Source organism: Panicum virgatum, chromosome 3N (assembly GCF_016808335.1).
Source record: "Panicum virgatum strain AP13 chromosome 3N, P.virgatum_v5, whole genome shotgun sequence".
In the NCBI taxonomy this organism is placed as follows: Eukaryota; Viridiplantae; Streptophyta; class Magnoliopsida; order Poales; family Poaceae; genus Panicum; species Panicum virgatum.
Window position 1 is genome coordinate 34,908,847 of NC_053147.1, and position 69,302 is coordinate 34,978,148.

General features: G+C 47.7%; 5 protein-coding genes and 2 long non-coding RNA genes across 9 annotated transcripts; 4 read left to right on the plus strand and 3 right to left on the minus strand.

The window, feature by feature from the left end:
• Positions 1–2,594: 2,594 nt before the first annotated feature.
• On the minus strand, positions 2,595–3,229 carry LOC120667770 (nucleoporin NSP1-like). The gene is made up of 2 exons (XM_039947774.1): positions 3,038–3,229; positions 2,595–2,888 (listed from the first exon to the last, which is right to left on the minus strand). The coding sequence occupies exons 1-2, from the start codon at positions 3,227–3,229 to the stop codon at positions 2,595–2,597; spliced, it is 486 nt and encodes a 161-aa protein (XP_039803708.1).
• Positions 3,230–7,407: 4,178 nt separating this feature from the next.
• On the plus strand, positions 7,408–24,479 carry LOC120665816 (N-terminal acetyltransferase B complex auxiliary subunit NAA25-like). 3 transcript variants are annotated; one of them, XM_039945502.1, is made up of 20 exons: positions 7,409–7,651; positions 9,145–9,301; positions 9,390–9,508; positions 9,599–9,673; positions 10,502–10,595; positions 10,699–10,817; positions 11,421–11,491; positions 11,854–11,969; positions 12,054–12,229; positions 18,156–18,355; positions 18,466–18,596; positions 18,853–19,023; positions 19,589–19,665; positions 20,117–20,191; positions 20,478–20,670; positions 20,884–21,003; positions 21,269–21,407; positions 21,527–21,573; positions 22,038–22,301; positions 23,470–24,479. In XM_039945502.1, exons 5-20 carry the CDS (start codon positions 10,584–10,586, stop codon positions 24,169–24,171), a joined length of 2,613 nt encoding a protein of 870 aa, XP_039801436.1. In that variant the 5' UTR covers positions 7,409–7,651; positions 9,145–9,301; positions 9,390–9,508; positions 9,599–9,673; positions 10,502–10,583; the 3' UTR covers positions 24,172–24,479. The 3 variants fall into 3 exon arrangements, with proteins under 3 accessions (XP_039801435.1, XP_039801436.1, XP_039801434.1); XM_039945500.1 differs by having other exon boundaries at positions 7,411–7,651; positions 11,819–11,969; XM_039945501.1 differs by lacking the exon at positions 18,853–19,023 and having other exon boundaries at positions 7,408–7,651; positions 11,819–11,969; positions 23,470–24,421.
• Positions 12,236–17,975, plus strand: LOC120665818. Its single transcript, XR_005671361.1, has 2 exons — positions 12,236–12,920; positions 17,065–17,975. It is a non-coding gene; the product is annotated as an uncharacterized LOC120665818 (long non-coding RNA).
• Positions 24,480–31,020: 6,541 nt separating the features above from the next.
• Positions 31,021–34,955, minus strand: LOC120665819 (patellin-6-like). Its single transcript, XM_039945503.1, has 4 exons — positions 34,001–34,955; positions 33,759–33,883; positions 33,518–33,659; positions 31,021–31,545 (listed from the first exon to the last, which is right to left on the minus strand). The coding sequence occupies exons 1-4, from the start codon at positions 34,760–34,762 to the stop codon at positions 31,285–31,287; spliced, it is 1,290 nt and encodes a 429-aa protein (XP_039801437.1). The 5' UTR covers positions 34,763–34,955; the 3' UTR covers positions 31,021–31,284.
• Positions 34,956–51,211: 16,256 nt separating this feature from the next.
• LOC120665821 lies at positions 51,212–52,098 on the minus strand. Its single transcript, XR_005671362.1, has 2 exons — positions 51,860–52,098; positions 51,212–51,750 (listed from the first exon to the last, which is right to left on the minus strand). It is a non-coding gene; the product is annotated as an uncharacterized LOC120665821 (long non-coding RNA).
• A 2,152-nt stretch (positions 52,099–54,250) lies between these two features.
• Positions 54,251–57,404, plus strand: LOC120665820 (beta-glucosidase BoGH3B-like). The gene is made up of 8 exons (XM_039945504.1): positions 54,251–54,664; positions 54,785–54,875; positions 54,970–55,118; positions 55,202–55,445; positions 55,550–55,663; positions 55,746–55,928; positions 56,054–56,255; positions 56,780–57,404. The coding sequence occupies exons 1-8, from the start codon at positions 54,288–54,290 to the stop codon at positions 57,259–57,261; spliced, it is 1,842 nt and encodes a 613-aa protein (XP_039801438.1). The 5' UTR covers positions 54,251–54,287; the 3' UTR covers positions 57,262–57,404.
• Positions 57,405–60,088: 2,684 nt separating this feature from the next.
• On the plus strand, positions 60,089–60,487 carry LOC120667771 (uncharacterized mitochondrial protein AtMg00810-like). Its single transcript, XM_039947775.1, has 2 exons — positions 60,089–60,361; positions 60,404–60,487. The coding sequence occupies exons 1-2, from the start codon at positions 60,089–60,091 to the stop codon at positions 60,485–60,487; spliced, it is 357 nt and encodes a 118-aa protein (XP_039803709.1).
• Positions 60,488–69,302: the final 8,815 nt, after the last annotated feature.

Consider the following 69,302-nt stretch of genomic DNA (forward strand, 5'->3'; position numbering starts at 1 on the left):
GGACCACACCCAGCCGAGCCACCGGGGAGACTCCATTCTTCCTGGTCTACGGGACTGAACATGCTTTCCCCCGGAAATTCACCTGGGCTCACCACGGGTCCAGGCTTTTGACGAATCCATGCAGGAACAACTGCGGCGTGACGATGTGGACTTCGTTGACGAACGAAGGTGGTTAGCAGCAATCCGAAATGCACACTACAACCAGGCGCTCAGGCGCTATCATCAATGAATCGTGCACAGTAGGGAGCTCCGGGTTGGCGACCTCGTCCTGAGGCGGATTCTGAACCGAGCAGGGCTCCACAAACTCTCCCCCAGCTGGGAGGGTCCCTTTAAGGTTACGGAAGTATGCCGGCCCGGATGTGTTCGCCTTGCCACAGAAGATGGAGTGCCGCTACCCAACCCATGGAATATAGAACATCTGTGTAAGTTTTACATTTAGACAGAGCAGGAAAATGAATTTTTTCTTTGTAATAAGATAGAATTAGCTTGCAGCCCAGAGCGGTGGGGGTCCGCCCTCGTAAACCCGGCCTCTGGCATCCATCGCACCATCGGCTAGCATTAACGCGCGGCCCAGAGCGGTATAGGTCCGCCCTCATAAACCCGGCCTCTGGCATCCATCGCGCAAGCCATGTATATCAAGTTACAAAGGAAAGATTTGCCACCGGTTCTGTCTTTGTGTCGAAATTTTATTTCGCATTTCGATTCTCGAGTTTTTACCTTTCTAACCCCCGCGCGGACTTCCACTCTTGTCGCTACAGCTAAGATCTGTATTGAGTTGCTGAATTGCCGTACAGGTCCGGACCCCCTTTGCTGTTGGGACAGGGGTCCGGACACCTAAGGACCAGCTCTGGAGAGGGGGTGCTTGTTTCCTGGGGTGGTCCGGAGTCCCGTGTAGACGCTTAGCCGGTTCCGTACCCAAAGCCTACACGTTCCACCACCCTGTAACGAGTGCTCTAGTACCCGGAGCTGGGTAATTGGGGGCCTAGACCTTGTTCTAGCTTAAGGGTTGGCTTCCCAAGTCCTACACGGTAGTTCCAGCTCCAAATCTCAAAGGATCGAGTACGGCAAAATGACCTCACCCACTGCTAGGAAGGGGTCCGGAACGTCGGAGCCAGGTCCGGTAAAGTCGTGTTTGTTTCCTAGAGTGGTCCGGAGCCCTGTGTAGCGCCTTAGCCTGGTTCCGTACCCTAAGCCTACACACTCCACCACTCTGTAACAAGCATCGTACTGCCTGGACCTGCGCATCCGGAGCTCCGGACCTCGTACTAGCATGGGGGCCGGTCCAGAATAAGTCCCGCGGGCCTGCTACTAAGCTTTGACGTTGAGTGGTATGCAAGTTAGGCCTAGACTGGTGGTAGCTACCCTCAAACCATTGAGCCTACCTACCAGGGGGTCCCGGCATCCGCTTTAAGATTTCATGCAGATCGAGGTCCAGTCTCGGTGGTAGACAGACTCAAAACAACTGAGCCTGTCTCTCAGGGGGCCCGGAGCGTTCGCTTTGAGCCACACACCACGGATCGATTCTGCATGCGTCAAACAGCTAAGTTGCAGTATCATTATTACCATACAAGCGAGTTTGATTTTCCGCTCTGTAGTTTTTTCTGTTGTACAGGAAATAAGTCGCTCGTTCGACTTGCAATCTATGCTACACCTATGACCAAGGACGCTTGCTCAACCTCATACGGGGGTCCGGAATGTCTTCTACGGCTCGGATGGCAGATAGGTCCTACCAACTGAACCTATCTACCAGGGGGCCAAGGCGCCGGGGTGCTGCATACCGCAAACCAGAATAACTGATAAACAGCTAAGTTGAAATTTTATTCTATTAAAGTTTCAACAAGTACAATGTTTTTTACATAACACAAAAAACAAAAGATCGCCTGCTGTGATGGTCCAGTTCAGGGATCTGCAGGCTCCCGCTTGAAGTAAGCAGCGACGACGTCCCACACGCTATCCCGAGCAGAGGCCTCCGTCTCCGCTACTGGAAAATCGACCATGGGGGCTAGCGAGATGGCTGGGTCGTGGCTCTGGAGGCAGGTCAGAATGTACTCCGCCACCATCCGGCATAGCTCGCGGCCCTCAGCTTCGAGATGATCGGCAAGGATCGGCTCCAGGAGCCGGAGTCTATCAGAAGCAGAGTTCAACACTGGGAGGGCGTCAGCAATCGAAGCTGGCGGCTCCGCCACTTGGATTGGACTCATTCCAAGTGGCACCAGCGCTGAGCTCGCTTCGCTTGCCCAGTCGACGATCCACTGGGCCCCCCTGAGCTGGTCCTCCTGCAGCTTCCAGACCGCCTCCTGGACCGCCTCCTGCACCCGGGTGTCCAGTGTTGCCTGGGCCGCCTCCACCTGGCGGGTCCTCTCCTTGAGCTTGGCCTCTTTCTTCGCCGCCGACTCCTTCAGGGACTTGAGGGCCTCGCGCTGGCGCGCAAGCTGGAGCTCCATGTTGGTGGCGTGGGATTCCCGCTTTGCATGGGACTTCCTATCCTCCTCGAGCTCCATCTCGGCAATGGCCTGCTTGCTGGCGGTCGCCTGCAGCTCCTGACGCCATTGGTGCAGAGACTCGAACTCGGACCGCTGAGCCGCGAGGCTGGCCTAGTCCTTGGCAATAGCCTCCTCCCGCAGCGCCACGGCTTTCTCCCGTGTCGCCACCGCAAACTCCCGGTCGAACACCTTCCGAAGATTGGCTCGGTAGGACTCAAGGTCGGCCTTGAGTTCGGACCGAACACGCGCAGCATGGGAAGCTTCGGCCTTCGTGCGCCCCTCCAGGCGGGTGTGCCAGTCGCCGAGGCGCTGGCGCACGCTCTCCAGGGCCGCCCACTCCCGCTGGAAGGCTGCCTTGGCGGTAGAAGTCGCCTCTTCTATGGTCCGCCGGACCCGGGCCAGCACCTGGGGGAGGGGACCGCATCCTTCTCTGGGGGACCCTGCAGGAGCCGCCTACTAGAGACCACCTCCAGCTCTTCCTTTGCTGCAGGTTTGGAGCTGGGGGTGGGGACGTCCGGCACAGACGTCGGGACCTCGGGTACCGAGGTGCTTACCGTTGCTGCACCTGCTGCCGTTGTGCTCGCCGTCGCTGCGCCCGGTGTTGGTGCGACTGCCGCCGTAGCTGGGGCCTCGGGGGCCACCGCGTCGGGTGTGGCTGCGCTTGGAACCAGCGCATCCGCCGCCACCGCGTCGGGCGTTGTTGTGCCTGATGCTGGCGCATCCGCCGTCGCCGCATTGGGCGCCATCGGGTTAGCGGAAGCCGCCGCACCCGAGCTTTCCGCACCCGCCGTCGCTCCCGCCGTCGCCGCCGAGACCCCGGTCGCCTGGACCCCCGCTGACGAGCCAGCGGCGGTGGAAGAGCTGCCCGGGCGAGAGGCCCTGGCAAACAAAAAAAGAAGCCTTCAGCAAAAGCGAAGCACCGAGAATAAGGGGAGTGAACGGAAGAACACTTACCCCGAAGCGCCGGGTCTCTAGTGCCCCCGGAGGCTCGGCGACTACCGCTACGGCTGCTGCTCCCATGGCGGCGGCAGAGGCGCACCTTGTGGCTGCTGGTGCTGGTGCTGCTGCTGCTCCCGAGGCGGCGGCTGCTGCTGCTGCTCCCGAGGCGGCGGAGGAGGCGTAACCTGTGGCTGCTGCTGCTGCTGTTGCTGCCGGGGGGGCATCTCCCGGCGGTGGTGGTGGCGGCGCGGCTACTCCGGGGGTCCCGCGAGGGCCAGGGGCCCGGGAGCTACCCTGGCCCGTGTCCTCAACAGTCCTCTGATGCTTCGCGGCGGGCTCCATAACTGGGGTCCCGTCGCCGTGGTGCAACCTGCGCCGGCCCGCTTCCCCCGACGACGTGCCGGAGCTACTCCGGGCCTGGCTGGGACCGCTTGTGGCGGAGCTACCAGCCACGGCCTGCTTGCCCTTGGCCGAAGGGCCGGACCCCGCGGCGCTCGGCACGGCCTGTTCCCCGGACGCACCAGGGATCCGGATCCCACGGTCCGGGTCGCCTCCAGTCTGGTGCGTTGCCAGTCCACCGTCTTCGAGGGTCGGTAGGGTCGCCAGCAACGCAGTCCTCAGGCGTGAGTCCTCGCAGAGGGGGACGACACCCTGAGGAAGGATCAGGTGCTCCGAAATAAAGATCTCCCCCGTCACCGTCTACACCAAGACCTCCAGGGCTTCCTGGGTCAGATCGCTGTCCTCCCCGCGGTGGGTCCTGCTGCAGTCTTGGGGCCCGGTGAAGCTCCAGGCAGGACGCGGCCGCTTCTTCAGAGGGGCGATCCGGTGCTTCAGGAAGTCCCCGAGCACGTGCAGCGAGGTGAGGCCGCCCTCCGCCAGCGCCCTGATCTTGGACAGCACGGAGTCGAACTCCAACGGCAGGGACGGCTTGGCCCTCCAGGATTGGCGGTCGAAGGCGGGTCCCCCGGTCGGCATGACGAGGTGCTCGTTGGCTTCGGTGGTGGCGATCACCCACTCCTTGTGCCAATCCTTTCACTTCCCGCTAGTGAGCCCGGGGATGTAGGGCGTCCGCAAGTCACTCTTCGTCTGGAAGTAGTACGCCCCCACTTCGTCCTTGCCCTTCCTGGACTTCACCAGGACGAAGAAGTGGCAGAAGAGGATGACGCAAGGCCGCACCCCCACGAACATCTTGCACAGGTGGACGAAGATGGCCGTCAGGAGGATGGAGTGCGGCGTGAGATGTTGAAGCTGGCGGCCGAAATCTTCCAGCAACAGCAGGAAGAACGAGGAGATCGGCAGCCCCAAGCTGGTGGAAATGTGCGAGATGAACAGCACAAATTCCCCAGCGCGCAGGTCGCCGAGGGGAACTGAGCCTGCTCGAATCCCCCAGGCAGTCTCCTGTGGACTCCACCCTAGCAGGCGGCGCACCGTGTTCAGCTCCTCCTCGGTCTGGAAACGACGGGGGCGAACAAGGGATGCCATCTTGCTATGGAGGCGAGCAGCAATCTGTGCAGAAGAGCAGGGGGCGAGGAGGCTCGAAGGCAAAGGGGCGCAAAGGTTGGAAGGAAGAAGGCGAATGCGGAAAAGTAGCCGTGGTATGCGGTTTGTCCCTTTATGAAGCCTGACCCAACCGGCGCGCTCCGAAACCGTCGCTGGAAGCCAAGCAATGCTCACGCCTGGTGTTAGCCGCCCAGTCCATGACAAGGGGGCCCAGACCCGCCTGTCAGGGAGGGCGGGTAATAAACAAAGGTGTGAAAAGGCGGGATCTGAACCATCGCCCGCGCGCGAAGCGAGGTGGAAGCTGAGCTGATGTGCGCGCATAAAGCGCAGACATGACCAGACTTTTCGGGAACTGCACTGGTGGTAAATATCCTGTTTACTCCGGCCGCAACAATGCCGAGCGTCGCTCGTGTGACTAGGTGTACCACTGTATGTGGGGACCACGAGTCAGTAAGCCGTTGCGATGTGATGAGGCAGCGAAAAACCCGATGGATGGTCAAAGCCGATCAAGACTCCTGCAGTATGCATAGTCTGACGCTAGAGGCTTCAAGTTATGCAGAGCTAAATCACAGTAGTGGCCCCACCTGCGGGTTCGTCACCTCTCCCGAGATGGGCCCGGGGGCCACTGTCGGTACCCTGTAGCAGGGATACTCACTTCTAATGCAGCAAGATAGGACTCGTGTAGTCATCCGTAACTACACCATAAGGAGCAGAACAGCCGGGCCCCATGGGTCAGGCTCTTACCTCACCGGGCCAATGGCCCCGGACCCGCTTCTCGCTCCGGGACGGGTCCGGAGACGCCACGTGTCCCTGAGGAGGGAAAGCTCCGAGCCAATAGCCGAGGTCGCGGACCCCCATAGGGGTCCGGGACCTCCCGCGTCCATCCAGACCTCCCACGCGCGCGCCGAGGGGGGGGGGGTCCGGAGCCGCTACGTGTCCCGCAGGCGCGGGCGCGGGACTTCTGCTGGAAGACTCGCCCACCCACCGCATTCAATGCGGGTGGTTGAGGCGTGCTCTGCCGCCGCGCCACGCGGGGTAGCCTTTGTTAGGCCTCACTGTAGACCGCATATTACCGAGATACACAGTGTAGCCGCATGCGCCGCATCCGCGCAGAGGCCGTCTGCCGCATTAAATGGATACGACAGCACAGCACCTTTCCATCATGCCGCCTACGCCGCAAGCTACACGGTCCGTTCAGCTACGCTGCAGGCAACGCCGCAAGCTACACCCTGGCGCCGTTTCGACAAGACAGGGCATGGATATGCTGGACGGAGGATTCCTGCGGGCAGAGCAAGGAAACCCATGAATGAGATCTCATTCACCTGCAACGCCATAATATATGAACAATACATTATTTTATACTACATCGATTGGGCCCACCTGTCGGGGACCTAACGACCGTGTGCGCGCCTCCCTTGAGATATAAAAGGGAGGCGCTCGCTGCACACACCAGGCTCGCTCACACTCTCCAAGCTCTCTCGGATTCTCTCGAGACGAAGGGAACACAAGCAATACAACACACAGTGGACGTAGGGTATTACGCTCCGGCAGTCCGAACCACTCTAAACTAGCTGTGTTCATCGTGTTCTTCCAGCGAGATCGAACTAGTCCTAACTGACCCCCGAGTACTCACCCTCTGGGCTTAGACGGGTGCATTACGCCACTCGGCTGTGGGTTTCCACTCCACGACATATGGAATGAGTTTTCTATCCGTGAATACATTATTGGGCAAAATCATGTACCCATCGGACATAACGGATACGGGTTTGGATATATACTACCCATACCCGTCTACCCGTAGAAAAAAAAACGAGCCTAAGTGTCTAACTCATTTTAGCCCATATAGCTCATGAATTTGGCCCAAATCCAATTAAACTCTCTTAATACATATATTGTTGAATTCTCCCTAAAACACTACTCCGCACTCGCTCCAAATTTAGCTTGAAATGATTTTTTTATATGAATGTGTGATACTTATACGTAATTCTCAGGTATGTTTTTGAATGCGGTTACTCGTAATTACTCGTGCAAGTAGAAATATTTTTCTATCTGTGTATAAGTACAGATAACCTGACGGATAAAACTCAGATAACCCGACGGATAAAACTTAATACTGACAGATAGGAGCACGGGTGATCACTGCCCATGGAGTACCTACCCGTGGCCATCCGTAATTTCGCATGCCGGTTCAGACTTTCCGTGCACATGCCGCGACCCTCCGTCTCCAAACAGACCCGGGTCCTGTTAATCCAAGCCGTACGTCCGAATTCAAGGGTCCGGGTCTATTTGACGCCCCAGACGATCGGGTTACGGCAGCAGCAGCCTACCACTTCCCCCGGTTGGCCGATCTCACACTGTCCGTCGCGTAACCAACGGCCGCGATGCAATCATGTCCGTTCCTCGGACCGTGCCCTCCGTGTCCCCACGCGCGCGGCGCGCCGTCACATCCCCGACTTGATAAACCCTTCCTCTCGCCCGCCTCCGCGCCGCGCCTCCCCCGCTCTTCCTCTTTCGTCTTCCCCACCCGCGGCGCACCGCTCCCCACCCCCGCGCAAAACCCTAACCCTAGCTTGCGATAAGGCATGGCTAGCAAGTTCGGGCTCGCCGGTGGCATCCCGGAGCGCCGGGTGCGGCCGATCTGGGACGCCGTCGACTCGCGCCAGTACAAGGCCGCGCTCAAGCTCTGCACCGGGCTCCTCGCCAAGCACCCCACATCCCCCTACGCGCTCGTGAGCACCCTGTCTCTCTCGACTGAGCTCCGTTTTTGTTTTCCACTCTGTTTTGGTGTGTTTTTGGTGGTCGTCTGACGAATCTGGCGCTGAAATGGGCGGTTGCGCAATCAGCAGCCCTGGCCTGAGTCATTTTGTTTCGGTTTCCATTTCTCAGCGAAATGTTTGATCAAATGATTACTACAGTGGTGGGTAACGTGACTGCTAGCTTTGAATTCTACATATTCTTTTGGCTATTGAATATTAAGACTAGTTCCGCTTCGAGTTTTTGTGGATGCTATCATGCTGACTATGTTTGAGGGCATAGGACCGTCTTAGCAATAGCTGCAGGTTCAGGCACCAGTGTCACCATCTTCGGAGAAGGGCACTGGAGGTAAGGCAGGCATGAGAGTTTTGCTATTGAGAGGCGCAAAATGGTGACTGAGAGGCAGCAGTCTGTGTCAGCATGGAGGCTGCATTGGAGGGTAAGAAAGGACGAGAGGGGAGACAAAGAGTGCAAGTGGCTGCTGCTGCTGCTGCTGCTGCTGCGGTGTGCGTGAGTCGGCAGCAGAGGAGGGGTTAGGGTATGTTAAAGTGGAGCTGGATGGCGAGCTGGATAGAAACATGGAAGCTCATCTTGTCTTTTTCTCTATTATCTTATTCCTTTTCCTGTTTTATCTTGCGTCAGCAATCAGTTGTATAGGTTAGTTGTTCTGGCGCTCGTTAGCAGCATGTTTTATGCCAACGGACTTTCAAAAGTTAAAATAAACAACATATATTAAATGGGACTTTTTCTCTAGAGTTTGCTGAGCTGGACACCTACACCTGAATCTGACTCCAACACCCGCAGTTGTGTCAACTGCTGTACACCCGACTAAATGATTGACCTGTTCCTCACCGAAATAATGTGGAGTTCTTGTGGTGGCAGCAGGCTGGTGAGAGAATAAGTGCTGGCGCGTTGCGGGGTTTCAATACCCTGGTCGTCCTGGGGGCATGGACCATTTGGATGACCAGAAATGATGCTGTATTTGATAGGATCGCTCCTAGTGTTGATAGAGCCCTCTTGCTTGCACGGGATGAAGCTGAACTTTGGATGCTAGCAGGTGCAAAAGGGCTGAGTGCAATGGTCGCAGTCGTGCTCCCTGACTAGGAATCTGATATAGCGACAACTTAGTGGGTCATGGTGGTGATAGTTTTGTTTATCGGCGCGTCTGTATTTTTCAAACAGTGAACCCCCGGGGCTGGGGCGGTGGCGTGTGTCTTGGGTGCATGGTGGTGTGTGTAACTTGGCTATTTTGGGCTTTTCCTCTTCTTAATGCAATGATATGCAGCTCTCCTGCATATTCGAGAAAAGATTGACCTGTTCCTTGCATCAATTTGGAGCTTAATTTCTGATGTTGATATCCATCCTTTCCATGCACCTCTGTTTAAAGACTTCTAATGAAACTCCTCGTGGTTGTTTATATGCTCTCTGTCAATGCTTTAAAACCTTACTTTAAATTATCTCATTGCAGGCCCTGAAGGCTCTTATTTTGGAAAGGATGGGAAAACCTGATGAAGCATTGAGTGTGTCCCTGAATGCCAAGGAGCTGTTGTATTCTGACAACATTTTTCATTTTGACGATCTCACGCTTAGTACTCTACAGATAGTATTTCAAAGACTTGACCGATGTATGTTTGGACCTTTTCATTTGTTTTATCTGTTTAACATGGTTATTCTAGTAATTCTCTAAATTTTCTCGTGACCATGCTTATGCAGTGGATCTTGCTACTTCGTGCTATGAGTATGCCTGTACAAAGTACCCAAGTAACTTGGAATTAATGATGGGCCTTTTTAATTGCTATGTTAGAGAGTACTCATATGTGAAGCAACAGCAGGTACAATGGTACTTTTATTTCTACTTTGTTCACATTCCTTTTGATATCTTATTTTTATGCTTGCCCTCCCTGCCTGATAACCTTTTGCAGACAGCTCTCAAAATGTACAAAACCGTGGGAGAAGAGAGGTTTTTGCTTTGGGCAGTTTGCAGCATTCAGCTGCAGGTGAGACATTACTATTCTCATATTTGCATGAATTGTATTATCTTCATTTTCCATTTCAAATTTATTACTGGAGAATAAATTTTTTGTTCACTATAGAACTAAGATGGTTCTAGGTAGAAACAATCTGTTTGTCATGAAGCAATGAGCACTATATGGTGAATGTCTCAATGATGCATTTGCCATGCTTCAATAGGTACAATAATTTTGTCATGAAGCAATGAGCATTATTATGGTGAATGTCTCAATGATGCATTTACCATGCTAGGTACAATAATAGTCATACTGATGTAGGCTTAGACACAGAGAAGATAATGCATTAGATGTGTGAGGGAACAGAGTGGCTGGAGTAGGTGAGTGTGGAGAGGAACAATGTAATGCAATGTTCTGGAATGGAAAGAGAGGAACATAAATGAAACATTAAAATGCTACTGGCTTCATTAGCTCGACTTAGGGCTGATTTATAAGTTCTAAGGGAGGTGATCTCCTTAGGGATATAGAAATATTATTTACTTCATTTTTATGGAATTATCTTAGGCAGTAATCTGCACATGATTTATGGATGAATTTTAAACAGTTAACTATCCAATTAAATATTTGATGCAACACATATAACATATTATTTGTTTTGTTTATCACATGCTATTCTTTGAGACTTAGGTTGTCAGCTGAATATAATGACATATTGTTGAGTTGAGCATGATTTCATCTTTGTAATGCAATACATTATTAATGGAAGTATGCTTGTTTTTTCATCCTGGGAAGTGTTTGGCAAGCTTCACTTCAATGGCTATTTTCTGTTGCACAATACATGACATTTGTAATCTGCAGGTACATTTTACCAGTGGAGGTGTGAAATTATTGGCACTAGCTGAAGCATTGCTTAAGAAGCACATAAATTCTCATAGTTTACATGAACCGGAAGGTATTTTGGTTTTTTTGTAATGCTTCTTTGCCTTATTAGTTATCCTTTTCTTTTTCCTTACCCAGATGGTGTACTCTGCTGACATGTTTGGGCTATATGGCAGCACTTGCTTTCTATATTTCAATTTTGGAACAACAAGAAAAGTATGATGCTGCTTTGGAAGTTCTTTCTGGAGATTTGGGGTCTCTTCTGGGAAGGGAGGAGGACAAGCTTCGTTTGCAGGTAATTTGAATCGGTTTTCTTGGACAATGTCTTCTCATTGCCATTTGTTTATTCAGGCAACAAATTTCAATTAATTACATTTACCTTTCCACGTTACATTTCACCATAACAAACACGATTTGGCAACGTCTATGTTCATTGTTTCAAGCGTGTCACTGTAATTTACAAATTGATTACTTATTGTCATTACTGTACAATCTGGAATTAATTCCTATGGAGGTTCTAACGAATTAAGAGTTTGGAAAACTTCTACTATACTAATGCGTTGTTAAAAATTATTTAAGTACTCCCTCCATATACCATGATGTTTCCGTAAAGGTAAGGCAGTCATTTTATAAGTAACTACTATGTCAATAAATGTATTAGATTGACTAAGTGCAAGTACAATTCATCATGCACATTTTTTCCGTTAAACTATATTTTCTGGTTGCTACTGGCATATTACAATAGTTATTGTTATGTGAAGTTACCTATTGTAGGCTGTGTGCCATGTCCCAAACAACTTACTTTCATGTACAGAGGGAGTACTATCTGGTAGAGCATGTTGCACCTCTAGCACCTCTACAATTTCATTCACTTGGTTGTCTGACTTCAAGTTGACAGGGGCGTCTTCTTGCTCAAGCAAGTAGCTATGCTGCCGCATCAGAGATATATCAGAAGGTCCTCGAGTCTTGGTAATGCTTCCCATCTTCAATTTATAAATTTGATTCAATTATTCACCTGGTCATTAACCTTGCTGACATTAATCATGTTCCATGATCTGTCTTCAAGAAATGTTGTACTCCATGCATTTACTACAAACTCTGTATTCTTTTATCCAATTTTAGTGATATAACCAGGCTCTTTTTATCTACAGTATGTATTTAAGTTTATGTTTGTCGTTGCCTCAAGATCTCCTTGATTTGTTACATCTAATTTTACTCTATATTACCCATTGTAAATTTTCTTCTTTTGACTTATGTTTAGTTTTTGATGATTGTCATCTCCTTTTGACTCGGCAGTCCTGATGACTGGGAGTCCTTTCTCCATTATATAGGATGTTTGCTGGAGCATGATGTGAATTTGCCTAAACCATGCACTGGTGAACACACTTGTCCTTCTTGCTCTGTTGATTTGGCATTGCCCAACAAGACTTGTCTTAGCCAGGAGCTGGTACTTCCTGACCTAAAGCAACACTTCTAGTGCTTTGTATGTGTTTGTGATGTGATTATATTTATTGAATTTTCATGTTTGTAGGTTGAATCTCGGCTTACTAGTGCGTTGTCATTTGTGCAAAGGCTACAAGAAAATAACTTGAGTGATTGTGTTAGAGGACCTCATTTAGCTAATATTGAAATTGAACGGCAAAGGTGCCTCAATGGAAACCCAAATAATATCAAACTTATGGAAGCTTTGGTGAAGTACTTCCACAGGTTTGTTTTTGGTCAACCTCTTTCCTGTTCCTCTTTCTGCTGTCGTCTATTTTGAATCTCTTCATACCATGCAAAAAATTTGGTTCTGTTCAAAAGAATGATTTTTAGTTGGGGATCCGGTATTGAGGCCAGCACACTGCACACACCACCATGATGTAGGAGGAATGGCTGAAGCTAAATGTGTGATTGACTTAATGAATCCTGTTCCAGTGTCCTCCCAACTTGAAAGAGACAAGCGGATATTTTGAGAGAAATAGAAATATGTTTAGAAAAAATCTGATGACTCTCACAGTCAAATATGTACTGGTGAATTCTTGCTTTAGGTACCAGTACTACCACCACTCTGAATTTAGTGCATCTATGTTGAGATCCACCACCTGTTCATGAATTTTCAGGGATAGAATATTAGCATGCCAAAAAAAGAAAGAAAGATTAGGTTGTGAATTGCCAATTTTAGTACTAGTGTACCACTGGCCAATTTTCTATTTTTACTATATGTCCATTTACAAATAATTATATCTGCAAACAGCTATAGGTATGTTATATTAAGTAACTAAACTACCTTGGATGATAAATCTGACAGTACTTTTCCCTTAGATAAACTTTAGAGATTGTTAGTCAAAGTTGTTAGTTATTTATAAAGAAAGGAGCAATTTATAAGTTTCAACTCCACCTTTGTTGTGCATAGGAGGTGTCGTGGGATTTCTAGGGTACCCACAGCCGGGTGGCGGAGCGCACCCGCCTATTCCCAGAGAGGGAGTACTCGGGGAGGTACTAGGCGATTGGGCTGATCTAGCTCTGAGGCGTGCACACAAGAACACACGATCTAAAGTGGTTCGGGCCGCCGGAGCGTAATACCCTACGTCCACTGGGAGAAGTTTTGATCTCTGTTGTGTATGAATCTATCCTCTGCCGGGCCTTGGCTCTCACCCAGCCTGGGTCTTCCTTCTAGCGGGCGCCCCCTTTTATAGACCAAGGGGGCGGATACATAGGACGTTGGGGCCCCGACAGGTGGGCCCAACGTGACTGCGCAGCATACTACGCAGAGTATTCAGATGGGTACAGTGGTTACGGATCTTTCCTCCGATACGCTCTGCTAGCGCTACAGTGGTCTTCTCTTGTCCCGTCACCAAGGTGTTCGTTGGGGGAGCGTAGCTTGCGGCGTAGCCTGTGGAAGCTATTATGTAGGCGTCATAATGGGTGAAGCCGAGCCGTCGTATCCATCTGTTATGGCAGACTTGGCAGGCGCGGCGTGGGCGGCGCCTACGGCTCCACTATCTTGGTAACACGCGATCAATAGTGCCTCCTGGTCAAAGAATCGCCTTGGCTTCCACCGCATCAATGCGGGTGTCCACCTACCACAATAAATGCAGTGGTGGGTGAGGCTTAGTATGGAGACCAAGCGGCCTTGAAATGTCGTGCTTGTAGACACGTGTCGCTCCGGACCACCCCGAGGCAGGCCGTCGACTTCTTCCCTTAGCGAGTGGTCCGGTTACCATACAAGGGGTCCGGGACCCCATGAGGGGTCCGGGACTTCCGCGGGGGTCCGGACCCCTCGGGAGGTCCGGAGCCCCGGCTGTTCGGGCTGCCCGCCTCTTCCGGGACACGCGTCGTTCCCGGACCTTTCCCAGTCGTGAGGCAGGTCCGGAACCGTCGCCGAGAGATCAGGACTCCAGGACCACAGGGGTCCGGCTGTTTGGACGTAGTCAAGGATAACTATAAGGCTCTTGCCTAGATACAGCAAGAAGGGGTACCCCAGTCCTGGGGTACCGACAGTGGCCCCCGGGCCCACCTCGGGAGAGGTACGAACCCGCGGGTGGGGCCACTATCGTGATGTGTTTCTACGCAACCTGATTACAGCTGGTGTGCTCATACAAAGAGCGGGTGCTCCGGACCCCTGAGGCCGGTACACCGGTTGCCAGGTTCAGGCTCTAGAGTGCTCTCCGCAGGGCGATGAAGGTGTAGGCTTAGGGTACGGAACCAAGCTAAGCGGCTACACAGACCTCGGACCGCTCAGGGAGCAACACCACCTCCTGGACCTGGCTCTTGGCGACCGCGGCGAGCGGTCTCCGCCGGAGCGGGCCACCGGAGTGGACTTTAGTCGACCGTGGCGAGCGGTCTCCGCCGGAGCGGGCCACCGGAGTGGACTTGAGTCGACCGTGGCGAGCGGTCTCCGCCGGAGCGGGCCACCGGAGTGGACTTGAGTCGACCGTGGCGAGCGGTCTCCGCCGGAGCGGGCCACCGGAGTGGACTTGAGTCGACCGTGGCGAGCGGTCTCCGCCGGAGCGGGCCACCGGAGTGGACTTGAGTTATTGCTGACGAACCAAAGGAAAATGTCACCGGACCTCACAGTAAGGTGCAAGAAACCAAGCCTTATACTAGAAGGGAGCCCGGGGCCTCTAAAGACAGCAGTCTCGGATACTAGAGTACTTGTAACAAGGTAGTGAAGTACGTAAGCTTAGTGTACATTACCAGGCTAAGCTACGCGGAGCTTCTCTACCCCAGGATACGAGTACCACTTCTCCAGAGCAGGTCCTTAGGGGTCCGGACTGTCTTCCAGCAAGAAGGGGCGTCCTCACCTGACTTCAAACCGGCAACTTAACTTGGATCGCCAACAAAAGAAAAAACTCTGTTTGGGGGGAAGAGACGGTCAACCAAGAAATAGCCAATCAGAACGAATGAATGTAATTAGAGTGGTGGCGAGACAAGACTAAGAAAATAACTCTCCTTTATTAGTGTGGTTATCACGGAATACATCAGAGGTCGGGATTACGAGGTCGGACCTCCACCGCTCCGGACCGCTTTTTGCCTGTTTGTGTGATAGGGCCAGAGGACGGGTTTACAAGGTCAGACCTTGACCGCTCTGGGCACACACACATAGGCGCCACGTTATTACAAAGGAGGACTCTCTCTTAATCTTTTCTTAGGAGTAACCTACGGCTGCATGCTATACAGCGTGTTCTTCTCCGGTTGGAAGTGGTACGGCCACTCCTGAATTCTTCATAGTCGTCAGAGGCGACGGCGCCCTAGATGTGCCTGAACTGCATCATCCAGTATCACCTCAGGAGCTCGGGGGGCCACTCTTTGCCTAAGAGCTGTCATATGCTTAGGTAGCATGAGACAAATTCTTTGGCTTTGAGTAGGAGAGGCCCCCCTACCGCCGTCGTCGTCTGCCGATGGAAACCAGACGCCCTTGCGCAGCAGAAGGACCGGACGTGGAGCGCGGAGAGGTGCGGTCGTTCGCCGGCTTGTCCTTGGTGCTAGCGCCAGGGGCCCCCGCGCCTGGCGGCGGGGGCTTGTCAGCAGCAGCGCCGAGCTACGTTGAGGCGGATCTCCGGTGCTGGCGACGGCAGGACGACACAGGCCAACTTCCTCCGGGATGGCCGTCGGCTCCGGGCTCCATGTTGAGAGAAAGCCTTGAGCCGACGTCATACCGCCGGAGAGGAAGGATGGTCCGTTGCTTGAGAGAAAACCTTGAGCCGACACCGGGATGGCGCGGGGCGGCACGCGACAGGCGTCGCCCCCGCGCACCACCGTGCCGGCTCTGAGGCGTCGCAGTGGCGACGCACAGCAGGCGCAGCTGCCGTGCACCGTCGCACCGAGGGCGCTGGCGCCCTAGTACCACAGCATGCGGCGTGGGTGCCACCATGCCTCTCTTCATCTTCTTGTCCGTCGTTGCAGAGGATGAACACGGCCCCAGAAGCCTGAAGATCCAGCCAGCGCCTGTTCCTCCCCACGGACGGCGCCAAATGTCGTGGGATTTCTAGGGTACCCACAGCCGGGTGGCGGAGCGCACCCGCCTATTCCCAGAGAGGGAGTACTCGGGGAGGTACTAGGCGATTGGGCTGATCTAGCTCTGAGGCGTGCACACAAGAACACACGATCTAATGTGGTTCGGGCCGCCGGAGCGTAATACCCTACGTCCACTGGGAGAAGTTTTGATCTCTGTTGTGTATGAATCTATCCTCTGCCGGCCTTGGCTCTCACCCAGCCTGGGTCTTCCTTCTAGCGGGCGCCCCCTTTTATAGACCAAGGGGGCGGATACATAGGACGTTGGGGCTCCGACAGGTGGGCCCAACGTGACTGCGCAGCATACTACGCAGAGTATTCAGATGGGTACAGTGGTTACGGATCTTTCCTCCGATACGCTCTGCTAGCGCTACAGTTGTCTTCTCTTATCCCGTCACCAAGGTGTCCGTTGGGGGAGCGTAGCTTGCGGCGTAGCCTGTGGAAGCTATTATGTAGGCGTCATAATGGGTGAAGCCGAGCCGTCGTATCCATCTGTTATGGCAGACTTGGCAGGCGCGGCGTGGGCGGCGCCTGCGGCTCCACTATCTTGGTAACACGCGATCAATAGTGCCTCCTGGTCAAAGAATCGCCTTGGCTTCCACCGCATCAATGCGGGTGTCCACCTACCACAATAAATGCAGTGGTGGGTGAGGCTTAGTATGGAGACCAAGCGGCCTTGAAATGTCGTGCTTGTAGACACGTGTCGCTCCGGACCACCCCGAGGCAGGCCGTCGACTTCTTCCCTTAGCGAGTGGTCCGGTTACCATACAAGGGGTCCGGGACCCCATGAGGGGTCCGGGACTTCCGCGGGGGTCCGGACCCCTCGGGAGGTCCGGAGCCCCGGCTGTTCGGGCTGCCCGCCTCTTCCGGGACACGCGTCGTTCCCGGACCTTTCCCAGTCGTGAGGCAGGTCCGGAACCGTCGCCGAGAGATCAGGACTCCGGACCACAGGGGTCCGGCTGTTTGGACGTAGTCAAGGATAACTACAAGGCTCTTGCCTAGATACAGTAAGAAGGGGTACCCCAGTCCTGGGGTACCGACAGTAGGCAAGCAGTCCATCGCATAGTCACAGAAATCGGGGTCGAGGGTACCGTTCCTCGACCCGGGAACACCGATCCCGTCTCGGAAACGCGGGGTCATTTTCGTCCCCGCCTTGTAAAAACCTCTCACAAGGACCGTACCCCGTTCCTCAACCCCGTCCCTCGACCCTATCGACCCCGAATCTTTGTGACTATGGTCCATCGGTTGCTAATAGTTTAATGACCTGGTTGCTAGAATACAGTAATTGCATCTCTAGAAAATTATTTGACTGTTTATTCCCTTTATTTCGTTTCTAACATAATAAAGTTTGCTTTGCTAAGGTATTAGTATAAACCAACTATTTGTACATACAAATATATAACTATGTGATGCTATATAAATATTTTTCATATTAACTGTGCTTTGGATTCTTGAAAAATACATCGTAAACTCACTGAATTGGGCACTTGCACGCTCCGGCTGGTCCTTGGGGAGATTTCAGGACTTTCCACTGTAATGGTGAACCCTCATGGATTTCCACCTCCCATGTAGTGGCAGATCATGGCAAATTCTTGAGGATTCATCATTAGGTGAGAAGTCCTAGAATGCCCCTTGTTGATGGTGATCTTGGAGCCATCAGTGGCATTCACCTCATTACTTGATGAGGGCAGCTGTGGCAAGACACATCTCAGATTTGAGGCTAGAGGTTGTAGTGACAAGATGGAAGTTGGGATGGCAACATAAATCCAGCACAAACAGGATAGAGTTTTGCTGCGTGAGGTGTATGGCATCTATGGTGAAATAATACTCAGATTTGAGGTGAGGATGTGGGAGAAGGGTGGAGGGTATCTGGAGTGGCAAGCATAGTTTGGCTCTGTGAGGGTACATTGCAGCTGCTGTATTCTTGGTTGATTGAGTAAAAATCATAAATACAGAGAAAAAATGAAGAGAGCAAAAGTCACTTTGTTCTCATCTCACAAGATGTTGATGAGTGTCATTTTCCATTATTTTGTCTCTGTGTGATAGTGCTAGTTACTATGTTTGCTTGTGATATTATTTTTCAAGAATCATGAAGCTTATCTTTTCTCACTTTCAAATTTTGTTCGAGTACTTGCAGATTTGGCCATTTGTCTTGCTCAGCATCTGATGTTGAAATTTACCTTCATATGCTATCTGGCAATGACATGTCTGAGCTGCTAGATGAAATTTCTGGATCGTTTGATGCATCATCAGTTTCAGTAAACACACTAGGTTGGACAATTACTCTTTTCAAGATTCAGGAAATTTTGGGAACTTTATTCACAAAACCAACTACAGGTGTGCAGGTCTACCTTTGTCAATGTGTCACATGTTTCTACGTTTGTGTTTTGTCTTATTTATCATGGATCCCAATATTCGTGTACCTGAAATTTTAAGTGCAATTCCAGAACTTCAGGGCATTGCAAAGAGAATGGTTGATACATTTTATAAAAACTTGTCTCTCTCAAATGAGTTGGATCTCCAGGAAAGCATGTATGGCGAAGAACTTCTGTCTATGGCTAGCAGTATTCTTGTTCAGGTTTGTAGCTCTATTTGGTTACAACTAGCATAGATTATTCTCAAAAAAAAAAAAACTAGCATAGAGCAAAAAGCATGTTAAGTTTTCATGTCTATAAAAATACTGTAAAGTTTAATCTCTGTAAAGGTTTCAAACATTCTTCTGATGCTTATTCGTATGAATTTGTGTAGTTTGAGTCCCAATTTATTTATTAGTTCTACAATTATTTATGCCCTATTTTGTCATCCAATTAGTTACCTGACTCTGGTGTTTGAAGATTTTTCCGGAATCTGTTTGTTTGTGGTGGTTTTGCGGGCACATAAGGAGGGATAGAGTCCGGAACGAAGTTATTCGGGATAGGGTCGGGGTGGCACCAATTGAGGAGAAACTTATCCAGCATCGGCTGAGATGGTTTGGACATGTCCAACGAAGGCCTCCTGAGGCGCCGGTACGTAATGGGGTTCTTGAGCGGGTTGATAATGTAAAGAGGGGTAGAGGTAGACCTAAACTGACGTGGGATGAGTCGGTTAAGAGAGACCTTAAGGATTTGAATATCTCTAAAGAGATAGCTTTGGATAGGAGCGCTTGGAGACTAGCTATCAATGTGCCTGAACTTTGAACTTATTTCTTTCGGGTTTCATCTCTAGCCTACCCCAACTTGCTTGGGAAAAAAGGCTATGTTGTTGTTGTTGTTGTTGTTTGTTCTCTTGAAAAATGGAAACAAATGATGTCACTGTTTCATGTTCATTTCCTGCCTTGCCATTTAGTATGCATTTATTTCTGTACCGAGTCATGTAAATAATGCCTTGATTTTTTATGCTTTACCTACTTGAGAATATCCTCCTGATATAAATATTTTGTCACAAAATTCTAGGAAACTTCATCTAATGCTTCATGCCCCTTGGATGTTGATCCGGTGGCCCATATTAGAGTTTGCATGGTTTGCACGTAGAGGTTGGTTTGCATCTGATATGTTCCCTATAATTAATTGTACTGGTAATATCTTGAAACAGCTATACTGGCGTACAAGGAACTTAGGATACTTACTTGAAGCAATTTTGGTACTGGAGTTTGGATTGACTGTTCGCAAGTAAGTTCATAGTCATAAAATCCTGCCTTCTCATCTTATCATTTTATAACCAATCTTTTGTTCTTCAGTTCTAGTTTTTCCATTTTATTGAATGACATTGAATATCTAATGACATTGAATATCTAGGAGCATGTAATGTTTGTATGTCTGTTCTCGACTTAGCTATGCCCAATAGATGTGATCTGTTTTATCATATTTTGTGTTGGTATATTAATGCTCCCCTAATCTTAGATAAGGAAAAGAAACAATTGAATCTCTTGGGTACTGGAAGCTATGATAAATATGTGACTAATCAATCTATTCTCTTTTATTTGTTGAATTGATGTGTCTGCTAAAACTTCATTGCAGCGGTCTGACACACAGCCAAATGTGTGTGGTACCATGCACACACAACCTATTCTATTTCTCTTATTCAATGTTTAACAAAAATCTCTAATTTGGACGTGCTCAGGTATGTCTGGCAATACAAGATTACTCTGGTGCATCTGTACTCTTACCTGGGGGCTCTTCCATTAGCACATAAATGGTAATTTCCCCATTTAATATGCTTATTTTCTTTTATGTTCACACATTTGTGTTCCACACCGGGTTTTCCCCTACTAGAACCATCCATCTTGTAATCACAATGCATACAGGACAGCCCTTCGTTAGCTCCGACTCATGTGCCCCCCTGCAGAATCCTTATTTTTCTGTAGCATGTTTGCACTGCTAACTTCTTTTGAACATATGTTCCAGGTTTTTCTTCCCCTCTTCAGATTATTTGGTGATATTATTTTTTTCCTACCTACTCTGAACAATGTTCTCGTATGCAGGTACATAACCTTGGAAGTGAAAAACATTCTTCTAGAGTCTGTCTCGCATCACATCTTGCCACAAATGTTAAATTCTCCCTTCCTGCAACATGCTGCTGATCTTGTTAAGGATTATTTGAAATTCATGGATGATCATTTGAAAGAATCTGCTGATCTTACATGTCTTGCTTATAGACATCGTACATACTCAAAGGTAAGTAGGTGCCCTTTCTATTGCTCACCAGTAGCATCTGCGATTCTGCATGGAATCCATGTAAAGAAACACATAGTAGAACTGATATATGCTCCCTCTATCATTAACAAAAATAGAAAAATCCAAGAATAGAAAATCTTTGCATGATGTATTTAATAAGAAAGAAATACTAGAGCCATGTAATCGATATAACACACTGAGCTTTTTGTTCAGGTAATTGAGTTTGTTCAGTTTAGAGATCGCTTGCAACGCTCCATGCAGTATCTTTCTGTAAAATCAGATTCTGTGATGCTACATCTGAAACAGAAGGCTGACTCTCTTGATGAAGTGGAGGTGAGGTCTCCTTGCCAATTAGGACACGTGGTTGTATTTTTGCTAAAAATATGGATTCATGTTTTTGTGTATAAGCAAATGTATCCATTTTTCTTGGGGTTCTAACCATTTTAAACATATATCTTGTAACCTCGAAATATGTAGTACTAGGGGCTGGTTATGCTGTCAGTAGATTAGTTCCATTATATAAGGATTTATTGATGCTTGATAATTTCTGTATCCGATACTAGTCTGAATATTGTTATTTTTCTTTCCCTGATTGCAGTCTATTCTTGAAAGCGTGAGCCATGGAACAAAGTTGGTTGAGCTATCTAATGATGATAGCATGAAACACTTAACCTTCAATGAAGATCTTGAGGCGCGACCGTGGTGGACGCCAACAAGCAGTGTTAATTTTCTTTCAGGTACTTTGTTGTTGTGATCTGTGATTTTATCAGAGATTTTCTCCATTTTTTGATCTCTTTGTGCAAATTGTATTCTGTCAGGCACAGAAGTGCTTATGATTATTGTTGTCATTTTACAGAACCATTCGATGAAGGCTCAACACCCTCAAGCTATAGGGCCAAAATGGTATGCCATTTAATTCAAACATTATACACGCTAAGTCAAACAATGTTTAGTTTTCAAACTCATCAATGGGTTTTTTGTCCTTCGGTATAAAGTCGAGTTTTTATGTCAAGCAGAATGTTTTGGTAAACTTCACTTCTTAATACTTCTGATGGAAAATATAAGACTATTAGGACATCGACATGGTCTCCAAGATACAATTTGAGTAGTAATATCTATGCAAATATCTTATATAAAGTAGAAATGGTTTACATTATGAAAGTGTTTTCTTAATGAATCTACTAATGTCAATGCTGTTAATCTATATAAAATTTATATGTTCATGGTCAAAGGTAAATAAGTTTTGACTTAATGGACTTATATTTCCAATCGGAGGAAGTCGATAGCAATGCTCTCATACTGAAGTTTGCATGTACTTATTTCTCATGTCAATGATTCGTTTACTCAAAACAAATGTATGTTTGCAGTGCAAGCACAAATCTAATGAGAAGGATGGTCCAAAGCTGAAAGATGCAGAGAGAAAATCTCTTGTTCCTCGACTTGTATATCTTTCCATGCATGGTTGCACGACTTTTCTCAGGGAGGGTGAATCAAATGGAGCTTCCTCTAATGTAAATGCTGCTGGGGAGATGAAAACTTTGCTTGAGAAATATGCCAGGAGTATTGGTTACTCTTTTGATGATGCTCTAAGCATAGTTCTGGGTATGTCATCTGGCAAGAAGTCTGTCAAGGTAACATCTGTCTATTTTTACTGTATTTTTAACCATTTGTTTTTACATACTACCTCCATCCCAGAATATAGATATTTATAGGTTTTCTCCAAGTCAAACCTTTTAAACTTTGACTGTTGATGGTAAAAAACCATAAAGATTGACAACATGAAAATGATATTAGTTTATTTATACTGAAACCAACTATCGGAACATGAAGCCTTTTCTATTTTAAATTAAGTTTGGACCTTTTCTATTTTAAATTAAGTTTGGAGATATTATTGGTCCAAGATGAAAATGTTTGACTTCGACCGAGTCTAGAAGTAGCCATATTTTGTCATGGATGTAGTACATTATCGTATTGTACAACCGTTCCTAGTCTCTAGGGCACTGATAAGCTGATTAATCATGATTAATTTTCGATCAGGCTGATTAGTCGAGCCTGCTCGGTAGCCTAGTCGTCTGCCTAAATACCATGGTTCCCAGGACGTGTATCTATATAGTTGACGATAATCTTACGAAATACAACAAAGATCAAGATTTAAGGATGGGTCAATTGGTCACTTATGATTTTGAGAGTTGCAATTGTGAAGAGTTCACTGTCATACTAGCTGAACCTAGTACCTAATGGGCCAAATTGCAGGTCAAAGCTATCCTAGTACTACCCAGAATTGGCTCTAATCTAGTCGTGCCCCCTAATTGGATGACTAATCATGGTTAGTTGGATGACCCCCAACTAGTAGACCTAGTCGCGTCGGTGGCTATAATCGTTATGGGTGACTGACAAGAACGATTAGTTGGACGACTTAATACCATTGTGTGAAGAATAATATCTATATTTTGAGTATGAAGTCATGTTGTAGAATGCATAGATCACTGCTTTTTTTATTTTCTTAGAATATATAAAATTGATGTTACTACATACACCATTAAAAGAACTTCACTTTATGGTTCTTTTTTATTCAAAATAACATAATGTTGTAGGAATCAATATCAAAAGTGTCATCCTTGAATGAACTTTGTCTATCTTTCTAAAAGATTGGGATTTTCTAATTAGCAGTATGCCAGTATGCATTACACTTTCTAGGGAATAGATCGCTGGATGTTCGGAACTGGAGTATTGTCTCATATTGTTTATAGTGGGAGTAAAATGGTTGATTTATTGCTGATACAAGTTGTACATTTGCAGGATTTTGCTCCTGATATTGTCAGCTGGATGAGCTTTGCTGCATTTATCAATGCTTGGAACTTGTGTTCTACTGAGCCAGCGATCCCTGGAACTGACCGGAGCAGCCCAAATTCATGGAAAATTGTGGATAACTTGTTCAAAACCTGCATAGAGGAGCAGCTGACTGATGCCAGTCAAATGCTGACTTCTCTAGGAAACAATATTTCACTTCTAGTGCGAATGGTTACTGAACCCATTTCCTGGCATCTTCTGGTAATCCAATCCTGTATGAGAGCTATGACCCCACAAGGGAAGAAGAAGAAGAAAGGTGGCCCATTGGAGCGACCAAACACACCTCACTTGCAGGCAATCCAGATCTCCGTTAACTACATGGCTAACACCCTCCAGAGCGTCCAAACATGGCTATCAGATCAAATGAGACCAGAGGAGCAAGCTCTGGATGCCCTTCTGTCTTATTTGCAAGGAACCAACGCTGATGGCCCTGGAAAGATCTCCTGTACCTTGGATGAGAGTGCAGCAGCGGCCAGCTCTGAAATCGGTGGCCGCATTGCCCAGTCTCTGGAACCATGGAGCTCTGCCGGTGTGGTGAGAAGAATCGTGGGGGCTGGAGATGAGACCATAGCCGAGTTGAAGAAGACGTGTGCCCAGAAGCTGAAGCTTCTCAAGTCGGCATCAGCTTCTCTTTCTTCGATGTTGCACTAAACTTGAGAAATTTTTGGTCGTGAGATCTTTTTCCCTCCACCCCCGACTGTTGTGGCTTGAAGCCCCTTGATGTTGTAACACTCAAGTGTGTTGGCTCTATGCAATTTTGATTGACATCCTTGTTTTCGCGTTAGTGTCTTGCCCGTTGGAGTTTACCTGCGTGATGCCTGCTGTTTTGCTGAGCTGTGGGAATGGTGAATCTGTTGTTTGCTTAGAAATTAGAATATAATCCATCATTTTGTGTTGTGTTGCCGCTGCTCTAGTCTATTGGATGATATCAGAATATAATCAAATCCATCATTTTGTGTTGTGTTGCCGCTGCTCTAGTCTATTGGATGATATCCCCTTGGTTCCTTCTTTTGTTAAACGCGATGGTTTGGTGGAAACACAGTTCGTTGCGCCATGTGCAGTGTGCGGCTGTGGGTGCATGCTGGACTGTCACTGGACAGTGCAGGAACTGGAGAGCCGTGTGCCGTCCCTGCAAGCAAGGAGGGACCTGGCGATGGATGTGCAGAGCCAGAGAGCAAGAGCCCTCTTCGTTGCGTGGGTGGTCGGGTCGGGTCCGGAATGTACAGGAGCTAAGTAGAAAGGTACTACCTCCATCCCAAAATATAAGGATTTATTGACTTCTGCTGATCATGTTTGACATTCGTTTTATTTAAAAAATTTGTAAAAATATTATTTATTTTGTTATGACATGTTTTATCATTGTATATATTTGAAGTATATCTTTTTTTTATTTTTTCTTAATTTTTTTGAATAAAACGAGTGATCAAACATGATCAGCAGAAGTCAATAAATATTTATATTTTGAGACGGAGGTAGTCCAAGGCGATGACCGGAATGGTGAAAGTATCAGGCAGGAAAGGAGGTGAGATGGACGTGACCCGCGCTTCCTTTCTCGGGCCATGGCTGGTCGCTCTCGCCGTCAGGGCGGGACAGGCAGCAGTCGCCGTCGTCGTCCGTCGTCGTCGGTGTCAGGTCTGCCGATGCCAATGCTGCTGCGCTCTTGACCCAGGGTCGCCATTGTTTAGTGTGGGCTCGCTCCCAGTTCCTGCGCAACCGCGACGCAACTCAACTCTGAATCTCTGATGTATGCCTGATCCCGCACGCTGCGTCTGCGTCTGCGTCTGCGTGCACACAAGCTGCTGCTGCTACTGTAGCGCGTGCGGATATACTATGATAAATAATACTGTTTCATGGCCCGCATGTTCCCTTTCTCTGCGTCTTTTTTTTCTTTAATTATTAATTGAAAGTATTTTTCTATCCAAAGAAAGCCGTGATTTGCGCTGCGGACCCTTTTTCTATCTGGTTCGCTTTCATGGCGTCGAGCCTGTTCTTGGCAGCTCGGCAGAGCAGAAACAAAATTGTTGAATTTGTGCTGCGGCCCCTTCACAAGGGAAAAAAAACAAACAGCGGTCCTACCGAGTTTATGAAACTGTAGAGTCTGAATATGATTGAAGGAAAAGTAAGTATTATATTGTTGAAAGTTGAAACTGCAGAATCAGTTTGGCAGGTTTTGAATATGATTGAAAAAAGAAAGAATGGGGGCAAAATCGCAAATGTCATTCTCGTAACCAGATTATCAAAGAACAAATGGGGGCAAAATCAGCTTGGCAGTCATAAAATCGTGGAAGCATATGATGGATTTTAGATTCCATGCATCATTTCGAGAATTTGGCTTTTCACTCAGTGCCGGTGAGATGGCAAATTCTCGCATCTTGGAAACCCTTCGGTGAGGTAAGGACTTCCCATTTTCTTTTCTTTTCTTCTATTGCATCCAGTCGATAAAAGGTGTAGCCTCGTTTAAATCGTCTCTCATAATTCACAGGCAGCATTGTACGTCAATGAAAACACGCAGCGTTGTACGTCCCTTCCACGAAGAGAAGAAAAGTAAAAAAAAAGGAAAGGAAAAGAGCAAAGGGCGAGAGGGAAAGAGAGCCATCAAATTAATTCCTTCACAGGCCCGGCACGCCGAGCCGAGGCGACGCGCCTTTGCCGTGCTCCCCAATAATGCTGCCGCCGGCGGTGCGGAGCGGGCTCCACGCCTGTAACCTCGCCGGCCGTCAGTAACAGTGGCAAGCGACACCCCGTGATGAAACCATCGAGACCCTTTTGTTTACTCCCTCGCCACCCGCGTCTACATTTAGCTGGTTCACGGGCGTGGCGTAGCAACCTTCCCTCCGTGTCTTCTCTCAGATCATCATCTGCCATCATCGTATTCCCACTGGTAGCTAGAGATGCAGGTTTTGATCTTGTTATGCACTCAAAATTTCAAAATTCTATAAAATTCTCCATCCCATCAAATCTTTGAACGTATGTATGAAGTATTAAATGTAGCTAAATAAAATAATTAATTATACAGTTTGACTATAATTTGCGAGACAAATCTTTTGAGCCTAGTTAACCCATAGCGGGACAATAATTACTAAATATAAATAAAAGTGCTACAGTACTTTACACCCAAAACTTTTCGCATCTAAACAAGGCTTTTGTTTTGTCCGTGTCATCAGATCAGTGCAGAACTCAGACGGTTGAACTAACAACCTCTATGCACATGCGTATGCAAACTATTACTCACTAAAGCTATCTGCACTCGTCGTACTCTAAATTCATCTTCTATACAGAATATTCCGTCCTGGTCATCGATATTCTCTTCTCTATCTCTATTTCTCATGCACTCGTCATACTCTATATTTCATCCTCTATATCCTAGGTACTAACACTTTCTACTCAAATCTATTCTACCCGCACTCTTTGCTATCACTGACGAGTGGGACCGATCCAACCTTATCTACTCCCTCTCTCTCCCCCGCCTCCATCTCCAATTCACCTTCTCTCTCCCCCTGGCTTGCCTCTCCAGCTCTGCTCGACTGCTCCGCCATGGCCGCCGCTGCCGCTCGTCGTGGGCCGCGCTCCCTCGAATCTGCATCAAGCCGCCCCTGCTTGCGCCCGAGCGGCACCGCCGACCGCCATGGCTGTAGTGCCGACCGCCCCGCTGCCGGCCAACCTCCCTTGCTCGCGCCCGAGCGGCACCACCAACCGCCATGGCCGCCGCCTCCCACAGACCCTCCCCGGCTCGACCTCGCACGGACGCCTTCTCCGCGATGCCCTCGCAGCGGTGGACGGCCGCGTGCCCGGAGCTCGGCGCAGCGGCGGCAGGGCCACGCGAGCGCGAGCGCGACGCGACGCGGTGCTGGCTCCTCCTTCCTCCCTCTCCGGTGGATGGCAGCCCGCGCGGCGCGGCGGCGGCCCCTCCTTCCTCCCTCTCCGGTGGACGGCGGCGCGACGCGGCGGCCCCTCCTTCCTCCCTCTCCGGTGGACGGCAGCCCGCGCGGCGCGACGCGGTGGCGGCGGCCAGCGCGGCGCGACACGGCGGCGGCCCCTCCTTCCTCCCTCTCCGGTGGACGGCGGCCCGCGCGGCGCGATGCGACACGGTGGCGGCCCCTCCTTCCTCCCTCTCCGGTGAAGGCCCGCCCGGCCGGATCCGCCCTCTCTCCTCCCTCCTCCTTCCCTCTTCTATGGCGGCGGCGGCCGGGACCCGAGGGCGAGGGAGGCAAGCGAGCCGAGCACAGCGGGCGCGAAGCGCCACATCGGCCGGTACCGGGCGGCCGTACGTCCGCGCTATCTAGCGGATTGGGAGGACGTCCGCTGTTTTAGCGGACGGTTTCCAGTACCCGCTGCAGCAGCTCTTGCGTCAAAATCGAACGCTAAGTTGGCGTAGAGTATGGGATACAGGTCCCAGTGCAGACAGCCTAAGATATGGTTCTCTTGAGCCTTGATGACATGCATGGACCGTCCATTTCATTAGCGTACTTGCATTCAACTTGAAGCGAGCTTTAAAAAAAACTTTAGATGAAATTCATGGCATAGTGTGCATCTAGACCCCAAGTCCTAATGAGCACTAACTCGATCGTGTAGTGGCCGTGCTAACTCATGCAAGCATGTCTCCTCTCTCCCATATGGGAAGCTGTTGAACCATTACTTGCTACTTTCTCTAATCTCGTATAGTCATATGTAAGTCTATTAGAAAGCCAGCACTATCTTCAAAATAATACTCTGATTAGTTATATCCAAAAACATATATTGATTTAAATAGAGTGAGTCATGAATCTAGAAACACCATTCTTACGTTATTAATGGATATGACTGTTTAGATAACGAATACCAAATTTAAAAGGCCTGACCAATAGCAATTCGAAAAATGCTTATGTATTCCTTTCATTACAAAAATGCAGACATGATATTCTATAGTATTTCAGTTAGTACTGTCGTCGCTGTCCGATCTAAATCTCATCATTATATCAAGTGTTATGGCCCTTGACGCCACTGTACAGCAAGGTACCAAATAATTCTAACACATAATTGAGTCATAACTTTTTTTCCAAGGGATACCTATTTTTTTATTGAAAAAGGAAAACAAAAGGATAGCGCAATGTTCATCATAAATGGACTTAGAACACAAACTTCGCGCCACCAGAAGTAAGTTAGAAGTACATTATAATTTGGTTTTTCTCATCAAGAAAACCCAAATTATAGCATCAAATAGCATCATGAAGGTAATAAAAAACTCTTAGCAGTCAATAAATTTTTTATGCTGTTTTCAGAAGATGTCTTTGATGTTTCGGTGGCCAGAGATGGTTTAATTCAAAGTTCACGGATCAATGCACATCATTAAAGGATAATCATAGTATTGGGTGAATGATCAGCGGCACATAAAAAGCGAAGGAGTGGTTAAGGGGATCAGAGATAGTGATGGACAAGCCTATAAATTTTATATTAATATATATTAAACCGATGGAGTACATGAATATACATTAATTTTACTTTAGAATGTTGCCATTGTAGTTGTAGCTAAAAGAAAACTAGTATTGCACCCACATTTGAAAAGAAATATATATGCTGTTACGGCAGATAGCTCTGTCACTGTATTTTTTTTTTACATGTGGCCGACTTGACTCGTCTTTTGGAGCAAAAGATGGAGGCATCAAAATGCCTCGAGATTTTTGCACGGAAAATGGAGCGAGATTTTGGGCTGTCAATGGCCCACGGCCCCCTCCCAAAAGAGCATGGATATGATCAAGGCTGGCTGCGTTTCCCCAACTTTGATGTAGCCAATCACCCTTGCAAATCGCAATGATGCAGAACATGCCATGAGTAGGCATCATTCCACTTTAATTACCTGGGTGGGCATCATTCATCCCATGTGCGTGCTCGCATGCCTCTGAATTGCCGTGCCTAATCCTTTTGCTTACTTTCTAATCAGAGCATATGATTAGTCTAATGCTCACGTGTGCAAACATTTGTCACTCTCTCATTTTGATTTTGAGTTACAGTAAGAAGAACAGCACCAAGGAGTTGGTAAGGGTTATGACAATCCCATCTGTTCGGATTCGAGTCCCAAACTCAGACAAGGAGGTCTTCTTATCTACAATGGTATCCAAGCTTGCTTGTGCCACGTTTATATTGACATATGTATAATTTAGCATAATCAAGGCTGACTGTGCTTAAATACCCAAAGACCCCAAACAAAACAAATATACCGCCATTGTTTAGCACTGTGCCACGAAGGAGAGGCAAGGAGGGCCAGGGCCAAGGAGGCAGCTTTAGTTTGAGGCACTGGCAGTGTTCCCAAAAATTAAGAACGAAAAAGATAAAGCAGGGTGAGGCCTTGACCATCTGACCAGCGACAAAGATGCACATCTGCCTCCCCTGCGATCACAAGTTTTGCTTCCTCACACAAACACCAGGACCAGTGTACTCCTACTAGTTTAGGACCACACACTATCACAGCATCCGCTTAGGCTCTTCGGGCAATGTAAAAAAATCATGCCTCATTAGCTGGTGCCCTTGCCTAAGAACCCTCTTTATCCCAATCTAAAACCCTAGCTTTGCAGCAGAAAGCGACCTAGACCATTGTGGTGGTACGGGAGCACGTACAAAAGCCTGTACTCAGGCACTAGCACTTGTCTTGTTCAGTTGTTCTTTCTACAAAGTCTGTCATTAGTCCGGAAGATAGTTCAAATGGTGCTTTGTACTCCCTCCATCGGAACAAATTGCTTTTGCTTAAATAATATCCTTAGTACGTAGGTTACTATTATGAGTAGTGCAAAACACTTGTAAAAGCACACCTCTCAGTAAATAGATTATAAAGAAGCACCTTCATATGCTATTAGTAAAAATTTTCATTCGATTCGTTTGGAACCTTGGAATTGAATTCCATTCTAATAATTATAATTTAGATAAAATTCTATTAAGCTAATATGATTATATGTGGAATATATTTATATATTATTATTGGCCATACAAGTGAGATACTTATATGCTATATTTCTACTATAGAGAAGTAAGTCAAAAAGTATGCTATAAGTTACGAAATATAAAAATAGTTTGGTAGTGTATTGAATCAATTTTCATCTCCAGCCCTATAAATTTAGGATAGACTTATTTCTAAATTTCAGAAAGTGAAAAGTGGTGAGATGTTAAATTTATTAAATTGATTTCAATTTCTCTAAAATGAGATGATCCAAACGGCCCCACAAGCTTATGCTAGTCCTTAACAATCATAGTATTCCAGCATCTGGCATACTGGAACAATCATTGTACATTCCAGCATCGGTAGGAATCTAAAGCATTTCATAGGCCAGCAGTAGTTATCTTGTCAGCCTTTCTTTCCTCTTGTAATTTCACAATATCACTAGACTGTGTATTTAGCTTCATAAGGCTAAAAATTGAGTATTTTAACTGGGGGTCACGCGACAAAATGGCACTCAAAACAACCATACTAGTACACCCCAAAATCGATCTAGGAGTAATCCAAAGCACTGTGTAACTGTAACCCAAGGTGCATTGCCCAAAAAACTGAACTCATTAGCTTTATAACGGTGGTGATGACAAAAGTTCAACAGCTCTTACATTATATTCTACATATGGCATAATACATGCATGTCATTATAGCACTAGTAATTAAGTACCCCTAACCTTAATTTCACCCTCCAACAAGACCACAACAAAGCCCCAGCAAGGAAGCAGTTCTCCGTCCGACCCATGTCAAACTCCCGTCGCCACCGCCGGCCGGCAAGCTGCCGCCCACCGCCACTGGAATGCCGAGCACTACGCCGACGGCTTGCGCACGAAGTACCGGTACGCGGCGACCTTCCGCTTCCGGGAGCCGGAGTTGTCGATGGACAGCACCATCTTGCCGGCCTCCCTCGCAGTGAAGGCATTGTGCAGGGGCTCCTCGGCGGTGGCCGGAACCATCCTCGTCTTCTCCACGCACAGCGTGTAGCTCCCCTCGGCCGCCGGCACATACTCCGCGCCGTACTCCAGGTCCCAGCCGCCGACCACCAGGTCCCATGTTATTGTCGCACCGGCCTGAAATGGGACAAGCAAATAGTTAAGCGAAGCTTCACCATGATCACACCAAGCATTAACTTAATGCATAGGCAACAGTCTGCATTGACACGTCTCATTCAGCGAGTTGGATAACAACAAACTTTACATTTTGCTTGTGCCTGCAAAACAAAATACAGTGTTTGGTTGTTTTTTTGGACAATAGAGAATTCGAGCTGATCTTGGCGTGAAACTATCGATGGCCGTAGTTTTCTTCGCACGGGCCCCTACCATGTGCAGGACTCACATGAACATTGGCCTGGAGTACATCCTTACCAGAACGAGAATCCAATACAACAGTGCTCAAGTTTTTACAGCGGTTAAAGTGGGCTGACATTTGACAGCAGTAGCAAGATTAATAAATCAGGCAGCCCTTTCAGCAATATCCAGCTTAGTTAAGACCCCGATCAGGCAAAACAAAAGAAAAGCTTCTAGACGCAAAGGTTGCATATTTGCAACTTCCTGCTTGTTGCTAGTCCTACTAGGGTAAAAAAACAGTGGGAGGCTTTTTTTCACTTTCACTGCGCCGCATGCAGCCCGTACAGTATGAGCCAAGCGCAGTGGAGGCGACAGCGCGTGGAAACTCGCGCCGTGGCGTGAACTGCAAACTAAAGTAAAGCTACAAAAAGGCACACTGCCTGGGGTGTGCACTATGCTGGGCGCACTGTGGCGCCCGACTTTTACCCTCACGAAATTCTCGCAATCGCCTCGTCCGCATACGAGGTCATGACAGCAATGGCGTTGCAAGGATTCATCATTCATGGCTGAAGGGATTCACATGCAATTGCAAGCAGTCTGAAGTCTTACCCTCTTGAGATGAGTAGGTGGATGCCTGTATGGCAACCAGTTGGAGTTGGGAGTGCGTGAGTTGTGCAACTAGTTGATGTTATCTTGCATGGGAGCATAAGCCACGGCACGCACTAGCCGAGATAATAGACAGCAACATACTCTTTCTATATCGACTTATTTTGCTAACGTGGATTTATATAGACAGCTCCTTTCTAACTGTAGTAGCTACCTGAAACGGCTAATGGCAAGCTCATTTTCCTCTGTGTCTCCCCCTCTCGTGTCATGTGAGCTCTTCAAAGGAACATCATTCTCTCTCTCTCTATCTTCATGTGAACCGGAAGACAGCCAGCGAGGGAACGGGCAGCCATGGCCCGTGTCCAGTTTCGCAGGGTAAGCAGCGGTTCCAGCGGCGGCAGCTCTGCACCACAGAGCAGCGTTTACTGGTAAAAAAGCCGGGCGGTGCGGTGCAAGAACACTGGGCTCGAAGTCCCTCCCCTCTGCTTTTGCAGCGTGCCCAGCGACGAGCCGATGGACAGCTCCCACACCACAGATTTCAAAATCACAAAAAGGACTCCTCACATGCACCTGCGCCGCTGACAACCCTACCAGTTTTCCACAGTGGTACTAGTAGTAGTATCCAGCTCTAAAAAATTATACTATATGCATATGTATTCTACTACTGGATTACGGATTATTACCTCATCCGATACGCTCGTCGTACGGCGTGTCCCGTCGCGGAAAGATTAGAGTAAATTGTCAGCAGAAAGAGCTGGAAGAACCGAGCAACCTAGGACACGGCGAAAGCCGGAAATAGAGCTCGGCGAGCCTTGTTCTTGTGTGCTTGTCCGATCTTTGGTCGTAAAGACCGAAGGTGGTGATGCGATTGTCTAGCGCCCCCAAAACTGGTAACCCCGGGCACGGGCAGATGAAAGTGATGCGTCGGACGGGTTAGAAGTGACCTCGGAATGCCGCTAGTTTCTTTGCGCCCACTGGAATCCGAATCTGTTTGCACCTATGCTACGCAGGCGGTTTTGAAGTTCTAGGGATGCAAAATTGCAGAGAGATAATCTTCAAAAAAAAATTGCAGAGATAGCAACAATCTGAAAGTGCCGGGTTGAGTTCCCCAATGCAGGAAAGGAGCGCAAAATTGGGGCGCAGTGCATACCTCGATGCCGTCGATCTCCAGGAAGACCTTCTCGCCGCCCTTGATGGTGAACTCGGACGCCGGCTTGGGCGGGCCGTTCTCGAGGTCGCCGGCGCGGCTGAGCCCGCCGTACTGCACGGGAACCAGCTCCGGCCGGATGAACCTGCGGCGGATGATTCAGTAGGGATCCAAGCTTGGCATTGTTGGTTGCGGTGGTGCGCGCAAAGGGGAAGAAGTGAAGGAAATCCGAAGCAAAATTTACTTGTAGAGCGCCTCGGCGACGTTGCCCTCGCGCGCGATGACGAACTTGCTCTTGGTGCGCTCCGTGAGGAAGGGCGAGATCATGGAGAAGAGCACGGAGAAGTACCACGGCACGTTGACGAACACCTGCGGGCACGGAGCGACAAGCTGCTCAGGAACAGGAGTAGGAAATGCAGCAAGGGAAGAACTGCCAGTGGCAGGCCGGCAGGGTGCTCGACGACATGCTGCAGCATGGATAGGTACCTTGCGCGCCACCATCTCCGGGTAGTTGTCCTGGAAGAGCGAGAGGATCTGGTTGCTGGCGGCCCTTAGCTCTCGCTTGGGCATGTCCTTGAGGTCGGTGACCTGGATGATGGCGTTGACGCCGCCCGGCCTGAGGCTGAGCGCCCTGACGCCGCGCTCCATGACCTGGACGCGCCAGCGGAGGAAGCGCGCGAGGCGGTCGCCGTCGCCGAAGACGCGCTCGTACATGTCGCGGTCCTTGAAGACGCCGTAAGCGTTGTAGCAGACGGGGTGGCCCTCGCGGTCCCAGCCGTGCATGTAGGCGACGACGCCCTCCAGGTCCTTGAAGCCCAGGTCCTCGTCCAGCACCGCGTCGGCGCCGAACTCGGCGCGCCACGCCGCGCAGCGCAGCAGCATGGCGTGCGCGTCGCGGACGCGGAAGTCGCGCGCGCGGAGGAACTTGAGGAGCACCACGTCGGCTCGCTCGTCCACCGGAGGAGCGGCGGCGCCGTCGGCTGCCGCGGGAGGGGGCTGCTGGGGGCTGTTGAGCGGGACGCCCCAGATGGAGATGGGGTCCGGGTGCCTGGCGAGCAGCGCCTTGAGGTTGGCGAGCGCGCGGAGCTCGGACGGCGGGAGCGCGGCGGCGACGTACGAGTCCTCCTTGAAGGAGGCGGAGCGGAGCAGCGCGGTGGCGTCCATGAGCGAGGACATGAGGCTGCGCTTGGCGCCCTTGGAGGACGGCGCCGCCGCGGGCGCGGGGGACGGGGTGGTGGTGGGAGACATGGTGGCCAAGACTCCTGCTGCTGCTGGGGACTGGGAAGGTGGGGGAGGAGGGATTGGGAAGGTGACAAGCAGGCCTATGCGGAAATGGTGGAAGGGGAGGACCGGAGGAGGTTTTGAAATGGGAGGGAGGTGGGGGATTTTGGAGTGGAGCGGAGGCGTGAGCCGGGCGTTATGATGGCCGCGCCCTCGCGTGGGGACGGTGGGGTTGTGGGGGGCAAGGCCGGTGATATAGATGGCCGTTTGGCCCGATTGCCCGGGGGGCCGAGACCCGGCCCAATTTAGTCCGACTCGAGCACGATCCGGGCCCGATTATTATTAGGCTCCGGGCGGCACGGACACGATAGCCGGGCCGTGCCTGGGCCTCACTATCAGCCCATGGATGCGTCCAGGCACGGCCCGAAAAAGGGCGGCCCGATCCGCCTGATGGATAGCATGATATGCCCGTTTAAATAATATGTTATCCATGATCAAACTCTATTTAAATATTTTTGGGCCGCCGGGCTGCCAGGCCAAACGGGCTGGCCCGGCCCGATTAAATCAATTTCGGGCCGTGCCTGGGCCGGCACTTCAGCCCATGGGCAGGCACGGCACGACCCGTTAATATTTTCGTACTTAAGCGGGTCGTGCCTAAATGGGCCGTGCTTAGATGGGCCCGGGCCGGGCCGGGCCGCCCGTTTGGCCACCTATAGCCGGGGAAGGAGGACCCGCGACCTAGCTCGCTGCCTCACTGGCTACTGAGCGCGTGAGAAAAGTATGACCGGAGGGGTGAGGTTTTTGCTTGCTCATGCAGATTCAGACGCCGCTCAAAAAAGGCTCCGGCTCCGGTTTTTTGAGCGGCTTCTCTAATAAAACTGGAAGTGTTTTGAAAAATATTTGGAAAAATGGCTTCACTTGTTGGATTGAGATTGTGAAATGTCCAAATTGCCCTTCCCCATATTTTTCTTTTTTCTTTTTCCCTATTTTTTATTTTCTTCCTATTTACCCGCTTCCCTTGTCTCTCCAACTTATTCTTCTTCACGGGTTCACCTCCCGATTCCCCTCCTCTCAACTCCTCGGCGCCCGCCTCCATGCTCGTCGCCAGTGTCGTGGTGTGACAAACCACAGCCGGGTGGCGGAATGCACCCGCCTAAGCCCAGAGGATGAATACTCGGGGGTTAGCTAGGACTAGTTCGATCTCGCTCAAGAACATGATGAACACAACTAGATTAGAGTGGTTCCGGCCACCGGAGCGTAATACCCTACGTCCACTGTGTGCTATATTGCTTGAATCTGGGTGAGCTCGGAGAGAGCTTGGTCTGTGTGTGTGCGCGCGCTCCCGAGAGCCTCGTGTCCATGTGAACCTCGTGTCCGTGTGAACATGTGTTCTAGCGGGCGAGCTCTCCCTTTTATATGCCCAAGGGGAGCACGTACACTGAGCGGGGCCCCGACAGGTGGGCCCGACGATGTATTATAAACTACACTTTGACCTTCAATACCTCAGATCCGGAGATCTTGTCGTCGGCTTTCGTGCGTAGCTTCTGACCAGGGATGGTCTTGAGCTGTCCTGTCAGAATAGAGTCTAGCCTCTGGAGCCGCGCGTCGAGATCATGATGAAGCGCCGAACTACTGACTCAGTCCGCTGTAGCAGTGTGCATTGTTGCTCCAGTTAGTAGTTGGTCATCATGGCTCGTTGCCCATCCGCGCGGCGCTGAGTCTTTAATGCTTGCCTTGGTAACTGACGAGCCGCCTTGCAAACAGGCGGGCTTACCGTGTTGTCATGTCACGCCTGTCTAACCCGTGAGTGGGTATCTGATGCCTTGCTCTGGCAGCGCACGCCCCAACCACCAGCATTTAATGCGACAGGAGGGCTGGCGATCCACAGTGTGGACTGACAAAAGCTGCCCCGTGCCCAACGGCAGCAGTGCACGCCTCAACTGCTCGCACTTAATGCGGGTGGGTGAGGGAGCTTCCAGTGGAAGGCTTGCGCCCGCGCCCGCGTCTGCCTGACACGTGGCGGCTTCGGACCCCTCCCGAGCAGCTAGCTGAGCCGAGAGCTCACGGGGGCCCGGATAGGCACGTGGAGGTCCCGGACCCACCTGCGGGGGTCCGGGTCCGCGGCCACATGTGCTGAGCATTTCCATCTCTGGGACATGTGGTCACACCGGATCCGTCCCCGAGCGGGAAGCGGGTCCGGGACCATTGGTCCGGTGAGATGGAGCCGGACCCAGGGGTCCGGCTGCTCAGCTCCTTAGGGCGTAGTTACGGATAACTACGCAAGTCTTGGCACAGTAGGAGTGGGTACCCCAGTTGCAGGGTACCGACAGAGGCCCCCGGGCCCGCCTCGGGAGAGGCAACGAACCCGCAGGTGGGGCCACTACTGTGAGCAACTTGGCTGCTTCTAGCGCCCAGCGGTGCGCGCCGCAAGGGTCTTGTCCTGCGTCGTCCATCCTTTGGGTCACCTGCTGCATCATCACGTTTGGACCTACACATGACTCAAGGTAGATGCTTAGTAGCGTGCCCACGGGTCCCAAATCCTGTTGGCTGTGATCCTTTGAGATAGACAGCTAGGCTCAGTGAACGGAGCTCAAGGGGCCGGCCTTTAGGTTAAGAGAAAGTCCGGACCTCCAGGTTCCCAGTCCTAGGTACTACGGTACTCATTCACAGGAGGTGGTGTGTGCAGTCTTAGGGTACGGAACCAGGCTAAGCGGCTACACGGCTCCGGACCTCCCCGGAGAATGAGTGCGCTTCCCTGAACCTGCAGGTTCCCAGGGGTCCGAACCCCTCTCTTCCATGAGGGGTCTCGAGCTAAGTCACTAGCTAGCCAACTCAATTCGGACCACAATCACCGCACAAGAGTAAGAAGCCATGTGGGGGTTAGCGCAAACATAATGCGTAGATTGAAATTGGAATGTAACATCCTTAGAGGTGAACTGTGAATAAACTTTTCCCTTATAACTAGATGTACATGAGATGTGCGATGTAAGCCAGAACACGGGTTTATGAGGCCGGAGCTGTCTGGACCTCCGGGCCCCCAGTCTTAGGTACTATGGTACTCGCCCTAGGGAGGTAGAGCATGCAGGCTTAGGGTACGGAACCAGGCTAAGCGGCTACACGGCTCCGGACCTCCCCGGAGGGTGAGTACGCTTCCCTGAACCTGGTTTGCAGAGGTCCGGACCCCTCCACGGGGGGAGGCTCACCGGACTGGACCACACAGAAGTATTACCTAGTTACAAAGGAAAATGTTTTATTCCTTGCTGGGCCTCTAAGGGTAGGACTTACAGAGATGTAGAGTCGGGGGTGCCACCAGAGTCGGCTTAGTGCGACCGGAGTGGGATTTCCGCCAGAGCGGGCTTGGTGCGACCGGAGTCGGCTTTCCGCCGGAGCGGGCTTCCTCACATGAGTGAGGTATGCTACGAGTTGGGATTTGTTGAAGCTGTGCTCCCCCCAGACCTGCTTGATGACGAGCTGGGAGAGCATGACCCACTGTCGCCATCCTGCTGACGCGGGCGCTTGCCGCGCGAGTTTTGGCCCCCGGGCGCTCGCCACCTGAAACATGGTGATGCCGAGCCGATGATCAAGCGAAAGCCAAGCACCCCCTACCTGGCGCGCCAAGTGTCGTGGTATGGCAAACCACAGCCGGGTCGCGGAATGCACCCGCCTAAGCCCAGAGGGTGAATACTCGGGGGTTAGCTAGGACTAGTTCGATCTCGCTCAAGAACACGATGAACACAGCTGGATTATAGTGTTCGGGCCGCCGGAGCGTAATACCCTACGTCCACTGTGTGCTGTATTGCTTGAGTCTAGGTGAGCTCGGAGAGAGCTTGGTCTCTGTGTGTGTGTGCTCTCCCGAGAGCCTCGTGTCCGTGTGAACCTGTGTTCTAGCGGGCGAGCTCTCCCTTTTATATGTCCAAGGGGAGCACGTACACTGAGCGGGGCCCGACAGGTGGGCCCGACGATGTATTATAAACTACACTTTGGCCTTCAATGCCTAAGACCCGGAGATCTTGTCGTCGGCTTTCGTGCGTAGCTTCTGACCAGGGATGGTCTTGAGCTGTCCTGTCGGAATAGAGACTAGCCTCTAGAGCCGCGCGTCGAGGTCATGATGAAGCGCCGAACTACTGACTCAGTCCGCTGTAGCAGCGTGCACTGTTGCTCCAGTTAGTAGTTGGTCATCATGACTCATTGCCCATCCGCGCGGCGCTGAGTCTTTAATGCTTGCATTGGTAACTGACGAGCCGCCTTGGAAACAGGTAGGCTTACCGTGTTGTCATTTCACGCCTGTCCAACCCGTGAGTAGGTATCTGATGCCCTGCTCTGGTAGGGCACGCCCCAATGTATTTAATGCGGCAGGAGGGCTGGCGATCCACAGTGTGGACTGACAAAAGCTGCCCCGTGCCCAGCGGCAGCAGAGCACGCCTCAACCGCTCGCACTTAATGAGGGTGGGTGAGGGAGCTTCCAGTGGAAGGCTTGCGCCCGCACCCGCGTCTGCGTGACACGTGGCGGCTCCGGACCCCTCCCGAGCAACTAGCTGAGCCGAGAGCTCACGGGGGCCCGGATAGGCACATGGAGGTCCCGGACCCACCTGCGGGGGTCCGGGTCCGCGGCCACAGGTGCTGAGCATTTCCACCTCTGGGACATGTGGTGACACCGGACCCGTCCCCGAGCAGGAAGCGGGTCCGGGACCATTGGTCCGGTGAGATGGAGCCGGACCCCAGGGGTCCGGCTGCTCAGCTCCTTAGGGCGTAGTTACAGATAACTATGCGAGTCTTGGCACAGTAGGAGTGGGTACCCCAGTTGCAGGGTACCGACAGCCAGCATCCTCCGAGCCCGGCGGCGGCGGCGCTACTCTCTGCCTGTCGCGATGTGCCTCCATGGCGGTTGCCCTGTGTACCTGCCCGCGCACCTCCGTGCCAGCCAGCTCGCGCACCTGGTGTGCGCACCTCAGATCCGCCCCGGTCGCTGGCCACGCCTGTCTCTGCCCCCGCGTCGAGCTCCTGCCACAGGCCGCATGGACGTCAAATGCGGCCGCCGGCGACGCGGCCGCAGGGGAGCGACGAGTACGAGCTTCTCTCCGCCGGTCGCTGCTCCAACGCTCTGCTCTGCGTACGGCCATTGGGGGCAAAGGAGGCAAGCAACATGGAGGAGCCAATGTAGCCACGCGGAGCCACGTTTTGGTGTCTCCTCCTCCACCAAATCGCTCCAGAGAGCGGAATTTCCAGCGGCTTCACTTGTGGAGCCGGTTGCGGACACCCATTTGGGAGGGCTCCAGCAGAAGCCGGTCTTGAAGGCGGAGCTGAAGCCCTCCCAAACAGAGCCTTAAGTTAAAATTTTGCTGCAGTATCTATCATATCGAATCTTCGAATATATGCATGAAGCATTAAATGCAGTTTTAAAAAATAACTAATTACATAGTTTAACTATAAACGATGAGACAAATCTTTTAAACCTAGTTAGTCTATAATTAGTCATTAATTGCCAAATAACAACGAAAGTGCTACAGTATCAGAACCTCAATTTTTTTGCAAAATAAGGTCCTGTTTGGTTTAGTAGCACAAGCTACTCTGCACAACTTTGGCCATTAATTAGAGGTATTAAATAAAGACAGTTTACGAAAATAACTCCACAACATCTGCGCTACTTCGCGAGACGAATCTAATGAGGTCTTTGACCGCATGATTAGAGGATGGTTATTGTAGCCAATCATGGTGGAACTTGGCTCAATAGATTTGTCTCGAAAAGTTACACCCATCTGTGAAAAAGTTTTGCAAATGAACTTCATTTAATACTCCATGCATACAAGATTCTTTTTATAGCGCAAATTGCGCTAGTGAAACAAACAGGGCCTAAACAAGACCAGCTGAAAAGTGATTAAAATTAGGATGATTATTGTATTTTCATTGTAGAAAACTTTGGAGGTAACCGTATTTTGAAGAGAGAATTCTTAATGATTCATAAACAAGACTAGCTACCTACTATGCTAAAGATGATCGGGTTTTCAGGAAAATGCGAGCAGGTGTTTGGATGGTGGGTCGAACGACCTACTTCAATCCTGGTGAGGAATATCAGCCAAGCCACAGAATGGCTTCTATTTGTCAACATCTTCCTCCCTCCAGAACGACTTCTATTTGTCAACATCTCCCTCCCTCCAGAACGACTTCTATTTCAATATGAAGGGAGTACAAACAATCAGACGGGTGTTAATGCAACCGGCCTGGTCGGGAAGAACCTGATTCATTTGTGCAGGCCAGGCTAGGGACGCTCAACCGTCCAATCACGCTCTTAAGGACTTACTCCCTTCGTTCTAAGTTGTAGGTGGTTTTAGTAAATTTATATGCATAGATGTTAGGCGTCTAGATGTACGCTATGTCTAGATAAATAGTAAAATCAATGTATTTAGATTGGTTAAAATGATCTACACAATTTGGAACGAAGAGAATAGCTTTTAAGGTGTATTGTGGGTAAATATGGATCCGCGTGTAGCTAAAATTTTGTTACCTTTGCGAAAGTGCATGTAGCCTAGTAGTTAGAAGAGCCTCAGCAGCACCTCTTGTCATGGGTTTGAATCCCTGTGGGAGCGAATGTTCTAGGATTTAATGGTGTTGTGCTTTTAGTGGCAAGTGACATTCCCGTAGACAGCGAGGCGCCTGTGATGACTATGTCATTCTTCAGAATTTGCCAACTCCGTATTCGAAGATGCTCATAGACTGGATAGAGTTGGTGTTTGTGGGTTTAAAGGGGTGAGTGTGCGTGGTTGTGAGTATCTGAATTATACTGTGTAATTTTTGAAAAATTCTTATCTTTGCTCTCTTTTCCCATTTGGTCGTATTCTAATATAATGCTAATATACTTTTTATCTTTTATTCAGTAATTATGCCTTTTGTATTCTATTTCCTTTCAGATCACCGCTCCATGTGTCTTGTGTTTAATTGAAACTTAGGTTGGGCTATGTGCTTTGTTTGGAAATAGATGTGCTCGTCATTTCTAAGAAACTGATCCTGCATGTGCCAAGCATTTCTTTGATTTCAAAGATAAAGCAAAGAAGAAACACACACTAGTACTGATTGCTACATATCAGTGCCTTTTCCAAATGACAGGCCCAAACGGCTACCAATAGGGAAGAGGTAGTATTTTCTTATTCTTTTATTAATTTAAATTGATTCGATTCGGGAATTTAAAACTACAAACTACAAGAGTGGGATTTCCATTCTTGTGATTACCGGCGCCCAAGAAAGAATGGATGAAGCAATGTCGGTACTAAATTGATCAAAATCTTACAGCTTACTTGCTACATCCCCCGCGTCCTTGCACGACTCGTTTTCTTCGAGCCCTGCTTCTCCCTTCCCCCTGTCCATCTTGGAGCGGATAGATCATTTAGAGATAGAGGGTCGCCCTGGCCCAGTTGAAGCCGACCCAACCAATCCAGTTGATGCCCCTACTATGAATCCATCTGACTTGATTCGTTCCTAATATCCATGAGATGATCATCTTAGGGTGATCCTTTTGTCAATGAATGCTCCTATTACACGTAGTCTCTGAAGGTCCATAACAGCTTATGCTGTGACCCATCCTCCTATGACACAGAACAGTAGCAGGAATTGTTTTCAGCACCTGGAAAAGGTTTTTAATCAGAGTTAGGCAACTCGTGGTGACATAAGTCCCTCCCTACAACTCATGAATTAAGAATTCTCACAACGACAGGGTCTACTCGATATGGATTAGGTGTAAATGAAACTAAACAAGCTATGGTTTTTGCGGGACAAGTGCACTTCCCAATCTTGGATTCTCGTCTCATTTCACTTGCATTTTCTTTCGTTCAGTCTCGCTCTCGTTCATGAGTGGAATCGAACCACTAACTCTATTTGGATTCACAGTCCAAAAAGGCCCAGACCCAGCGAATGAAAGAGGATTTACAGTCCCACACCCACTGCCCCGCCGCTCAAGCGTTGATTCTGCTCGTGAGCGTAATGGTATAAGCCTGCCTGATTGTGAGACTGACTGGTCGAACAGGGTCAATCTTCTTGAGCCTTGAGTCAATCTACTACTATCGAGGAGAGGGGCAAATAAGTTTTGGAGCTTGGCGCTTGGGAAATCATTGGCTTTTTTGAGGAAGTAAGCTTAAGCTAGTCCCTCTTGCAAGGTTGATCTGTTTACTTAGTAGTAGTAATGTGGTGGGGAGTAACTTTGCAAGAATGAAACTCAAAGGAATTGACAGGGGCCCGCACAAGCGGTGGCGCTTCAGAGTTTATGGTTCGAAAGAAAGAGAGATGAAAGCATCCTCTTTTGTTCGCTGGGCCTGGGCCCTTAGGATTGTAAATCCAGGGATTCGTTCTAAGAATATTGTACCGAGGAATTCAATAGCCGATCACGGGAGAGCCTCTTTGTCCAATGAAAAGTGAGAGGATTCTCTCTTTGACGACTTCGGTGAACAATGGGTAACTCCTACTACGGAAGCCAGTGGATATTGAGCCTCTCCCTCTCATCGGCTGCTTATTCGTCATCATGGAGTATGTGTTCTTTCTGTCTTTCCTATTAAAATCAAGTTGTTGATTGCCAAGCCGTCAAAAGGAAAGGTGAGCAGCCCTTATTGCAATGTACAAAAGGGAGAAAGTACAGAAGGGAGTCCGACCACAACAACCAAATTAAGAAATTTAGACTACTAAGTAGAAAAGATTTGAAAAAAACCGGTGCTAAAAAACCTACTTTCTTACTATTACGGGGTTAACTTGGGTTAGCTTTTTCTATATTGGCAACAATGTCATTATGATATTTAGGACCACATTACTTATAGCACTTTGGAATATTTTCTGAGCAACAAATTAGTAACTTAATTATAGATTAAGGGTTACTTTAGGTTATTCTTAATAATAAAGGAATTCAATATTTAATATGCAATCTTTAAAGTATATTTTTTATTATATGACATATATAGGGAATTAAATGAAGATTAGGTGGTTCATTTAGATTATTTTTAATGGTAGAGGTGGGTTACTTTAGACTATTCTTATAACAGTTGAGTTGGGTAGATTTTTAAGAAACAAAAGTAGTTTCAGTTATCATTACTATTAATGGTGATAAGATGATTATAATTTACCAGATTACTGGCCTATCATTTTTTTACTATTTTCAGAATTTACCATCTTTCTTTTTAGCGCGTTTTGTTAGGATCAAAGTAAATGTTCATGTTTGGTTTTTATCTGCAATTTTAGTAATATTACTTTTTGTTGCCACATTAGGCTTGCATTGTACCATACAAAAGTGATTACAAAGAGTATTATTTTTTCCAGAAATTTTTCTCAAAAGTGGTCAACCGTTTCAGAATATTTGGTTAATTTGCTATAAACTATTGGCGATTATGTTGTGAATATTGGCAATTTGCCAAAATCATCGAAAAAGCTAGTAGCTATACTTAAAAATTATGGATCATTTGAAAAAAGGTACTAATAACGCTATAGGAACCTTACAAAAATATGTAAGGAAAGATGGAACTATAAGAGTGTGGCAAATCTTTCTATGCCTACCCCTAGTTTGGGAAAGAAATTAATTGAACCTCGGGCAGGTTTATTAAAAATAATTTTAGCATATGGTGCTACCAATACAGGGGTAAAACTAACTGCCACTATATTCACATCTCCCGAATTATTATCTTAAGTAAAGCCAGTTCCACGATTTAGAAAAAAATTGCCCTGCGCACGTGCGTTTTTAGATGACTGCATCCATGCGGGTAGCCGAAATTCTACTGGGCAAAGCCTAGCTGGGCCTGACTCTAATGGGCTCATACTGATGTCAAGTTGAGCTCACGGCTGGGCAGCACAAAAATTAGTTATCAGCAAATTATAAAGACTATTATTACTACATTCGATACACAACACTCTTTGCTTAGTTTTATCGGTGCAAATACATACACTCAAACACATGTATAATTATCCTACCATATGACTGTCTGAGCATCTCTGTTCCCGAACAGTCTAGATGGTCAAATTCTAAGACTAACAAAAATCTCACAGGCATGAAGGGGCATTCGCAGTCACATATATGACTGGGATCTGATTCATCAGAGAAGCCCCTGTATGGGCTAGCCCACGCGGCGTTGCTCCTCATCTTCTTCCTCCCGACGCCTCCTCTCATCCACAGCCTCGGTGCCATCGCTATGCCGCTGGCCTTCTTCGCACCCCCCCCCGCGCTCACCAAGGGTCAAGCCCCACCTGGCTGGCGGCGCTCCTGCATCGCATATTCAAGTGCTGGTTTGTTTTTTTTTCATTTTTTTCTTGCACAACCTCGAATTTTGTATGATAGTAGATATTTGCATTCTCTATTCATTCATATTTTTGGATAAATTTTTAATGCACTGATGTAGATGCTATGTAGCACGGTAACACCTAAAAAGGTGGTAACACTAGATAGGTTCTCCGAAAAACATATAAACTGAGTGTAGCTCAGTTATCTGGGTTCCTCGCGCTGGAACTTACCTAGGAGCTCTAGTCTTCAGCTGGGGGAGCAGAAATGTGTTTAGACGATTTGGGGGGGGGTGCTGGGGCGTTGATTCATCTGGTACTGATTCTGACTCTGGTTGAAGCACTGATTTTGATACTGCCCCTGCTGCATCCCAGTACGCTGCTTAGTCCCTATGGCATGATGGGCAAACGAGGGCAAGTGTTGCTGCTAGACTACCCTGGGCTGTTGAACTTCCTCTTGCGCTCCTCCAGCTCACAACGTTTGTGCTCAAGAACAAGCACCTTGTCTACCATCTTCTGAAAGGTAGGTAAAGTGTGAGTGACCAGCTAATACTGCAGTCCTCCATTCAGACCTTCCAAGAACAGCTCCTACTTCTTCTCATCATCAGCTACATCCTCAGGAGCATATCGCGACAACTGAATGAACTTGTCACGATACTCACTCACAGACATGCTCCCCTACTTCAGATCAAGGAACTCCTTCTTGAGTTGGATCACTCCATCTGGAATATGGTGAGATCTGAAGTGATTCTTGAACTCTAACCAGGTGACGGTGGCAGGATTAGCATGAGTACTAGTGTATCAATCCCACTAATTAGCTGCAGATCCCTCAAGCCTGCCTGAAGCATACAAGACCTTCTCCCTGTCATTGCACTGGGCAATATCCAGAACCCACGTAGTCGATCTCCACCGAAATAAGCAGATAGTGGAACATAATGCGCAACGCCCGGGAGAAGTAACAATGGCCTTTATAATGATGAAATTGCACGGTTCACTTCTCTGGCTGCTTCGGTGACAGTGGCGGTGCAGCAGCTCCAGCTCCAACTCCAACTCCAGGTGCATATTCATGTACATCTTGGTCATCATCTTCCTCTTATGTAGCTTCAACATTTACATACTCAACCTGGTCCTCCTCAACGTGTACCACTTCTTCTTCATCATCTTCTTCGGTGAGGTCCACCACTTCTACTAGTTCTTCAGGCTCCTCCTTATCTTAAGTGTCTTCCTCAGCTATAGGCGCAGGTGCAGGTACAGGCGCAGGTGTATGTACATGCTCAGGTGCTGGTTCAGGTACATGTACGGCTGCGCTAGCATCTACGGAAAGCAGGCTGCTACATGAGCTGGCGGCACGTCTAGTGAGAACCATCTATAAGTGGATGATATGAGAAGTTAGTACAAAAAGAATATACATATAGGAAAATTGGTTCGATATAATAAATAAACAGAACAAAGATATAATAAATAACCAATTATTAGTAACAAGGAGGAGATAAATGACCAATGAATTAGAATTAATTAATCAAGAGCAAGAACAATATTAATACGGATCAAAGAATGATTAACTAATGACCGTTACTAACTAAACTAACGTCCTACAGTCAACATAGCTCTGGTACCACTTCGTCACGCTCGATTTTGAAGAAATAAATCGACAATAAATCATATGTGCACCAGGATCCAAATTACACACATATGACGACATAAGTGAATAACAGTAACAATGTCATATAGTACCATAGTTATTTATTATAAACCAAGCCGAAAGTCATAACATAAATAAATATGCGTTTTAGTTCACATTTATTCTAGCAGCGGATCTTCTAAACACCACAGGTAGCTCTGGGAAAACATACCCCTAGAAGTTCTGAGTGTCCTCTGGGAAGTCCTCAAATTGATCTTATTTTGAGTAGTGTTGGTATAGAAAGGGTGAGCACATCACGTACTTAGCAAGTATATTAAAAAATAAATGATATGAAAAGCTTAAACAAGAATAAATGCTGGCTGAATAAGCGATAGGCATTTTAATAACAGTTGAGCATTAACAACCTAATACTAGCATGTATGAAAACCATCCCACATTTAAGAAAAAGAAATTGATAACTGAAATAATAAATAAAACTTGAAACAATTAAATAATTGAATTAAACCATGATTTTAATTAAGTAGATATGTGAGGGTCCGAGCCGCTTTTGACCATGAGCACGGCTGATATACCAGTTTTCACTCCGTAGAGGTTGCACACTTTACCCACATGTCATGTCTCCCTTAATGCCCGGGTTGCAAGGCCCTTAAACACTTCCTTTGGTGAGTGACAGGGATTCACTACGATGTCTTTACAAAGACTCTCTAACCAGTAGTAGACCGTTGAGGTTTCAGCCACTAGGCGAATGCACCATCCCCAAAAGCGGGCATATCCCGTAGGCGTACCAAACCCCTTTGGCAGGTCGAGTAACCCTCTTGAACCTAGTCTCCCCCCCCTTGCGCCTTTCGGTAAGCTACTAACAATCTAGAGAAATCTAATTAATCGGCCAAGACCAGAGCCATATAATCCTTGTGGTTGCGCTGTTTTCCCGGGTGGTCGCTCCATGGTTGATTTTAATTATCATTATTGTTAGTATTTTTTAGCACTGACTAGTGATTCTCGTGGATGCGCATTTAGGGGAGGATGGTAATGCAAGGGTTTATACTGGTTCGAGCTACCGGGAGATGTAATACCCTATGTCCATTTCATGCTGCTCGTGTATCTTGCACTGGTTTGTAGTCGGGGATTACAAACGGTTGAGAGAGGGATGAACGTCCCAAGTCTCTGAGTTCGGAGGAAAGGTGGAGTGTTCGTGGCTCCCGTCTGGTTAGGGCAGTTGCCGGCAAGAGCTGCTCGGAGCTTCGCCTGCCTCTTTCCCAATGGCGGGAGTGTGCTTGTGTGTGTTCGTTTGGTCTCGTATGTTTCTCTTGGTCGATCCCCCTCATAGGGGCCTGCTCTCCACCTCTTATACGACAGGGAAGAGAACAGTGTACAATCATAGAGAGGGAGAGAGAGAGAGAGAGAGAACTACGAAGCCCGTCTGGTGCTTCCTCCATCATCTCGGTCGTCGTTGGTCGCGCGTGGGCCCTCCTGGCCATGCCATCGCCGCCCTCCACCTCTGCTACTGGGTCCATATCACCCAGTGGTCTGCGGAGCGGGATATGCGGCGGTGTCTTTGTCTTGGTGCAGCACGTCCGGCCCACCCTACGTGCTACCACGCCGTAGGACGTGACAGGAAGGGGCGCTCCACTGTGTACCGTGTCAGCGCAGGCGGCACCAGAGCATGACCGGTCACCTGTCGGCCTATGCCGCTGTCTGACCCACGCGACGCGGGTCATGGCGGGACCCAGCTCCAGGTCGGGTGCGCCCCTGTCCCGTCCGCCCGACCGCCTGACAAGGTGGGCAGGACCAATAGGTCGAGCAAGGCGCGGACTTCTTCCTTAGGTTGGGCGGAAGGAATCTGCTCCTCTTAGGTCGGACGAGGCGGGAACCCCCCACGTAGGTCGGGGCTGGCTGATGCCACTATCAGGCTGCCTGTCGCAACGGCCTAGCCTTCGCTTTAGTCCTCCGTCTTTAGGTAGCTAGTATAGTTATACCCGACAGTAGCCCCCGAGCCCTTGTGGGATCTGCTTGTTGGATCGCACAAGGGATCCCATTATGAGTAACCCTAGTTCGGCCGACTTCAGCCGAACAAATGAGCTTGTTCCACATGTGTCACCAGTACCCCCAGGAGCTCTGTGCCACCTATCGGTCCTATCTCAGATGAGATGTTCGACTAATACATGCAGCGTTGGCAAAACCAGCAGAGACTAGTCGGACCGACTTCCCAGTCTGGTCAGACCGGTTCACCTCAGCCGGTCAGGCCGGTCGCAGCGACTGGTCCGACCGGCCCGTTCGGTCACACTGTTTCAAACCAGCGCGAGGTGTCTTCATCCACAAAGCCAAATTCGTCGAGTAATTTTGATAAAATGCTTGCTGAATATAAGAATGATTTGGCTAACCTGCTTAAAGTAAACTTTGGAGTGGATGTTAGAAGTAAAACTCATGTATATCTAAAGTCGTATCCTGCTTCGTTTGATTCGGTTGCATATCATGCTGGTTTTAGGTTGGCTGAGTTTATTAAATTCAGAGGGGGGAGATACTAGAAGTACTTTTGAGCATATCAGTCAGTATCTTGTCCAATTAGAAGAAGCTGGTTCCACAAATGAGTTAAAAGTGCTCTTATTTTCTTTTTCTTTAACTGGAACTGCTTTCTCATGGTTTTCTTCTTTGGCACCTAACTCCATTGGCTCATGAGAACAATTAGAGCAGAAGTTTCATGAGCACTTTTTCTGTGGGCATAATGAGCTTAAATTGTCTCACTTTACATCGGTTAGGCAAACACGTGATGAATCTGTAGATGATTATATAAAAAGATTCTGCGATGCAAAAAACCGATGCTTTGTGTGAATATTGTAGATTTGGCTCTTAATGGCTTGCACTCTCATATCAAAGAAAGATTAGAGGGCTATGATTTCTTTATTATTACTCAGGTGCATCAAAGAGCTTTGGCTATAGAAAGCCGAAGCAAAGAGTCTCAAGAAACTCATAGACATCACTGTTCTAGTGTGCATGCTTTAGATTACAATTCAGATTGTTCAGATGATGAGTCTAAATATGTTTATACTGCTGAGTTCATTTGGCCGTCCCAAGCCAAATCTTTTACATGTTCTGCTCTTAAGTTGATTCACAAAAATCAGCATGAAGAGAAATTTACTTTTGATGTATCCAAGTGTGAGAAAATATTTGATGAGTTGTATAAGAATGGATACATCAAGATGACACATACTATACCGATGCTTGAGGAGTTAAAGCGGCGAGCATATTGTAAATTTCATAATACTTTTCCACATGCCACTAATGATTGTAATGTTTTGCGTAGACAGATTCAATCGGCCGTTAATGAAGGACGATTGGTTCTTCTTACCATGCAGTTTGATCAAAATCCTTTCCCGGTGCACACGCTTGAATTGATGAATCCTAAGATGCTAGTTCGGCCAAGTCAAGCCGAATCAACAAAAGGAAAAAAAATGTGATCATTGGTGATGAAAGACCTGAAAAGAAGTTGACACAGAAAGAGACCCCTCAAGCCGCAGTGAAGACTTCAACGCTCGGGGGGCAAAACAAGAAGAAGAAGACCAACAACAAGTCGACCGGTTCCAATGACGGTCTGACGGTCCGACCGGTATGACCGGTGCCAAGACCGGTCTGACTGGTGCGTCTAGTGCACTTTAGAGTCCCTCCAAGAACAAGACAAGGCCGAGTTTTAAGGAAGTCTTGGCCAAATATGAGAAGCAAGGGGCTACTCAGAAGAAAAAGAAGCAGCCAGGTGGAGCCAAGGATATGAGATCATCATCAAAACATCAAGAGCAATCAGTTTCTTATCCACATCAAGGTAATTATATTGCTACACATTATAGGCCGATTGCTCCATGGTTTATCCTTACTTTTATACACACATTGATTATAGTAGGATGCATATGCAATCATATTACATTCAATATCCTCCTATGTATCCAAATCATGTTTCACCACAAAGACCAATTGTTGCTAGCAATAATCTGGTTAAAAAGGATTTTGATTGTAGCAAGGAGGATGAGAAGAGCACGAAGCAAGGTTTAAAATATTTACAGCCGAGATGGTGTCCCTCGTACTAGAAAACGAAGGCTGCAATGTTTATGTAAGAAAGAAGCAATGGAGCAACAAGTAGAGGCCGTGCCAGTGAAGTCAACTACCATGAAGAAGGTGTGGTGGCCGAAACAAGTTGTTTCAACATCGACTTGAATAGAGCAAGTCATGGCCGATAATTGTTTATCGCCTTTAGCACAAATAAATGGATAATGTATTGTTAATCATCGCGCTTAGACAATTTTGGTCCTAAAGATTGTTTTTTTGGCAAGAAAGCTTTACTAAAAAAAATAGGGGGGCATATGTTAAAATTGGCAGCAACCGGTATGACCGGTCTGACCAAGCAGTCTGATCGGTCTGAGCGCTGTAGCCAGTCTGGCAGAGCCGACCGATCTCTCCGGTGGGTCCGACCGGTCTAACCGGTTGAAGAGGAGTCCGAGTACAATTGGAAATTTTATAGATTTAGATCTGTAAAAGGAATTTTTTGCGGGATAAGTCCATCCCACTCTATAAATATAAATGGTAACAGCTGATTGAGAATCATCCAATCGATCAAAGTCAATACAACTTCTACTTTTTATCGTCTTTATCTTTTTCTCCAAACTCTAGCTTTTTCAATCTTTATCTGCTATTCTTCCTTCGTCTCCGCGACATTTAAAGACGTTCTAGGTGGCCTGCCGATCTTAAAACAACCCTGCGCGCGCTTGCCATGACGGGTCCCTCCCGGGTGAGTGTTCGTCAGTTGTCGTTGGTGTTCACCGGTGACCGGTCTGACCGCTTCACACAAGAGGCGCTGCATCGAGCTCCTCCTCGTGCTGCGCGACCTAGCGCGTTCAGTGGCGGACCCAGAAATTGAAACTAGGGTAGTCCTAGTTAAAAAAAATTCAAACCACAATCCAGTACATAATAAGCGAATTTAGATTAAAGTAATTGAAAAGATCTCACAATACGTTCAATTCAACATATTAGTTTGGAACTTGAATAAATTAGTATATAAGAGTTGCAACATCAACAAGATCCTACATAAATTGGAGTTTGAGTTGAACCCGTACTGCCATCATCCACAACTGGAGTTGCACCTGAAGTCCTGAACCATTGCCATCACACACAATTGGTCATGGAGTTAATCACTAATTCACTAGTCTGCTGATTGCAATTGGAGCCGAGAGAAAGAGCAGCAGTAGTGTAGTACGAACCATTGGAAACTGGCCGAGGGCTGCAGTGGGCGATGGCGGCGGGAGGCGACGGGCGGCGCCGCAGCGGACCGGTGGCACGCGGCAGCCTGGCGCGCAGGGAGGCGGGTCGAGCCGCCGGCCGCGCTGCGCGTAGGGGTGCCAGGGCGGTCAATCGACGTCAAAGTTTGGGGTTGGCTGTTGGCATGAGGCAACACGACCGCGGAGCAGTGCGGCGGTCCGCCGTCTGGGGGAGAGGCCAGGCGCGGCCGTCGGGTACCGGGGTCGGGTTGGGGGGACAGGGAGTCAGGGACGATGGGCGCCGGGCATCAGGCGTCTGTGAGTGGGCTGAGGGATCGCTTGTTGGGCCGCTTTGTCGGTTTGGGCTACAAATTCAGAAGTACTAAAACTTTTTCGGCCAAATTTTAGGATAGTTCTGGGCCTACCTGGACTACCAGTTGAGCCCGCCACCGAGCACGTTCGTGTGTTGATCTGTAAAAGACGTCGACAAGTATACCAGAAACAAAAGCAGTCAAGGCTATAGCTTCACAGGCAAATTCAATTTGCCTATGGACTACCGTCAAAAACACTTTTTTCCTCTGATTGCTCTTGCTCATAGGAAGTTTGAACTTGACCATGGAAACTATATACTGTCAGTGATATAGAGAATAGTAGTGATGATAAGGTAAAGGCCGGACGATACAATGGTACATGCACACTTAAATTCTTGATACTAGCCACATAACTACATGAGTTACCTGCTAGTTAACTAGTGTAGAACATCTAGTCATTGTTGTTACCGAGGGTTTGTATATAATGGTTCTCGTGGACCCACCCTTGGCGTGTGGACTTAATTTGTTTGTGACAATATGGTCGAGTTTGGTACACTATAGGATTCCCTAATTTGCCGTGTGTCAGAGGCACACGGTAAAGGCTCCAAAAAACACACGGTAAAGAGATTCTTTGCCATGTGTTATATCTTTACCGTGTTTGCACATGATTAAAAAGATTTTTTTGTCATGTGCCCTATAGAAAGCACACGGCAAACTGCCGGACACACGTCAAAGAGCTAGATTCCAGTAGTGGTAGTGTGTAAGACTTGGTGAGGCTGGACAAGTCATCATAGAATATGATCTTTCATGCTGACGACAACCAATCAGGTCACTGAAGCTCAAATTTATATAGTGACAGTGGGAGACTCATAAAACTTGTTAACTAAATTATGTCTTGACCTAGACTTGGATGAAAAAGAGAAGGTCATGAATCTTTTCCTTGAACAAACACTTGCTATCAGAGAGGAGAGTTAATTAATATGATGATCACATTGTCACAAACTCTCCTCTCTGATAACAAGCACTTGTTACCAAGTCCTAGATAATGTTTTCGCGGACCACCCCTAGGCCTATGGACTTTTGACTTTAGTGACAATGTGGTCATCATAATCTATACATTTGTAATAATCATAGAGTTGGTAGGGTGCCAAGACTTAGTGAGACTGGACAAGTCATCATAGAATAATCAATATGATCGACAATAATATTGATTGTAATCAATTATGTCACTAAGAGTTTGTTTAGATCCCAAAATTTTACACCAAAAAACGTCACATCGAATGTTTGGACACATGCATGGAGTACTAAATAAAATCTATTTGTAAAATTTTTTATACGGATGAGTTGTAAACCGCGAGATGAATCTAATGAGTCTACTTAATCCATGATTTGCAACAGTGATGCTATAGTAACTATTCGCTAATTATGAATTAATTAGGCTCATTAGATCCGTCTCGCGATTTACAACTCATCCGTACAAAAAGTTTTGTAAATAAACTTTATTTAGTGCTCCAAAATAGTAAGATTCTCTTTCAAAAATTTACGCCAAAAAATCTAAACACACCCTAAGGCTCAGATTTTACGTAATGACCACGCCATAGCTCATAAACTTTGTAAACTCAACTATGCCTTGACCTCGACTTAGAGTAATTATGAGTATTTTCTTTGAACAAACCTAGAAACAGACTTCCCAGTGGAAAACTGCGCAAAATGTATTTTATAGTCACTCATGAACAAAGTTCCTCCATTATTTATTTTAAAAACAAAACTAGAGAAATCTCTTAGAACCTATTTGTATTCCTTTTCTGTCAAGGATATGCCGCCGTAGGTCTCTAAGGCATTCATTTATGTGGCTTTTGATTAAGTCGCAATCAGATAGCGGCTTCTGCAGCCGCAGCATTCGTTCTGAGATCTGTAGATCACCGGCCATCCTCGGTCTTCACATGATGGGATGGATGGAGCATTTGAAAATGGTAAACGCCATGTGGCGGGAACAAGTTTATATATATGAAAGACCAAGACTTCAGACTCCGCCTCGTTCATCGCTCCAGTCCAGTCATCAATCCTAATTCCCATCTCCTCTTCTCCACTCCTCCCCCGCTTGCCCACGCGACGTAGGCATGGCGACGGCGGCGCACGGCGATGCGATGCCGCTGTACAAGGACGCGTCGGCTCCAGTGGAGACGCGGGTGCGTGACCTGCTGGGCCGCATGACGCTGCGGGAGAAGGCGGCGCAGATGGCCCAGATCGAGCGCACCGTCGCGTCGGCGCGCGCCCTCGCGGAGCTCGGCGCCGGAAGCGTCCTCAACGGCGGCGGCAGCGCGCCCGGCGACCGCTCGCCCGCGTGCTGGACCGGCATGGTCGACGGCATGCAGCGCCTCGCGCTCTCCTCCCGCCTCGGCGTCCCCATCCTCTACGGCACCGACGCCGTCCACGGCCACAACAACGTCTACGGCGCTACCGTCTTCCCCCACAACGTCGGCCTCGGCGCCGCCAGGTGCCGATCGATTGGATCCAAGTTTTCACATCCTCTGATATGATGCTAACAGCTAGCCTTGTGTTTTGCTTTCCTTCACTCGTCGTAGCAAATCAAATCGTGTTGCCGTTTACCTCACAGGGATCCGGAGCTCCTGCGTAGGATCGGCGTGGCGACGGCGCTGGAGGTCCGTGCCACCGGCATCCACTGGACCTTCGCCCCCTGCGTCGCTGTGAGTAAAATAATAAAATTTAAAACAACCATGATTAACTGGTGGTGTTTGACATAGACTTGCGATGAGCTGTATCTGGTTCGGTTCGTGCCAGGTCTGCCGGGATCCGAGGTGGGGAAGATGCTACGAGAGCTACAGCGAGGACATGGAGGTGGTGCGCTCGTTGACCACCATTGTTACCGGCCTGCAGGGGCAGCCACCAGCCGACCACCCTCATGGTTACCCGTTCCTGGCCTCGGTTAGGTACTTCAGTTCTGTGGCGATCTCAGTGTGTTTTTCGTATGCCAGCGGCCTGTTTGTGAGAAATGCATCAATGTGATCTTCAGGGAGAAGGTACTTGCTTGTGCCAAGCATTTCGTAGGAGATGGTGGCACTGACAAGGGAATCAATGAGGGGAACACCATCTGCTCCTATGATGATTTAGAGAGAATCCATATAGCACCTTACCTTGATTGCACGGCTCAAGGAGTGGCAACGGTGATGGCGTCCCACTCGAAGTGGAACGGGGAGCGATTGCATTCGTGCCGCCATTTGCTGACAGATGTTCTCAAGGGAAAATTAGGCTTCAAGGTAGCAGCACAGACCACAGACTACCATCGTGGACCGGTATCTAACGTTTTAAGTTTAAGTTGGGGGCAATGAGGTTTTGACGTGTGTGGCCTCTTCTTGTTCAGGGTTTTGTGATTTCAGATTGGGAGGGCATTGACAAGCTCTGTGAGCCTCGAGTTGCTCAGGGGTCCGATTATCAGTATTGCATTAAGCAGTCGGTTAATGCTGGAATGGACATGGTATATATGATTGTTGAGTGCTCACATGAATACATTTTGCAGATGATGTTGGTTCTGACTGCCTAGACTGAACAATCTACAGATTATGATACCTTACAGATTTGAGGAGTTTCTTGAGGATCTAGTGTTCTTGGTGGAGACAGGGGAGATACCTATGTCTCGGATTGATGATGCGGTCGAGCGGATTCTGAGGGTCAAGTTCATTTCTGGAGTGTTTGAGCATCCATTTTCAGACCCATCTCTGCTGGATATAGTTGGTTGTAAGGTAAGGTGTCCTACTTCTATCTTTCTGTTTTTATTCATTTATTCTCCTTATTTTTCTGCTGATTTGCCCCCACAAATTGATATCACCAACCATATACAATAGATTGAGTAGCTAATATCTTTCAGGAACATCGGTTGCTGGCGCGTGAGGCTGTTCGCAAGTCTATGGTACTTCTAAAAAATGGCAAGAATCAGAGGGAACCATTCCTTCCACTGGCCACAAATGTAAAAAGGATACTGGTTACCGGAACACATGCTGACGATATTGGACTTCAGTGTGGTGGATGGACAGTAGGATGGAATGGAGACAGTGGAAAAATAACTCCGGGTAAGAAGAAACTCACAGCTTTGCATAAATAAAATATTTTTTTGTTTTGCTTGCTACTTTTTTTTGTACTATCAAACAGTTGTGCATGTATAAACTTTTGTGGTTCGGATGATAAAACCGAAGGGGCATTCGCCTTCCATGTGTAGAAACATACCAAACTATGGGGGTCCAGAAAATATGTTTATAATTCTTTAGTGTGGAGGCCCCTACTACTTTAAGGTAGTGCGAAAGGACTCATGCATATGGTTATCCTGTCGGAAATTAGCATTGATGCCCTCTTTCACAAAGAAATGGTAATTATTTATCAATTCGAGGTGAAGTGGCCTCAATCTTGAAGGGACAGTTTCATCTTGGAAATGCCTATTATCAGTGGTGGACATATGATGGAGTGCCATTATATTAACTTTGATTATTTTTCATTCTTCGGAAAGTGAAATTTATAGTTTCACTAGATGACAGGAGTATAAAGTCTGCTATTTTTTTATATTTAAGAAAAAGGTTATTTATGCTATCTGAACTAACAGGAGCAAGCATACTGGAGGCCATAAAAGAATCAATGGGAGTGCAAACTGAGGTTGTGTATGAGGCATGTGCTACAGAAGCTACAATTGCAACCGGGGAGTTCTCCTACGCTGTTGTTGTGGTTGGAGAGGTTCCATACGCTGAATCTGCAGGAGACAGAAGTGACCTTAGTATTCCGTTTAATGGGTCTGACCTTATCACCCGTGTTGCAAGTACAATCCCTACCCTAGTGATTGTTGTATCTGGAAGGCCCTTGGATATTGAAACACAAGTTCTGGAGAAGATTGATGCTCTAGTTGCTGCCTGGATACCTGGAACTGAGGGCATGGGAATTGCAGATTGCCTATTTGGACATCATGATTTTGTTGGCACGTTGCCTGTGACGTGGCATGGGTCTGTTGATCAATTGCCTCTAAATGCTGGAGATGCTAACTACGACCCTTTATTCCCTGTTGGTTATGGGTTGAAAATGTTTGAGAAGTGAAGACAATTCAACATAAACAGGTCACTGGTTTTGCTATACATTTGCATCACTGTGATAGTTTTTAAACAGTAATTTCTGTATCCATTAACAGTTGGAAACTCTCTTGAGAAATAATATCATCTGGCAGTGTGCACTGCTATGCTTCAAAATTATTGTATTCCTCCCGTACATTGCAACTCTTTCAATCACCTATCAACATTAGTACACTTGATTTCCCTAGACCAGGTATTGCTTTGTTCATCATAATTTCCATGAAGCTGGAAACTATGGACGAGGAGGATATATATAATCCATCCTTAATTCAGTATAATATCGGCTCAGATGATGGTAAAACTTAATATGGTGAATATACAGCAGTCGTTCATGTAATTACTCTTTATGGCGTTTTCGAGGACTTGGGGTTATTGTAGGCAAGCTATCTAGTAGAAAAAATGTTTTTTTTTGCCTGGTACACGTATATGGACGCCCTATGCCATCATATGCAATGCAATATAATAACTTGACTTCACTTAAGAGTAGTCTAATACATGTCCTGACTCTGTGTCTTGAATTCATAGTCCCATTCTATTCAGTCAAAATCTTTCAGAGATAATTTTAACAGATTTCCTCCTCCTCAATCGTTTGAGATTTTGTTTTTCCGTCAATCGACAATGTGCTGTGGTTGGATCTAAGATCGGCGGTTCTGATGACTTATGAGTGATTCATGTTAAATTGTGGAATCGGGTGTGCAGTATCTGTTTGGTGCATAGTTATTATGACCGGTCCTGCGATGTGACAACGCCGGTGACGGGTGTGTTGGCTGCGGCGTGGGTGCTCGCTCTCTTTTATCCCTCCATCGTGACGAGGTCGGCTCGCACTGCACGGGAGGAACCAACTAGGAGATTTCCCTGACCTCAATCCGCCACAAGTTGCTCATCGCCTTGAGCCGGCATGTGGGCTCCGCACGCCTCGATCTAGCTGTTGGGAAGCATCTTCTCCACTAGTGCTGTTTTCTCTCGCCCTGTTCAGCGGTTTCACAAAACCGGCTGCCGGACCGTGCCCAATCTAGATAAAACCGTCATCCTGCATGCCTAACACGGGTTGGATCGGGACCAGCGTATACCCGGACAAAGCAAGGATACATTAGCCGGTTTGCGGGTTTACCCGAGGAACCCGTGGAAATTAGCGTCATTTACAAAGGACCAATCGAAAGAAATAAACAAAAGGACAGCAGCGGCGGGCAGCGAAGAGCCGAAGACAGCACCACCTCTCTGTTCCTGTTGGTTGAGTTGTATACGTGTAGGATAGGCCACCGGCCTATATATGTAAACCCCTACCTGTACATTATTAATCAATCTATTATTCCCTAACTATCCCAGCTTACATGGTACCAAGAAAGATTGATCCTACGGCCTCTCCACCATCGCTTCCGCACCCTAAACCCTAGCGCCGCCGAGCTCTTCATCCATCGCTGTCTCCTTGACGCCGGCCCTGCTCGCCGCTACTTCTCTGCGTTGCTGATTCGCATCGCCTTTTGGCCATGCCCATCACCGCAAACCTTAGCGCCGCTGACCTATGGATTCGCAGTCTACGACGCATCTGTCGCTCGCCGCTACCCTTGTCGATCGCTGCTCCATCTTGATGCCCGCTGAAATCGAGGAGCTCGATCGCCTCCGCACCGCCGAGCTCGATCGCCTCCGCAACGCCGATCTCCATGCTGCGACATACCTCCTGAACTGTCTCCGTACTAAGACTCTAGCCTTTGTCATACCTTTCTTTGCTCTCCATGGCTCCCATCCGTCCTACACCCTCGTCATCCCGTGCGCCACGCACGGCTAGTGACATCCTCCGTGCCTCGACATCGGCAGCGCGACCTCCGTCCTCGAGCACCGCCAGTCGCTCACCACTCGGGCCGTCGCTTGGGTTCCCTCACCCGGCCCCATGTCCGTCCGGCGATCCTGCTGGCCACGCTGCGGCCACGGTACTGCCCGGATCTCCACTGGTTGTGCCACCAGGTCGTGGCGATCCTGTGCGTGCTCGGCCCTCCGGTTTCTCGTCTCCTGGCCGTCTTCCCGCCACGGCTGTTCCTATTCCTCCCGTGGCCAATGATCATGCGATGTGCACTCGAGGGAAGACGGGCTTCCGCCAGCCCCATCTCAACCTCCAGGCGACGGCTATCTCACCGATCCCGCCCTCTGTGCGGGCTGCACTCGCTGATCCCAACTGGCGTGCGGCGATGATGGAGGAGTATGCAGCATTGCAATCCAACGATACTTGGAGCTTGGTCCCCCGACCGGCAGGTGTCAACATTGTCACCGGAAAGTGGATTTTTACTCACAAGTTTCGTTCTGATGGTACACTGGAAAGGTACAAAGCTCGGTGGGTGCTTCGGGGATTCACACAGCGTCCTAGACTTGATTATGACGAGACTTTCAGCCCGGTCGTCAAGCCCACGACTGTTCGCACGGTTCTTACTCTAGCTATCTCTTACAAGTGGCCTATTCATCAACTGGATGTCAAGAACGCTTTCCTCCACGGGACCCTCACTGAGACATTCTACCGTGTACAGCCAACTGGTTTTGTTGATACATCCTCCCCAGATCATGTCTGCCGGCTGAACAAGTCCCTGTATGGTCTGAAATATGCTCCCCGGGCATGGCACAGTCGATTTGTTGGGTTTCTGCTATCCATTGGGTTCACTGAGTCCAAGACTGATGCTTCTCTATTCATCTACCATTCTGGTTCTGAGATGGCGTACTTGCTCTCGTATGTTGATGATATTGTGCTCACTGCATCGTCTGACAGCCTGCTCCGACGGATCATTGCGTCTCTTTAGCATGAGTTCGCTATGAAGGATTTGGGCCAGCTTCATCACTTCCTGGGCGTGTCCGTTACTCACAGCTCAGCTGGTCTGTTCCTATCTCAGCGTCAGTACATCCTTGACATCTTGGAACATGCTGGGATGCAGGACTGCAAGCTGTGTTCGACTCCAGTGGACACATGTGCCAAGCTCTCCTATGACGGCCCTCCTGTGGATGACCCCAGTCAGTACCGTAGCCTTGTTGGCGCTCTTCCGTGGCTTACCTTCACTCGACCGGACATTGCCTTCGCCGTTCAGCAGGTTTGTTTGTTCATGCATGATCCTTGGGCACCTCACCTCCAGGCTGTCAAGCGCATCCTTCGCTACCTCAGCGGCACCTTAGATCATGGTCTTCGACTTTGTCCCACCTCGCCGGCTTCTCTCTGATTGGGATGGTTGTCCCGACACGCGTCATTCAAGTGTCATTGTCTCAGCGGAAGCAGTAAAAGACTTCTAACGAAAGGAAGTGACGCATCGATAAAGCCCGTACGAAACACGTCACTCAGCGGGAGGGCGATCAGCACCAGCTGAAGGGCCATCCCACTCAACAGACCAGCCCAGAGGCAGAGTACACGGCCAAGTCAGACTCGCAATCATATCTTCGAAGTTAGTACCTGAAAACAGTGCCACAAGCAAGGATGAGTATACTAATACTCAGCAAGACTTACCCGTCACCGGATATACTATAGTCCGATAACTAGACATGCAAGACTTTTTGGTTTGTGGGGTTTGTTTTGCCTAAAATGCCACTAAGAGTGGATCCTTATTGCAGATTTTAAATTAGACATTTTCTAATTGGATTAACCATTCTATGTTTTGCATCTATCTCTAATCAAACATGGTAAAGCATCCATTTAATCTAACAGCAGTATTATCAACATTATATTCCACTTATTACTCTGTGTGACCGAAAACATTAAGCAATCTCATGCCGTGAGAGGCGGACGATTCCGAATCGAATTTCAACCTGGCCAGGGAAACCTAGCACACACGCATGGGGATCGACTTCGCTTTCGCCCACGCTACTGTTCCCATTTCTTTCTGGTCCGTGGATCCGGGTCACCCTCCCCGACTACAGAGTCCGACCACTCTGCACCCGTACATCCGGACAAAAATAAAACATACTTCTACCAAGAGGGTGAACGATCATTCCACTCACCGGTCCAATCAGATACTTAAGCTTACCGATTACCACATTTCTTGGCATGTGGCTAGTACTTTCAAACGCTTAACGAAATGAGCCACACATCGCGACCTTAACCATTTTTGACTACACCAGCGGGGTATCACAACTACACAACCCCGCCCGTTGTCCTTATATTTCATCAGGAATTTAAAGTCAGTCAAATCCTATATGCTCGCGAGAGGCAGGAAACCACTCGACTTCTACCGTTCCTAATTAGCAGGGCAACTAGTCGATAAAAAGATCCGGATATCAAACATAGATACCTAGGGATCGTGCATCTAAGGTTTTCGATCAACGCCTAGAAAACATAAATGCACAATAAAATTATTACAATATATACAAATAGTTAGATGAATATAATGTGTAAAATAATGAGATTATGCACCGGGGCTTGACTTCCTGGGCACTGTCAGGCTGAGAGTCCTCTAGGTCTTGGCCCAAGTCTTGGTTCACGTTAGCACAATTTAGATTAACCTCCGAAGTAACAAGAGAGTCCGCGGGAACCAGCTCATAATCTCCGTCGGCGAGATTAACCGCGTCTATATGCAATGCAAGATTTTCATGGTTACAATAGGATAAATGATTTCTTTCCTTCACGATAAAGTTGTAGTCCAACAAAATTAACTTAAGGATGATCTTGGTGATTTTATTTACTGGGCAGTCATTTGTGGAGTAGTATTTACAACTAAGTATCTTCATGAATGAGTATGTGGGTTGTTTTCTATTTCTAGCATTAAAACCTAGCATTTGTTCAAAAATTCATAACAGAAAAATCTACTCAGGAACTAGTCATGAAAAATTAAGGTAGAACATATCAGATAATCTAGCATTTACTGATTAAATTTCAGCATCTAATCATTAAGCATTTAATCATATAAAATCATGCAATTAGATCACTCTAAGACTTCACAATTTTGCACAGAAAGATGGGCATTGTTTCTGGTGCTACAAAATTTACAGGAGCATCTATATATCATATACTCAGTACTGTAAATTTTCGAGATTTTATTTGCTTATGCAGCAAGGGTTACAAAATTAACAAAATCATCAAGCTATCATCAAAGATAAATTCCACAGAGAGTTGTACAAGGATTTTGGATCTCAAAATTTTACCAGAACCTAGATATGGTTTAAACATGTTCCAGAAAAATTACCAAGCACTAATTCTGCCATATTAATTACTTATGCATTTAAATTTACATGTGCTTGCATATTAATTTAAGATTCAAGATGACCAGTACTGCATGTGAAATTTTTACCATAGGAATTATGTACTGTAACTAAGAACATGTCCAAAAATCATGATCAACAAGGATCTATTTTACCTAGTTTAAAAATAACAAACCTAGCCATGACATACTAAGAATGATTTATAACTAAAGTAGTAATAAATGGAGTCCAAACTTTGCAGTCATGATTCCAGAACTAAAACAAGGCTCCGGAAATAACTGAAGTTGATTAAACAAGCATTAAACATGATATATAGCAAACTAGCTCTAACACTTCTTAAACTTTTGGATCAGCAAGATTTCAGTTACATATGTATCCAGCAAAAATTGTAGAACTAAATCATGTCCATGTTTTCCAGCATTAAATCAGGAAGTTTAGTAGCAGATTTGAGAATCTTGGTTGTTTAAGCAAGTTAACAGATTCAACCTGGTCTCATATTTTTACCATAAACCTAATACTCTACCAACACTAACATACCCAAAAAATCAAGGTTATTTAGTGAGCAGAACATCCAGAACAAACATTTGGTGTTTTTGTTATTCTTTTTCATAGATTAAAATGGGTATGGTTTCTGAAAATTTGGGTGTAACAAAACTTGTAGATCTCAGTGTAATGGCTCCAGAACATTTGAGTTTGTATTTTTACAATTTTTTTGTGATTTGTTATGCATTTTTGAAGTTCACTACCAAACTCTGAAAAACTTACATTCAGACCCTTGAACGAAAAAGAAAAATTACAACCGGGTCCTTCGTCGGCCTTCTCCACAGCCGCATCTTGCCGGTGGTGTTCTGCTAGGCAGGGCTTACCGGGGCTACGACTGGGAGGCACGTGGGGTAGAGGAGTTCGAGAGCTACCTACCAATGCCGGTGTTCGGGGATGGGGTGGCCAGAATCGAGCTCGTCAGCGTTGATGGCGGCGGTGGCGTTCGGGTCACCGGTGGTGTGACTGAAGGATGGCTCGGGGTAGTCGAACGCCGAGTGCACGAGCACCGCGAGAGTGTGAGGAAGCTTCTGGGGTAGGTCTCGTGCTCGATCTCCGCCAGGATCGACCGGTCCACGACGAGCCTCGAGCACGCCGGCGGCGGCGCGATTGGGCGGCGGTGATTGGAGGGCTTCGAGTGGGGTTCTGGGCGCGCGTGAGCGTCACTAGAGTTGGGTGTGGCTGCTGGCGAGGTTGGATGGGACAATGTGGGTCGGGGAAGGCCTGTCCGCGTGAGCTCGAGCTCGCCAGCGATGGCGGGCGGCGGAGGAAGGGGAAAATGAGAGGGGTCGCGCGACGGCGGGGCTCTGGTCCTATTTATAGGAGGAAGTGCGTTGAGGCGAAGCTAATCGGTGCCTGGGTGAGGTCGGACTGGGCCAGGAGCGCTCGGTGGCGAGGTGGCGGCCGGAGGAAGCGGCACGGCGCATGGCGGGCGGCGTGGCAAGCACCCAAGTGGCCAGGGATGCGTGTGGGCGCGAGGAGAGGCCAAGTGGCCATCCAGGTGTCCTCAGCGGGCCCTCCTGGGTCCAGTTGGTCGCGGACGCGCCATGGACGAGGTCCACCGGCGGCGTACGGCGGGCGGCGGCGGAAACAGAGAGGGAGATGTAGATAGGGACCTTTCTGTAATTTCCGAAATCTCAAGGATCTCTCGGTAAATAAAATTTTCTCTCTTTTTCGGGGCTCAAATGAAAAAGTGTTGAATACCAAACTTGTGTAACTTTTTAAGATCTACAACTTTTATTTTAGGCAAATTTTCATTTGAAGTCCACATTTTGAACTAATTTAAAATTTCAAACTTGCACAAAAGGGCTCTGATTTTTATTTGGTTTTTGATGTGATTTTGCTGAAAGTTGAATTTAGCACATGTCATTTAAGGTACCAATTACCACCCAAACTTATTTTTGTGCACATTTTTAAATAGGATTTGAGTAGGTTTTTAACTCCTTTACTTTCACATTATATTTTCCAAATGTATAGTTTTACTTTTATTTGACCTTTTCTTTCTGAATTTAATTTCCAAAACCCCTTCTACAATTTATTTGAGTTAAATGAATTGGCTTTTAGAACACTGACATACCTATGGGAAAACTTATGCAGTCATTGTACTTAATTTACAACTAGAGAAGTTTGTGTAATTTCCATATTATTCATTTGTACTTTTTTCTACACAGTATATTATATCTGAATTATTTGGTCTAGAAAGATATATAGTAATATTATAAGCTTGTTTGTTTATGAAGATCAAGTAGTTAAATATATATCTTCCATGTTGTTCTGTTTAGGCTCGTCATCATCTCATCAGATCAGTGAACATGTTTTGTGTGCTTCCAGATCTATGCGACCATTGGTTTCAATGTGGACCCTTTTCTTCTTAGTCTACTCGAAAGATCATTCTGGTAAATATATACATATTACCTTTTTGGTAGAAAATTTTCAATATTTTTGTACCTTCATGATTGGAAGAAATAGCCAACCTTGTCCTAATTCATTCTCTATCGTTATGATATTTGGTCATATATAGCTCATGTTTGTCAATATATCTATTATCTGTATATGAATGTTAATGAAACTTATGGTAATATATATGAAGGTTACAGTGCTTGCACTTTTTCAAATTGTAATATACCAAAAGTTGGTTTAATTTATCTAAATTCTCATTTTTCTATGTCTATTCATGTCATGCCAAAATAAACCTGGGAACATTTATGGTATATATTTGTAATGCCAATACAGAGTAGATTGGCTGTAGATGTAGGTTGCAGCTTTCATGTGCCATCACTAACCTTTTGCCCTTTCACCGCAACAAGTGATAAGAAATTTGAATGCCGGCTTTGCACAAGGCTCTGTAGTTTTTTTTTATCTTGGAAAACATGTCATGTGATAGTATGGACCACCACTGCATGTTCCATTGCTTTGTGTAGATGGTTGATAAGGATGGATGGAATTCAATATTTGTTAGGACAATAGCTGTTGGAGTAATGCATCAGGCTAGTATATATACAAACTTATGAGGAAGAATAGTATTGTAAAAAATGTATTTCTGATAGATAAAAAGCAGACTAGTTTTAAATACAAAATCACTAAAGATTTACTAGATTTTACACCTATTGTATCAATGTATTTTTGGTGTCTTATTACCTGTATAAATATGTGTGGTTTTATATTATTGCAAATTTCTTTTATCTTTTTGGAGTGGTTTTATCAAGAAATTGTGACAGATTTATATTGACTGCTGACTTTTCCAATTCCTGTTGATGGAGCAGGTAAGAACATCTAGCCCAAGTGGACGCAATTCCTATTGTTTTGTGTAAATTTGAAATCTATGTCGTTAACGGACAAGACCAAGGTAATTTACAACCTTTTGTAGTTTTACCGTGAAATATTAGCCATATAGCCCAAAATAGATTGTTGTATATGTTTCATGTTTGGAATGTGTGAAATGGTAGTAAATTCTGAACAGATAGGGAGTTTTAGATGTTCCTTTTTTCTTCAAAATTTGAAAAGCCATATGTTAATGGACTGTTGATGCCGTTTTTTGACACGCCTCAAGATGAGTAATAAAAGAAAAGAAAATTGCTGGTTTGGAAAGCAATGATAGGTTTGGCAAGAAAATCGGCGGATGGTTTGTTGCCAATTAGAGATTCTGTTGACTGGTGGGAAGATAAGGTTGACCAAATCTTAACGGACTCCGGTTTAGAATGCGGTGTTTTGTTCGGTGATTTTTTCTTTTGCGTCAAGGTTGTATTTGCCGTGATCAGCTTGGACTCGATTAGTGCGGGATATAAATACGTATCCCTGGTCATTGTAGAAAGTTTGATACACATCCAATACAACAAACTTTTACAATTTTCTACAACTTTTATTTTTTTGGCAACTTCGCCAACCTTTTTTCTGCGACTTCTTTCGAACTGATGTCACACCCGGTTTTTAAAAGAAAACCGAATGCATAACTATATGTATGTCAGGATCAAATTTCATGTATATAGTGACGTCATAATGGCATAATGAGCAACAATGTCACATAAAAGAGAGACAGTGATTAAAGGGTCTATTAGAGATTTACAGCTTCAACTGGAAACGACGGCTCCATACTTCACAGGCAATCGACCGGGGGTTGCGTACGCCTAGAACTCAGCAACATCTTCAGCAAACTTCAAGAAGTTTTCTCCTCTGAGCAGTGTGGTTATAGCAAGGGTGAGCACATGTCGTACTCAGCAAGTATATTAAGAAATAAATGACATGCAATGCTAAATCAAGGAATAAGGCTGGCTGAATAAGCGGTAAGTATTTTAATAACAGTTGAGCATTAATAACCTATTTACTAGCATGTATGAAAATCATCCCACATTTATGAAAAAGATATTGATAACTGAAATAAATAAGTCTTGGAACAATTAAGCATCTGAATTAAACAATGATTTCAATTAAGTAGACATGTGAGGGTCCGAGCCGCTCTTGACCGTGAACACAGCTGATATATCAGTTTTCACTCTGCAGAGGTTGCACACTTTCACCACAAGTCGCGTAAAAGTTCAAAAGAACTTTGGACCCAACCATGCTTTGCTAGCTAGGCACAATACCACACTTCCTTAGGTGTGATTGTATAGGGGCGCTACGATGCCTTTACAAAGACTCCCTAACAAGTAGTAGTCCGCTAAGGTTTCAGCCGCTAGGCGAGTGTACCTCCCCCAAGGCATGACAAAAACCAAACAAATGAGTACACCCTTGGCAGGCAGCATACCACTCTTAAACCTAGTCCCCCCTCTTGCGTCTTTCGATAAGCTAATAAGCTAGAGATATCTAATTAATCAGCCAAGACCAGAGCCATGTAGTCCTTGTGGTTGCGCTGTTTTTCCGGGTGGTCGCTCCATGGTTGATTTTAATTAACTTCACAAATTCACCATATTGTTCCAAAATATATCAAGTATAGAATCATGTCTCAAGTGTCATTGTTGTAAACCACCCATAGCCATTGTTCAGCAACTAAGCAAACTATTCAAAAGATTTTATAAAGTAACCCGGCTATTCAAGGACATGGATAAACAATAAGGATAATAGGACCCCATCAATTTAATGCATGCAAGCGAATAACAAAGTTATTAGGACAGAAACATGATCAAGAAATATACTTGACTTAAATTCAGATAATAACTGCTCAAAGTCTTTAACACTTGCTCTTGAAACTTTTCATCTTCACAGCTCTCGAACTGCGCTCCTTCTACTCGCGACAAGCATCAGGCACAAATATACAAAACACAAGCAAAACAAGCACAACTAAAAACACAACACTAAACAAAAGAAAAGCACAAAGAAGCGCACTAAAGGACAAAGGCTCAAATCTACGATCGCAAGAGCACAAGAAACACTAAAAACGGAGCTACGGTTGAAAAGATACAACTATCGGAAGATTTGTATTTATTATAACTTAAAAGAAATTATAAGCTGGGTTTATTTTAATTAAGAAAACACATGTAAAGGATATCTGAAGAAAATATCCATATTAACTAAATTATATTGATTTATATTTGTAAAGACGAGTAAACTTAGTCATATTTTATTTATCAAGTTTCAATATAAATTAAACCAGTTAACTATTTCACTAGCAGATAAAAGTCAAGTGTGAGCATCTAGCATAAAACTTTATGATTCGTGGTTTGAACTAAACAACTTATTTAAGAGATACATTTAAGTTGATAGTTAATCATATTAGCATGAATTATGAAAACCGGTAGAGCTCTAAGTTGATTTTAATTAGAAAACTAGTTTCAATAGTCATTAATTCTAAATTTAATTATGAAACTCGAATTACGAAACAACTGCACTACTAAACTATAGCTCGTGCTAAACAAAGCTAACGGAATAAGAACAGATCTAAAATTAAACTAAATGAGATTTGCAGGGGTTCTCATCGAGATGCTACCGAGAAAAGACATGAGTCGGAGCCATGGTCACGAAGAAGTGGATTAGCGGCGGCAGCACCGTGGGCGGCGATGTCCGGCGATGGAGGGGTGACGAAGACCGGCAAAACAGGTTCGGCTCGATGCAGTGATCGACGTTGTGGCTTTGGATTTGCGATCCGTGTTACGCTCGCGACGAATCAGCAACGGACGGCTGGCGGCGATGCTCTGCTGTCTGGCTCACGAGACCATGGCGCTATGACTGGGCATTCGGGTTACCCGAATTTTTCGGGTCGGGTAATTCGGGTAATACAAAATGCTACCCGATTTTAACTCTGAAAAATCACTACCCGACAATTCGGGTACCCGCAATTTCGGGTTCGGGTTCGGGTATACCCGATATACCCGAGGTCCTCCCGCTGACCACTGGGCCCTCCCCCACCCATCTCCCTCCGGCAGCCCGAGCAGGGAGGCGCGCGGCCACCTCCCCCCGCGCCGCCGCTGCCGTCCCGCCTCTTGACCGGCGAGCAGGGAACAGGGAGGAGCGGCGGCCATCTCCGCCGCCGCCGCCGCCGCCTGCCTCTTGGCTGGCGAGCAGGGAGCAGGGAGGCGCATTGGCCACCTCCACCCACCCTGTATTGCTGAAGATGAAGCTCGCGGCCGGGGCGAGGCGGAGCCGGCGGACGAGATCACCGGCGGGGCGCAAGTCCGGCGAGCAGGGGAACACGGCGGGGCGCGGGACCGGCGGAGCTCGCGGTCCGCGAGCAGGAGAACGCGGCGGGGGCGAGGCGGAGCCAGCGGACGAGGTCGCCGGTGGGGGCGCGGGGCCAGCGGAGCTCGCAATCCGTGGGCAAGGGAGCGCGGCGGGGCTGAGGAGGAGCCGACGGGTGAGGTCGCCGGCGAGGCGCGG

Excerpts from the sequence above, each read along its gene's own strand:
- LOC120665816 (XM_039945500.1), top strand. The coding sequence starts at position 7,505 with ATGGCTAGCAAGTTCGGGCTCGCCGGTGGCATCCCGGAGCGCCGGGTG. Across the intron at positions 19,666-20,116 it reads TTTGGATTGACTGTTCGCAA|GTATGTCTGGCAATACAAGA; the intron begins GTAAGTTCATAG and ends GGACGTGCTCAG. Across the intron at positions 20,192-20,477 it reads CTTCCATTAGCACATAAATG|GTACATAACCTTGGAAGTGA; the intron begins GTAATTTCCCCA and ends TCTCGTATGCAG.
- LOC120667770 (XM_039947774.1), bottom strand. The coding sequence starts at position 3,229 with ATGGCGCCCAATGCGGCGACGGCGGATGCGCCAGCATCAGGCACAACA. Across the intron at positions 2,889-3,037 it reads CGGCAGCAGGTGCAGCAACG|GTGCTGGCCCGGGTCCGGCG; the intron begins GTAAGCACCTCG and ends CCCCTCCCCCAG.
- LOC120665820 (XM_039945504.1), top strand. The coding sequence starts at position 54,288 with ATGGCGACGGCGGCGCACGGCGATGCGATGCCGCTGTACAAGGACGCG. Across the intron at positions 55,664-55,745 it reads TTAATGCTGGAATGGACATG|ATTATGATACCTTACAGATT; the intron begins GTATATATGATT and ends AACAATCTACAG. Across the intron at positions 55,929-56,053 it reads TGGATATAGTTGGTTGTAAG|GAACATCGGTTGCTGGCGCG; the intron begins GTAAGGTGTCCT and ends AATATCTTTCAG.
- LOC120667771 (XM_039947775.1), top strand. The coding sequence starts at position 60,089 with ATGAAGGATTTGGGCCAGCTTCATCACTTCCTGGGCGTGTCCGTTACT. Across the intron at positions 60,362-60,403 it reads TTGCCTTCGCCGTTCAGCAG|GCTGTCAAGCGCATCCTTCG; the intron begins GTTTGTTTGTTC and ends CCTCACCTCCAG.
- LOC120665819 (XM_039945503.1), bottom strand. The coding sequence starts at position 34,762 with ATGTCTCCCACCACCACCCCGTCCCCCGCGCCCGCGGCGGCGCCGTCC. Across the intron at positions 33,884-34,000 it reads CGGAGATGGTGGCGCGCAAG|GTGTTCGTCAACGTGCCGTG; the intron begins GTACCTATCCAT and ends CCGTGCCCGCAG. Across the intron at positions 33,660-33,758 it reads GTCGCCGAGGCGCTCTACAA|GTTCATCCGGCCGGAGCTGG; the intron begins GTAAATTTTGCT and ends CATCCGCCGCAG.